Below are 71,184 nucleotides of genomic sequence, written 5' to 3'. Positions count from 1 at the left end.
ACCGAGTCAAGACCGAGTAAAAATGCAGTCGAGTCCGAGACGAGACCGAGACCATCACAATGTGGTCTTAAGACCGGTCTCGAGACCAAGACCGATCTCGAGTACTACAACACTATTGAATACAGAGGGTCATACTTTAATTTTCAATTTGAAAAGCTCATAAACAACCTGTCCTTGATGTGTGCATCCATTATTTACTTATTTTGAAGGACTTTCCTGGCTCGTTCATCCATCACTGTTTGAGCCTTGGAGAACAATATTTACCCACCATCAGCGGAGCCAATTCACCATAATCCAGCTGCGTTTAGGTCTTTGTCAGTCAGCGCGTCTGTCAACAAGGGTTGGGGTCAAAACACTTTCAATTCACTCATTTCAGTGCAAACTATTGTGGCAAAATATTTCTGTTTATCCTCTTCCTGAATTGACTGAACTGAGGGTGAATGTACTCCGACCTTGCTGTTAACAGAGGGGAGAGAGGAAACATTGTTAACATACTGCATAAGTGTTCACCATGACAAGTCACTCAGTAAAAAAAAATAAATTCTTCAAAACATGAAAAAACCTGCAATTTTGTGCACAAAGGCAATTCAAAGTGCTTTACACAATGTATAGGCCTACAAGACATTAGATAAGAAATACAGAATAAGATAAGTAAAAATAAAAAAACAAATATCAAAAATTCAAGAATCTTCTTAAACTGTGTAACAGTATTTTGTAAATAAGCCACATCTCTACTAGAATCAAGATAATTTCACTTCATTTAGCAAAACTCTTGACACAAGTGCATGATTTGCATTGCAAACAAATGAAATGATCTCACCCCATGGGCAGATTTCACTTATTTGACAAAAAATACGATTTTACGACTCAATGCTAGATGAAAGGGCTTTGCGATTGTAAGCGATAGTCACCTGATGAATCCCGCACAATCGCACAAGTTGGCACGGCCCTCCGACGTAATTGAGAGGATAGAGAAGGCTATGCTCTACCAGTAGGGAACATATTGTTGTTTTGGTGGGAGCGATCTCTGACAGGCACAAATAGTTGGTGCTCTGCCAAAGCAGCTCTTGGCATTGGCAGCACTGTCATTTGCATTTAAGGATGCTTCTGCAGAGATGAGCTCATTAGCGGTGCTTCGCAGAGCACCCGCGAATAACTTTGTGCCATCCATTGCACGCTGTATGACGGCTTCAGGTATAGTATACGTGAGAACCAAAGCAATAGATAGGGAGGAGAGAGAGGAGGACTGCTTTGGTGATATATTAAGGGGGGAGAGATTGCTTTGGCCCTAAGGTAACAACAAGGAGTCATAAATCGCAGGTGTCCAGGGCAGAGTCGGTTTTAAAGGGAGCCCCACCTGTTACAAGCCTTAAGTTATTGGGTATCGACTTTACATGCCCCCTTGTAGGCATGCACGCCTGCATTCAGCTGGTATAAGTATGGTGATAACTAGTGATATAAGATCAAAAACAGCCGATATACCGTTCAAGCACGGGCAAGTAGAACTGTACCAAGAATCCAGAGAAATATCACAACATAATCTGTTTCTTTTATGAAAGAGAAGTTTGTTTTTCCAGTTAGTCCACGGTTCCTCTGGAGGTGCCGACGCGTGCGCAAGCTGCCAGACGAGCAAGGATGTGCCGCTACTCGCCTGAAAAGTAGTCCCTGCGTTGTAAATGTCGCTGGCATTGCCTCTGAGAACGCAGCTTAATATTCAGCCACATGCTCAGATGACAACCTGATTTGTCTAAGCTCTCACTAATGTTAGCATCATAATCACACTTCTCATTAGTAGTTATCAGATTAAAAAGGGGCAAGGAAGGAATGCAATATGAAAAATCTTCTGCCAAAATGAGATATTTACTTTTTAAAAATAGTGACACCGGCTTTTACAAAATGACTGATAAGACAAAATGAAGAGAAATGTGGTACTTTGTAAAGTTCTTTGAGTAGATCCTTTCCAGTTTAGAGAAAGTGAATGTTGAACTACTACTTTTTTTTTCCTCCCAAAAATGCTTTAAAATAATAACTCTTCATTTACTGTCCTGTGTTGTATCCTCCCAGGAACCCAACATCCAAAAAGTATGCGCTACAAGTTCAACTTCATTGCAGACGTGGTGGATAAGATTGCTCCAGCAGTGGTGCATCTAGAACTTTTCCAAAGGTAAAATACACCTCAGCAAAGAGCATCATAAACATCCCTATTGGCATAAACGAAACAAAAATTGGACCGTTGAGAATTCAGCACCTATGATACAGCATTATCCCTTTTCCCTTCTTTTCTCTCGCCAGGCTGCCGTTTTCCAACCAGGAGGTCCCCGTGTCGAGCGGTTCGGGGTTCATCGTGTCGGAGGACGGCTGGATCGTCACCAACGCGCACGTGCTCGCCAACAAGCAGCGGATCAAAGTGGAGCTGAAGAGCGGCGTGCAGTACGACGCCGCGGTCAAGGACGTGGACCAGAAGACGGACATCGCACTCATCAAAATTGAGTCAGAAGTGAGTGCTCGCCGGAAAGAGGCGACTCCATTTTCACTCCGCTCCCCGAGGTCCTTGGACTAAAATTCCGTCTTGTGTTTTACCCGGGCCTGGCAGCTTGTCATCAGTGGCTAACATCAAAGCCACCACACAGGGTATTAATCCTGCACAGAAAGTGGGGCAGATATTCCAGGGAGGAAGTCATCAAGGGGCCTTTGTCCACCAAAATTAGACTCCGCTCCTTAACATGGTCAATTTGTCGTCTGATTTCCCCCAGGGGGTATTTGGTCATGTCATGTAAATTCAAAGCTTCGGTGCTATTTTTTTTTGTATTTGCAAGTGTTGCTTTGAATAAAACATTTGTCACTGTTTAGACATGCTCTTACTCAACCAGCTGCTTTGTATGGCAGTAAGGCTTCCACCCCCAACCGCTTCTCTGAAACTCCACTCGGCATGGACAAGATGATTATGATTTTCATAACTGATCGGAATACAGGATTTCCTCACAAATCAAGAGGAGATAACAAGGAATTACTTTGAAAGGGACAATAAATGTGAAGGAATTTGCCTTAAAATAATGTGGGAGTGGTGACAGGTATACTATGATATATTTTTCTGTAGAAGCGGACCTATAGGTTGCCCAAAAGGCAAATTTGTCATGGCACAAGGCTCCGTGCCCCAGGAGATGTGACTATAAACTCGGCCGAGCATCATATTCCACCCCAGAGATAAAAGAGCTTCAGCTCGGGGTAAGAGAAGGCAGGCAGAGACAAGCTAAGGCTGAGTTTAGTTTGGTTTACTGAACAATTTTCAGATGCATTGGAAAATAATCAAGGATAACACAAAAACAAATACTCATTTCCAACGTGGTCCTTGGTCTTAGAAACGTAGACAGAGATTCATAGACAACACTCATTACCATGGGTGTAAATTGGGTATGGCAAGGTGTAGCACTTGTCATGCCTGAGTGAGTACAAACTTGATCTTGTAGTTTTTATTTATCATAATGAAGAGCAAAGGTCAAGCAAAAATCAGCAGAAATTTATTTGGAAGCTACATAAACTCACATAAGTATTCAGGACTTCCCTCTAACCTGATAGTTTGGGGACCTATGCCTAATAATTTATCACACTGATCAAATAATAATGTCTTGTCCATCATCACAAATTGCTCCATCTGACCCCAGATATAAGCAGGTTTTCACGGCAAATGATATTGGATACAGGGATTTTGCCATAGTTTAGGATTTAGTGAATGAACACACTTGGTCCATTGTGTGGTTACACCTGCCTAAAATATACACAAATTATGAAATGACATGGTCATGAAGGCTTGGTTGGTTCACAGTTGACCAGTTTTCTGGCTACAAGTAACTTAAGCCTAGTGAAAAAAGCAAGGGGTAAGGGAGTAGGTAGCTAATATTTGGAAGCCTAGCGCTCTTTCTATACTAACTGAGAGAATGCAATCTAGCCATAGCCATAAAGTTATCTAGGTTAGCTAGTTAGCCTACCTGTCCTTCCAAGTTCAAACTAGCCATACTAGCCTACAGCTATCTAGGTAAGCTAGTTAGCTAACCTCTGACCTTACAAATTCAAACTAGCCATATAAGCCCATAGCTGTAGATAAGTCACTGCCATTTATATTTTTATGTATATTCAAGTTCCTTCTTTGCCATTCAAGTTTGCTAGTTAGCTAATTTGCGGTTATTTGGCTCATTGAAGTTTAACTCAACCAATAAGATTATTTCTGCCAAAGTAACTCGGCCTCTGAGAAATGTTTGTAGAACTAAAAGTCCAAACTTGTGAAATGTTCACTTGTAAAATGAAATGTTTTCGTTTTGCCATTCTTGTCCTTCTTTGTTGAACACAAGATTCTGTCTCCTTGCTGATCTCCCTTGCTCCAGAGTCCCCTGCCAGTGCTGCAGCTGGGCCAGTCGTCTGACCTGCGCCCCGGGGAGTTCGTGGTGGCGGTGGGAAGCCCGTTCTCCCTGCAGAACACCGTCACCACCGGCATCATCAGCACCGCGCAGCGCAACGGCCTGGAGCTGGGCCTCAAGGACTCCGACATGGAGTACATCCAAACCGACGCCATCATCAATGTGAGCGAGTCCACAAAAAGCATTTATTAAAAAAACATTCATTTCCTCTCTTGGCCCTGCGTTGCGTTTTATCTCCCTTGTCACTTTTTGTTTTAAATGAATCACTTGTTGCTCTGTTGATTCACAGTACGGCAACTCCGGGGGACCGCTTGTTAACTTGGTAAGAGGATTTCTGGTGCTACATTGTATGTAAAAGGATAATACCGTGTCATTTGCATATCTGTTACGCTTATTGCTATGCAGGCGATCTTTCTTGTTTTATTTATGACAGTGAAGAGCAAGGTCACGATTCTGTTTTATTTAATACCCAAAGTCTCCACGCTGCATTGCTCATTTTAATCCTGCATCTGGAAAGATTTTCGAGTGCATTATCTAAATATTCTTATGGGGTGTCTTATGTGTACTTATTGATTAAAAAAAACAAGTAAAGGACAACATAATATAGCTACTCCCTCGGGTGCCCCTGTGAAGTTTAAGGCTAAGCCTCCCTCAGTATTTTAGGACTAGGGCTTATATTATTATGGAGGCCTTTTGCATTGGTACTGTGTATTCAAATCATACAGATGGTACATTCATTTATCAAGCCTCCAGCTTTGTTTTCTAAAAATACAGTTCTTTGTAAAGGGGAACAGTCGCCATACCGCTGGCACATTTTATTACTCGTCCTTCACTGTGAACACGTAGATAAGTTACTACAATAACCAAGACTGATGCATTTTTATTGTAGCTCTGATGGGGGGGAAAAGAACACTTAGGCCTAATAGACGATGAGTTATGTTTTGTGCATTGGAAGAAAAAGAGGTAAATTACTCTCACTGCCATTGCTTCTTTCCATAGCTGCGACAAAAATGTAATAAACAGTGAAACTCTTAGGACCACAATCTTCACTTACGGTTGTCCTTCCACTCTCTTTGTTTAACAGGACGGGGATGTGATAGGCATAAATACTCTGAAAGTGACTGCAGGAATCTCCTTTGCCATTCCCGCGGACAGAATACGCCAGTTCCTCGCTGAATCCCATGACAGGCAAATCAACGGTTAGCAGGATGGCATGTTTCATCCGTGTTGCTGATTTGGCTCTAGGCATGATTTTGATGATCTATGATTTGACTTTATCGCCTTTAGGAAAGACTGTGCCAAAAAAGAAGTACATAGGCATCCGGATGCTGCAGCTCTCACCATCGTGAGTAAACATCTGAACAGTTCCAAAAATAACCATAAACACCTCTAACGTTGTTGCATATTGTGTTTATTATATTGTGTTCTGATAATAATGGTTACCACGCATTCACAATGTGCTTATGATGCATGTCTAATAATGCCTTATGAGCACCTCAAGTAAAGTGTTACCAATATTTCTTAAATATAGAGGAGCCCGGCTGTAAAAGCGCAATCATTTTGTTAATTTTGGACTTCAGTTACCTACTATCCTTAAAAAAAATCACTTTAATTTGATATAGATAGATATCTCATTTAAAAACAAAATCTTCAGGTTACATAGGATGGGTGCAAATTTAATTAGACAGTCTATAATTTGTCTTCTTTGGGAAAGACTGTTTCTAAGTTCCTCTAATCTATGTTCCTCTCTGTATGTCCAGTTTGATCCGAGATCTCAAGGATCGAGAGAGTGATTTTCCAGATGTGAGCTCAGGGGTTTATATTTATGAGGTGTTACCTGGAACCGCTGCATTCAGGTAAGAGTCAAGCCAAAGCCTCTCCTGTTCATTGGTGTAGTACACCTATAAGTATTCTGTTTGCATGTACAGGAATGGGACAAAATACAGTAGGGTTCGACAGATATATCTGGTCAACATTTGCCTGATCAGTCAGTGTCGTCAATCTGATGGATATGATGCAGTTTGATTACATATTCATTGTATAATTGATCAGTTCTGCATTGGTTGTCCATGGGAAGCCCTTTACCAGAATCTTTTCTAATGAGGCATTTTGATTGGATTCAACACAGTATGCATGAATATGTTTTATTATAATTATTATCCTGGGTTTCAGTGTTCAAAATACTGCTACAGAGGCTTTTCCACCCTCATAAGAATAAAATTCAGGGGAAAACACTGCATACTGAATTTATTTTGTGTAAAAATGGTATTGCCCTTCAAACCCATATCAGTCTAACCCTAATTGATAGATGGCAACATTATTCATTAATGTCAACAAGATATTGACCCAAATCTCAGAGATGGTGCATAAAACATGTTTTCAGATTGTGAAAATATTAAACACATCCTGTTTTCCTCTTGGCCTGAGATTCAAAGTAAGATACTACACTGGTGAGTAGGCTTTTTATTAGAAGGCATTACCTGGAGCTAATCAGTATGATGCAGAGCACGGTGTTGTTTAGCCACTAGGTCCTGCAAAATGCAACAGCAGCGCTGTGAACTGGTGTTTGGGGGCCTCTGGATATTTTCAAAGGCGTGGAATAAGAGCATCCCTGCGGTTCTCAAGGCTGCAGATTGAACTGTGGTCCAGTTGCTCATTATACTTGTATATATACGTGCTTCCCACAGGCAAAGCTCTGACATCTTCCTCTTCATGTAGACAGGATCTCTCTCTGACTCTTAAGACTCACTATATTCCTAAAAGCCCCCCATTGCAGCCTGAAGCCTTGAGCGGCATACAGCAGCAGTCTCACATACCACCGGATGCATGACAGAGGAGGTCAATTTACCATGACAATACTGAATTGTCCGGATTTCTCGGCCTTTTTCCGGCTGCACTCCCCCTTGCACTCGTCACCGTGGGTCGGTGAAATCGGAATTTAATGTTATTCTAGTCTCGCGTGCATTGTCAGTCACTCTGTATAAGATCATCAGCTACAGTAAATGCCTCAAATATAAATGTCAATGCAGTGCGGCACATTATAATGTCACGACCCCGCCGTTTCTTTTGTTTACCTTCGCTCTTGAGGGGAAGGGAACCTGGAACAGGAAAAGACTGGTCTAAAGGTCAATGATGTTTTTCCTTAGGGTGTGAAACCCGCCCGCCTGTGTTGGGTCTGTGTTGGCAAGGCTTTATGTGTGTGTGATGTATGGTGTTGTTTGCTCCGCAGCGCTGGCATGATCAATCACGACGTGATCATCGGCATCAACGGCCGGCCGGTCGACACTACGCAGGACGTGAGTGAAGCCGTCCAGACCGGCGCTGCTTTTTCTGTGGTGGTGCGACGGAACGATACGGATGTTACACTAACCATCACTCCTGATGAGATTGACTGATAGACTGGCTGTTTTTAGTAAATGGCAGGCATTAAAGGAAAAGTCCACCCTAAATTCTATCACTTAAAAACCGTTATTGGCGATGTACCTTGCATTTCTAAGCTCATTTTGTTGTTTGGCGATGTATTTTTTTTTTAGATATTTCCTAGATATCTAGATATTTCCAGCGCAGCTACAACGGAGTTTGATGGCAAAAAAATGTTTCAGCTATCTAAAACATCCAGTTTTGGCGTCAGTCCCTCAGAATCAAAGAGCGAGGGCTTCTTTCTAGAGCCGCCATTTTGCACCGAGAGACGTTCGACAATCACACAGGGCGAAATCCATCGTAGAAGAGAGAGAGAGACCAATTACTCCAGACAGAAGCCTCAATAGACCAGTATGCACTGCAGTTACAAGATTCACGAACTAGTTGGCTAGCTAGCTATATTTATATGCCCATACACCAGTGTTTCCCAGTTAAGAGCATAATGTTGATTGGTTGAGCAGTAGAGACAGCTCTACCTGAACAGGACTAGCATGAAAGGGTGTAGCCCTAACAAGTCTTTTAAGTTGTGATTATCTTTGGAGAGGTAAAGCACACTTAATCGTATACTGGTTGACAGTGTCACCAATGTGAGCGTGACTACTCAATACCAAGAAGTAACGCCGCTTGATTCTGTTCTTTCGGTTTCCTTTAAGGGGGTAAAAATATCTTTCTATTTTACTTGATTTGATTATTTTAATGCAATGCATTTTGCTTGTTCTTATATGAATTTTATCTTTTTATCTGCCTTAAAAACTTACTTGATTTGATTCTTTTAATGCAATGCATTTTCTCATTTTCTGTCTTCATCACAAAGTAACTCCTGGAATGCATTAAACATCACAGATCGATGATATCTAACAGTGGAACAGCATCCAAGGGGGGATTTTCCTTTAAACTGAAGCAAACAAGTTCTGTCGCTCTTGTCTATTGTTATTCATTCAAATGGTAGAATATGTAATATTTTGAGTACCAAATACTTTCCTTAGTGCCAGTGTACACAAGACAATCCTCAATGTATAGAGGTGATATAGTTAACCTAACAGCTGTATGTCCCAAGAATTGTACTTGATTGTGTATTTACCTCTGTTATTGGTGAAATATATGTACATAAATGTAATAAAATGTATTTCTTGAGATATACATACATTTTCCCACTCCTGTTCAAATTGTTGGGCATATACTGGCACATTGCAGGAACTGAAGCAACTGAGTGCGCTCAATCAATTCGATCTTGTAGTTCAGGTCAATATCTTGAAGTACTGAGTAGAGACAACAAGCTCTTCCATTGACGTTCTACTTCTCTGCACAAACCAGAGCCCATTAAATCAAATCAGAGAATTAAGAGAAGGCACTTTACCGCTTTACCAAACACTTTTTTTTTATTGAACCATATTACTGTGTGGAGTGATAAAAGCAAAGTGAGACAGTCTGCATTCCTTCGCAATAGGGGAAAATATGTCGTCCCAGCGCTCTACAGTGGCATTTCTTTCCGAGAGGCACATGTGCTGCTTAATTAAAAAGACAAGACATTTAGGAGCACAATCTGTGCAAAATAATTGAGTACGCCCATCCCTAATTTCAATCTCAAGTCGCATATGTATTCCTTTTTTTTTAATTTCAGTAGCAGTTTAGTTTCAGGAGCAACATGCCATTAGAGATCATCTGAAAAGGATACGTTGTCAAATCAAAGAGAGACGCGCGGAGGTGTATTCCCCTAATGTTCGTAGGAACATGTTTTAGACAACATAAATAGATAAGGCAAATAAATAAATAGCTCATTGGATTAAAATTAAAGAATATAAAACAATATCCAAGTCACGTTGGCGGCCAGATCAATATTATATACAGTATTTTACAAGGGCAAGGGCCTCATGGACGTCAAAATCTTCAAAACAGAGACATCAATACAGTATGTTACAGTACATTTGGGACAATTCTGGATTCTGGATCAACTGGATTTGGACTTGTGAGGATGAAGCAATCAGCATCTGAGAAACGTGCTCAGGTTAAAAAACAAACAAAAGAAAAATCCTGTACACGAAAGTCACTATGTACACAGTTTTTACAGATGTGTAAGAAAGCATATCTCGAGTGGAAAACTGTACTATGCAAAGCAGGATTTTAATACCAGCTGAAAATATATTGCTTCCTAAAAGCATGAGGAAAATGGTCGACACATTGACGATCATGTCTTTTTGGAAGTTTTTATGATGGCTTCTGAATGGGCTTTATGGACCCTAGGGACATGAAACTCGCTCTACCTATAAAAAGGGCCGCATAAACCTTCGGTTCAAGTAAAAACACGAAATTCAACAAAATGAGTTGGAAGATTTGAAGATTTCATGTCATTTCCCAGACCTGAGCCTAGAAACTAAGTACATCGTCAATGAAGACCTTCAATATAAAGTCATTCATTTTAGTTTTAGACTAAGCAGGGTTAGACTCTACACCGAGACGCAAAGTAGAGAAATACTCCCGCAGCTTCGACTTGAGGAATTTACTGCTTGCCCTGCCTCAAAACTTTCCTGAAGCCAATAACTCAAAACACTAAATCAACAATCACGCCATAAACACGACTTATGTAATCACTATCCATCTTGGGCGCTGTGTTCATACTTGCTTGACTGGCTGTAATGTGTAATCAATCCTTGTTTCATTTGCTATTCATTTTGTTTTCATTTCACTGCGGGAGTACATTCGAGGAACTGAGAAAAATACAATATTCTGATGTACGCTCCAGTGGGAGCGTACAGTAAGAGGGTCAGGGAGAGGTTTTTAGTAATGCGGTGCAGGGTAGTAGTGATTAAAGCTCAGCGTAGCATAGAAAAAGGCAAAATAGTTACAAGATCGCTGATCATTAGTGCCTTATTTCCTGCAAACCAGCGGTGATCAAATGTTTCCGTGTCACAGACCCCGGGGGTTCCTGCACATTCTCCGTTACAGAGTTCCTGGACTTGAATTTCTTCTGTTTCTGTTCTGCCGTGGAAATGAATTTCCTGAGATAAATGAGAATAAAGCTCTAGCTGATCTAATTTCTTGGCTGGATTGGGAGAGTTTGGTCAGGGCTCGATATGATGTTATGTCGATAGTGGCTGGGCAATGTGAGTGTGACAACAAGGTCGTATCACTCCACAGCTGGGGAATATTCTTCACAACAAAAATGACAATATGTGAAAGGAATAGTGGGTCGATAACTAGAAAAATGTGTACTTTCCAAACCTGCTTAGGAACCCTGGGACCCCAAAATAGACCCACATTAAGGCCATGGAACCTCATTTGGTAAGGTTTTGTCCCAAGGAGATACTGAAGATTTTTGTTGTTGTTGATTTAGTACTGAATTGTAGAACTGTCTACACTGTATGCGGGGTGATAAAAGTGGTGACAATGAAACCTAGGAATAGAACTGTCCTTGTTATACATTCTCAATCTGGGGATAATTTCAAGTGAATTCAATTATAGTAAAATTAAACTATTCTTAATTTTGCTGGGGATCCCCTGGAGCCCCCTCAAGGACTGTCGGGAGGTCCCTGGACTGCTGTAAACCCCCATACGCAAGCATCAACACAGCATTCGTAACCAAGGCAAGCTACGGCCAAACCCTTGGGTTTCCCAATATGTAACCGATAACTGAAAAAGGAATAGTTGAGAAGCAGAGTCCTCGGTCGGCGTTTGCCTTTTCGGCCTCAGTAGTACGTGCACCAGTTGCTGTAATCGCTGGGCATCAGCCCGCCGGTGATGAGCAGGATCAAGTCAACAAACCACCAGATTCCCAGGCCGCCCAGGGTGAGCAGCTTGCCCACGGCGGTGCCGGTGTGGCCCAGGCAGAAGCGGTCCACGCCGAAACAACCCAGGAAGAAGGAGTACAGCAGCGTGGTGATGAAGTAGTGTCCGGTGTATCTGTGCAAAAACCAAAAGTAAACAATTCCGCAGATGAGTTCGATTCTTCACTCTGTATCAAGGTGTCTACCAGTTTAATTTAAGACTTTTTAAGACCTTTTTCATGCCAGTTGGAATGAAATAGGAGACCAATCTTGCCTGGGCTGATTTCACAATGCAAAAACCAAGAAATCGTAACAATTTTAAGACGTCTAACACTGAATGGAAGACTTAATGTTATATTTAACTGTATTCTACACCTTTTAATGCCTTGAGTTTAGATCTACAGACGCCCTGTGTATTGATTTTCTGCCATATCTGTTACAAACTGAATATTAGATATTTGGGGTGGAAAAAGGAAATATCAAAATAAGAGCTCAAACAAACCAAAAGATTTATGAGAGAGGCTAGTAGAGAAAACCTGCAGCTCAGCTCTATGTGTCTGATCTCTATGCGGTTACTAGAGAGATTGAGGTTATGTGCTGAATGCAGAGAGATGCTGGGTGAACATGGTGTGCTGTGGAAAACATGGCAGAAAAAAAAAAAGTCAAGCGGTGATTTCTATGCATTTGTAAACAGTGCTCTCTAGTGGTGAAGTCCTTTAGGCCACAGAGTTTAATCTAGATCAGTGATTCTCAACTTTTTTCATATCAAGGACCCCTAATGGAGGACACATTAAAGCCACAGACCCCCAGTTGATGAGATATTGTCTCTTGAACCCAAATCTGAGAATATTTTTATTGTTAGATATGATTTTGTCCAGAATTCCTGGACTATCTGTATTGTAGGTAGAGATAACACTGAAACTATAATAAAAAAGAATAAGTTCATTCTCTAATTGTGTTAACTTCTTGTAAATGAAATAATAGTGAGGTTTAACACTTCATCAATTTGCTGGGGACCACCTGGAACCCCCTCAAGGACCCCTGGTGGTCCCCGGACCCCACGTTGAGAACCACTGGTCTAGATCAACTAAACCCTTTAATAGCTAGGTGAAAATTAATTGTAAAAAAAAAAAAAAGGTAAATCTTATTGAATTGGCACAAAAATGCATATATACATTAGATAAAAGTCAACAATGCACATTTGCATGTTTGGACTAATTTCTGCAGCATGTTAAGTCTATCTGTAAATTTTACCAGATGATAGCTAACAATGCACATCTTCATGTTCTGCCTATATTTCTGTACATGTTGACTCCATCTGTAAATCTGTTAATATGAGAATAGCTACAATGCATATTTGCACGCCTGGACACATCTCAGTATATTTGTTCCCCCATAATGTGAATAGCTATCAATACACATTGCACATCGGCTTCAACCAGTACATCTGTCAAAAAAAGATGCTATATCTTTATTTAGCTGCTGTATTATTTCCAGTATATTTGGTTGGTGTGAATACTTGTATTATCCTCCATACTCTTGTCTCATTCTTATCTATATCCAGTATTCTCTGCTGCTGTGATGACCCAATTTCCCCACAGCAATCATTAATGTTTCAACTAATCTAATCCAATTAGGATTTTTTTTCATCATTAAGACAGTCCCCAAGCATGGTTGTACTACTGCCTGCGTGTAAAGCATGCCAAAAGACACTAGGCAGACTGAAGATGTTAAACCAGGCACCAAGACTCAGTCTGAGTCTGAGAGTTTTTGGTATTGTTTTGGTACCAGGTGCACAAATATATATTCTGAACTATTTACGATTGTATATTTCCCAAATAAGTAGTAAACCGAGATGAACAGTCATCATGCATCACGCACCTCAGAGTAACACATACATACATCCACTTCATCGCATCATCATACAGTTTGGACCCGATGCATGCCGTCCTCTCTTGTCAGATAGAATATTACACCAAACTCCATAGAAGTCACTGCTAATTTAATGTGGTTTTTCTTATCTTCAAACTCTACAAAACTCATAGAACATCACTCAAGACCTTTTCCAAATTGTTAGGATTTACTGGTAAATTCTGCATACAAATGATCCACCAAGCAGCTTGCAGTTCAATTAAATCTCAACTTTTGCAATTGTTTTTCTTGTTAAGGGAAAATGTGCTCACTACTCCCCCACACAGTCACTAATAAACTCCTTGTTAAACTCGGTAATGAACTCCATATTAAGGCCGGCTAGAAGCTCTGAAGCCTCAGTGAGTAAAGAAGAACCACAAGTGCTGCATTTGACAGGCAACGATCTGTGTATTTATGCCTTTCATACAGGGAGACACTTTCACCTGATAAGCTTGTGGGGCAGCATTTCCTTTGGTGCGGAAATTGGAAGACAAGGAGTAACAACAGTAGAGAATTTATTGAAATATGAGCTGCTTGACGGACAGTGTTGAGGGTAACGCGTAATCAGATAACTTTTTTGTGGTAACGACTAACTTAACAAGTTATTGTTAACTGTAAGTTTAGCTTTCACTATCATACCTAAGATTTGAATTGAAAGCGCTTGTGAGACCAGACAGGATCAGTTAACGCTTCTGTGATCTGAGTATTTAATGTGGAACCAGGTAAATGAAAGCTACCTTGATGTTTTCTTTAGACAACAGTAGTTTGTTACTTAAGGCTGTGTCCCAAACATGATGATTAGTGATGATTTCTGTACAATAAGAGTGATGACATCAGCAGAAGATGTATTTTAAAGGCATGTTTTTAAGTGGGTAATGTGAAAGTACTCTAACGAGTTACTTTTAATAAAGACTAACTTAGTAAAGTAACTAGTTACTATTAGGGCAAGTAACAAAGTAAAGTAACTAGTTAGTTTCAAAAGTAACTTTCCCCAAAACTGTGGATCATTTGCATGCCGACCTTCTACCCTTTCTACCCATTCCTAAAAGGTCTGGAGTGATGTTCTATGAGGTGTGACATCATGTTTGCTGATAATAAAAAAAAAGGCCACATTAAAGCTGCTGTAAGTAAGTTTGGGACAAAAAAGATCAAATCTCCAGAAATTCATACCGACACAAGCAATGACACACCTCCTATTGAGTGACAGGAGGAGTGATTGACAGGACGGAGTCCCGCCTTCTACCTCAGACTTCTCCTCATTGGTGAGATGGGTTGCCACACATTTCACTTTGAAATGGGAATAGCAAAGGAATGGGGCTACCACTGTTCGTATCCGGCTTGTCTTTGGCCACCCAATGTGGCAATTTATTTTTATTACTTCTAAATAAATGTTAATCCATAAAAGTTACTTACTACAGCTTTAAATTAACAGCATTTTGCATGGAGTTTGGTGTGACATTCTCTCCCTACAAGACAGAATGGCACATATCAGGACTATACAGTTGTGTGTCAAGCGTGGCATCACTTACTTGATGCAGGGTACATCCCCTCTGAGGAACTCTCTGGGTCCAGCACACTCTATATCATCTAGTGCGGTGCAGATAACTTGCGTGTGGTTCACTTCTTTTTGAGTCTGGCCTCCCCACTAAAGAGAAAAGCAGTGATATGTTCAATTGAATGTATGAGCACGCCACATAGTAGGATCTGCTTATCATGAAGTTCAAGGCGGTTGTATTGACACTTACCCCCAAACAGCCGTGGCCCAGCTCCTGTAAAGCACTGTTGTTGCCTGCATGATCTACAGGGTCTTGACAGTGGATGAACTCCTCCGGCCTACATGCCACAGCAGGGATGTGTCAAGTTAGACAGGAGAATGGAAGTGTGAGACTGATTTGGATAACAGGCTAACTAGGCTGTCGTGAGTTAAGGTAAACCTTAGCTAGTAAATATGTTCCATTTTTTTCTTGGGGATGAGAGAGCCGGATGCGAAACCTCATTCAAAAGAATCTGGCAGTTTAATGTTGCCTTACTTATCAAGCACATACCTAGTAGACCATGAACTAAGACGTGTAATAAATCATTAGGGTCCTCTGGTAAATTCGGCATTCACGTGATCCACCAAGCAGCACCTTATTTGAATAAAATCTCAACTTTAATATCGGCACATGATGCTCGCCACTGACCATTTTGGTGGAAGATTGGGTTAATAACAGGCCAGCCAATTTTGAAAGTTGAAATTTTATTGATGGAAGTGCTGCTTTGAGTATTGAATATATACCGAATTGAAGAGTGGGTTCTAAAGATTCACAAACGGTCTTAACTCATGTTGTATCTGGTACGTAACTTTGCCGAGGAGTACGTGAGCGTTAATTTGCTAGATTTCGGAAAGGACTCTGGTGTGACGTTCTCTATACAAGAGCTAGCTACCATCAGTTATGTGTAGGTTAGCATTAGCACGCCAAAATGCCACTCACGCTAGCGAGGCCATACTTACAGATAGCTGCAGAGGACGACCGGAGACGGTGGTCTGTACTCATAGTGCTCGGTGTAATTCACTCTTTCGACTGGTATTACATGATATGTCTCGTTTTCCTGCGGCTGTTCGCTAAACGGGACTGTCGTCGCTCCCTGGCCGGGAGGAGCAGCGGGTGTCTCCGATGTCGACGAGTTTTGGGAGTGAATTCCTTCCAAACATTGTAAAAGTATCACTGTCAGCAGCAACAGGACCTGTCCGCACAGCAGAATATAGTTTACAGAAATCCTTGCCATCCTCAAAATGCTACATAGATACTAAAAAATCCGCGTCTGACAGCTACATTTACGATACGAGTTTTTACATTGGATTTCTTATTTTGATGCTTTGTCCCATGGCTATGACGTCGTCAGTATGCGCCTACGTCCCTCGCGTCATCTCGCCATCTAGTGGGCAGGGTTGCCAGGTCAGGCAAATTTTTTTAGCCCAAGAGACTGAAAATCCTCCCACAAAGCTCCCAAATCAGCCCAAAATACACCTGCCAGCATTTTTTTTTTATTATTATTATTTATAGATTGAATGCCATTGCAAAATTAGTTTGTGTTTTGTAAATGATATTTATTAGCCTACTTAGAATTGTATTTATATTAAGATTATTGAGTCATAAAAGAGAGAGGAGAGATAAATCAGCATTTCTCTTTCAAAAGATTATGTATTTGTGATGCTAAGTAAGACTAGGGAAGTGAAATGATTATCGGGAGCAGCCAAAATCTGCAGAAAACGTTAAATATTGGCGTGTTGACGGCTTTAAGTGGGTTTGAAGGTATGAACACTTCCAAATCGTTGCTTTTAACCGTCAAATAATTTCGTCGGTTATTCCCATAGGACCTGAACGCAGCATAACATTGTGGAGCAGAAACATATTTTATTTCAATTTTTCAAAATAGAGGGATACTAGCCTATACAAAATGACAGCAAAAACTACAACTCCCTGTAGGAACATTGTGGTAGGCCTGCTATAGGAGATAAGAACACTAAACATCACTAGGCCTACTGAATATCACAGACACACTATAGGCTATAACTTCAGCCCCTATAGGAATATTATAGGAATATTAGTCATACCACAGTGATTTTATAAGTGACATTATAGTGCAATATTAGGGATACCATAGTTATTAAGATATAGGAATACCACAGGAGATAAAAAAAAAAGAAATGCCACAAATTAAGATAAGATTCGTGAGTTTTAATTCCTACATTTCTTAAATTGTTTCGGGACCCAGAATAACTATAACTTTATTTAATATTATTGTGTTAAAGTTTAAGCAGGCCTCCCCCCCATAATGTGCTGGTCGGCATTGAGCATCCTGTCTCGGTCCGTAGTCTGCATTGGATTTTTATTGAATTAGGCCTATAACACATAAGATAAAGTAGCCACGTCAGCTATAATTACATAGCGTTGCCGTAGGGTGAAAACCTCATAACTCCAATTTTGGTGATTTCATTTGAAGGATCACATGCTGCTCTAATTGAACCACACTTGGGCTGATTAAAACCGTTCAAACCCCCCATTGGATAAACTCCACAATGCATGGCTGTCAGGCTGAAAACAAGCTGCTCTTCTTAGTTTCTTAACAGTCGACATTTTGGACATAGGCTATGAGGTTTTCACCCCATAACAGGGATATGGCTATTTGTTAATGTTAAAGCCTTTCTAACGAATGATGAACCATATTAATCTTATATTAATCCCATTACGCACGTCAATTTACTCTTATTCTTACTCTTATCTTAATACATTTCAGAATAAAAACTATACAAATAATACAGCAAAACTGCATATATAAGGGTAATGATACCATATAGGAGATGACACATGGATGACTCGATATTGAGTAGCACAGACACACTATACGTTCCTAAAGGAAGAGGCCTATTATAGAAATATGACAGTGGCTTTTCGTTAGGGGAGCAACAAAAATCATTGCAGCGGTCAAAATATCAAAGAAATACCCGAATATGCCTAAAATAAACCATAGGTCTATCACGTGCATTGCTTGAAATGAAATGTCATATAAACCACAAAAGACCAAAGATTTAAAGACAAATAATTAAAAAGGCAAACACAGAATATTCCAAAAACAATGTTTTAATAATGCCAACAATTATTGCCCGACCTACATAGGCCTACATTTACTTTCATGTGTTTTTTTTTTTAATAATAATAATGCGAGTTACTTAAGAGCATTTATTATAGACATTAGCTGGCACTTTTAAAGAAACAGTGTTGATTAAATTTGCCAGCATTTCTTCAGGTTTCAATCTTCAAATCGGGTATTTAGGCTAGGCTATTAGGTTTTAAGAAAAAAAAAAAATGCTTGTCTGATTGTGGTGCCAAATTGTGTGACGTAGTTAAATGAAAACTACTGACTAGGTTAAATCTTTCAGTGAAAAGATACGCTTTCCATAAAATGTTTAATAAAATGTTAGATATTACAATAATCAAAGAAGAAATAGAAAAAAACAAAAACAATTATGGATTCCTTGAAACTACTAGCAAATAATTAGAGCAGAAACAACAGGCCTACGTGATTTTAGGCTAATGTAGACCTAAACTGTGTGTGTGTGTGTGTGTGTGTGTGTGTGTGTGTGTGTGTGTGTGTGTGAGTGAAAGTAATAGACCTATTTGAAGGAGATCAAAATAAGTTACCTTGGAATACAACGTCAGCGCAGTGCCATTAAACAAAACAGCCTGTAATCAAGTGCATTTTTCACGAATATACAGATAATAGCTTGTGTTCTCTTGTATGAAGAGACCCTCACGCCAAAGCCAATTCACAAATCTGGTATAGTTTAATGTTTCTTTACTTATCGGCAAAACACAAGACTTTAAGACCTTTTCTGAATCGTTAAGAGCCACTCTTCAATTCGGCATACATAGAATTTACCAGCCACCACTTAACTGCAATACAATTTCAACTTTTCTAACGGATCCACTTGTTATTCCCACGAGCTTCTTCCACCAAAAGAGACAGCGGAGGGCGGTAGCTAGCAGTGTGAGCAGCCTATAAAAGTTGAATATTTATGGGAATAAAGTGCTGCTTGGTCTGTAAAATGTATGCCGAATTTACTAGCACACCCTAACGATTGCTACAACGTCTTAAGTCATGCTCTATCAAGTTATTTACGTTTCCCGATAAGCAAGATAAACGTAAACGGTCGGATTTTTAGATGAGTTTTGGCGTGGCCCTCTCTCCACCTAAGAGAGAACGGTATCGGCTAAGGTGGAAAGTGGATAGACTACATGCATGGATATTTTAAAGCAGTAGTAGCCTAACCTATCTCTGCTATCATTATTTTCAATTATATTTTTGTGTATATTTCAGGACGATTCCTCTTCATTGGACTCTGTGACCTGTTGCGTTGTCCCGGGTTCATCCGCTGAGTCCGTGCGGCCTGTTTTAGTCGGCACCAGCAAATCTGGGGCAAGAGCGTGATATTTCAAGCCGTTGGCACCGTCACCCACAAGCGGAACAGATGAAGATATCATCGGGGAGGCGAGGCGGTAGTCCTGGGTGTGGACGCCTGGATAGGCTCTGAAATCCAGCCTGGCTCGTGGAAGGTACTGGGCTGAGACTGGCGCTGCAGAGAAACTGGAGTAGGGGTAAAAGAAAAACCCTCCAAAGTGAGAAAGGCCCACCAGGTCCTGTTGATCCAAAACAGAAGATAAAACAGATTATAAACTGTTTTTAACGGGTAAAAGTCACAGCTCCAGTCCTCAGTTTCGATTGATATTGATATGATATAGCCTAATATTTTAATATCTAAGAATATTAATGCAGTAACCCACGTTGCTATTGTATTGTTCAAGAACTATTTTGCTTGGCGGAAGAATAATTATTCGAATAATGATGTTTTTTTTTAATGATTCTTGAACTAGCTAAAACCGCTCTAAAACCAGTCAGTCACAGTGTTGGTTAGAGTTGTTGCTTTTATAAAACAGCGGTAAAACAACATACTAATAAAAAAAAAAGGAATGCAAATGTTCAAGTTTTTTTTATGTTTTAATCAAAGTAATAACTAAATGTTATTCATCCGCCAATTAAAATAGTTCTAAAACAGCAGTTGCTAAGCTAGGCTACACTTTGGTATGAGTGTTTATATATCATAATATTATATTATTACATTTTAAATTAACTTTTATGCGCCAATGTGTGTGTTTACTGGGTATTTTACAACCGCTTCCAAAATGACACAGCAAAGCAGAGTTCATGACTGGAACTATCCGACTTGTTTATTACTAATATCTGCCATAGGCTACTAATGTATTCCAATAAGTCAAACACCGGGTTGTTTCTCCACTGTTTACCTGTACCAGCGCGTGCTGTTGAAGGTTCATGGGAAACCCCGGAGTCCTGACAGGTGACGCGATGCTCACTCCACACGGCAATGCGCTGTCTAACGCCGCATAACCGTATAAAGTCCCTCCTATGTTGACCTGGGCGGGGTGGAAAAGATTGTTGGCGATACTCAGATCATGCAGGTGTCTGGTTAAATCCGGTGGATGGAAATAGCTGTGCGCAAAACCGCTGCGTAATTTGCGTAATTGTTCCCTATCCACAAAGTGTCTGGTCGGCTCCGGGTCTTCTGGTGCACAGCAGCCCGCTGCATCGGTTATGACATCGATGAGATGGTTTTGTCTGGGATCACTTTCTCTCTGTGTCCCGTGCGGGGTGTTTACTGTCCTCTCTGCGTCGTGCGTAATGGCAACGTTTGGCTCAGTTTTGGTTTCCTTTGGAGTTTTACGCACGTCGTGTCCAGGATTGTCCTCACCATTGCAGTCTTGATCACTGTCACTTTCGTGGGCGTCTTGCGTAAAAAAGATACATGTGAATGTTTAGGTTTATGTTCATGTTTGTACACTAGCAAAAATGTTGCAATAATAACCCCAATATAGGCCTAAATAAAAAATTAGGCTAGTATTAGGTCAAATCAATATGAAAAAGCCTGGCTGGACCATCTTTGGACCAAATGAATAAATAAATAAACTTTTTGTACCTGAAGACTTGGAGTTCTCTGAATATTCTGAATCCTTCACAGGATCAACTGTCATTTCATTCATCCGCATCTCTTTTGACTTTTGTGATGCGTGTTGTAGTTTCCTAATATCACAAAAGAAGGAAAAATGATTTTAAGTGACATTGGTTGATTGTCTGATAAAGCATAATAGTGAACATGATCAGATATGGGTCAACCCAGAGGATAGCAGATGAAAGCATTATACACCACACTATAGTCCTAGATGACAGGTGTTTGTTCAATCACAGAGCTGATATGGCTCTGGGGCAGCTGTTCAATATCTAAAGTGTTAAATGAACTCTTATGGATGTGGGCTGATAGAAACACTAGCACAGTTTGGTTACACTCTAAACTGAACACTGAAGGTTTTGCTGTCCAGAAAAGTTGACATAGCCTCTGTCAAAGCCTCACTTTTTATTGCATGCTTGCTGAACCAATGCTGCGCTTTTGCTCTGTTGTGTTCCGAATTACATTTTCAGGATGTATAATTGAAAAAAAAAAATGTAAATAAATAAATCAAATCACATCAAATCTCTTGCACAAAGGATGTGACAGGTATTTAGAGTTCTATATATGAGTGTCATGTCATCTGGAAGACACTTATGAAGACACTGTGATTAAAACACAAAAATGTGCAGGGCCTGTCTTAGGGATATCGTAAATTTGAGATAGTGAAAAGGCCTTTTTAGGAATTCAAATAAAAAAAGTAGCATTGCAATGAAATATCCAATAAAGTAAAATGGCAAAAAGCTTTCTTGGAGGGTCAATTATAGAGGCCAAGGGACAAAGCAGAGTTCAGATGCATTAAGGTGAAATAGCCCTTTAATTGGTTTGGCGTCCCATCAGTTAACTCACCTCTTTTCTCTCCTCCCATTGCCTGTGTCTCGGAATCCCTTCGCGAAAGGATTGTTGTCTATTTTCAGCTGTGTGATCTGAAAATGAATATAAAAACAAGAACATAATGCAATGCAAAAAAGCTGCTCAGAACTGTAGACTTCCCCTTCAAAGTTGATAGAAAAACTGTAACATTTATATTATACTTGTATAAAGCCCAAGTAAAAATCACTATGCCATCCTCTCTGGCCTCCTTCAAAGTTATAGGTCAGTGTGTTACATAATACACCATAATGCATGTGATTATGTTAAGTCTTTTGGGAGTGTAGGTGTAATGAATGAAGAAGCAAACCTCCCACCTTATCATTCTGGTAAGCTGTTACCGCAATGAACTCTGTCTCAGAGAACACATAGGTCCTAAAGGTGCTGTAAGGCAGTTTCAGGATGTCGTTTGCCTTTACTACATGAAACCTCGGTTGGTATTTGTGCATCGAGTTGAGAATTGTCTGCAAATAAGAAGAAGTACATGAAAATGAATAAGGCAGTGAAGAGATTGGAGAGATTGGAGAGATTGGATATGGAGAGATTTGGGGAAATAGGCTACAATGTGGAAAAACTCATTTTTTAAAGCACTGTATTTTGTCCTGTTTTATGTTTACAAATAGAGCAGAAACTCAGAAGAGCCAAATAGCCTTTAGACCCAATATTTTATATAGGACTTTATAGCCTAAAATTCAGGTGTTATATGTGAAAACTTAAAAAAAAAAAAAAAAAGAATAAAACAGAAAATAAAAAAAATAAAAAGGACATGGCTTACGAAAAAGAACTATAACAATCAATACATTTAAAAACAGATTAACTCTAGCATTTTATAAAACAACTATAGCAGGTATACATTTTAGAATACAGATATCACATACAAACTATAAAGTATGTATACTATTCTATACGAATATTATAGGAATATTATAGTGAAACTATAGGAGACAAAAAAAGAAAATACCACAAAGTCCCATAAGATCAATATATATATTCATTATAGGAATATTATAGTGGTACTATGGATGGAAAAAAAACATACAGAACAATAAGGCACAGAAACACTATAGGAACATTATAGGGGATATTCTAGTGAATTTTCGTTAGAATGTGTAAATAAAATGAAAGCTGAAGCTTACAAATCCGTGCTTGTCAGATATGTTGTTGGTCAGTTTGAGTTTGTGGAAGTTGACCACTTTGGACATCCACTGCTCGCCGGTGGCCGGGCTGTCCGGGTGGATGTACATGCGCTTGGGCATCTCGGGGTCCGCCTTCCCCGCCACCATCCAGCGGGAGTTATGAAACTTATATCTGCAGTCGTCCGCCGCCACGATATCCATCAGCAGAATATATTTGGCTTTCGGGTCCAGCCCGGTACACCTTGCTTTGAACGGCGGAAACATGCGCCTGCGAGGAGGAGAGAAAATAGAACCAAGAGAGTGAAATCTTTCTCGGGGGCATGCACGCATTAAAAAAACAGAGATTGCGTCACCTTTTCGATATTTACCTCCCGGATTTTGTAATGACCATTTCGGTGCCGCATTTGTGGAACTGTCTCCAAAGCTCCCTGGCTTCCAGGTGAACTTTAGGGTCATCTTCTGCCATGTCCCCCCTCCCCAGTACGCCCGGAGGCCCGCGGAGGGTCGCGGACGGCTCCGGCGGCGATGTGTGGATCACGGGCTCGGCACCGGGATCCAAACTGGGATTTGATCCGCGGGACGTCAGCGCGATGGCGGGGAACAGCGAGGGTCCGGCCAGGATGGTGCCGTGAAGGGCCACATCCCCGAGCCTGCTCGCCGGGAAAGTGTGCGGCACCTCGCCGGGGACGCACGGCTCCGAGAAACTGCGCATCGTCTCCAAATACAGAGGAACTTTTTTTTTTTTTTTTTTACGCACGACTATATTCGGGTTACAATCTTGTCGGCGTGCCACATTGAAACATGCGAGGCGAATGTTTCTGCATCTTCATTTTAAGAGGCAGTAAACTGCATTGAAGGGTGCAGCCTCACTTCTAAGTCCAACATTATCCTCGTTTCTGGATGTTTTGTCTTAGGAAAAACACGAGTCCATGCAGTGCGTCCAGCTGCTTCCCAGCCTGTGTGTCCGAGGTGATTTGCTCCTTGACACGTTTGGACTCCGTATATGACACCCAGCAGTGGGTGGGGTTTCCCTGGTATTGCATTGTATGTGAAGGGGAGGCAGCAGGACTATCCTGCTTCAAGTTGCTCCACTTGCTGATGGAGCTGTCCTTAAGAATTTGGGGTTGAAATCCTACATTTTTATGAATGAAAACAGAACCAAATACATAGTAGGCCATAATGCACCAACCAGAAAGTAGCTTTTATCATTATTTGGGACTATAGTAGTGGACTCACTGGGCCTTCTTCCTCCTCAGTGTGTTTCAGGCTCATGCTGTTATGTGTCTTACCCCATCTGAGATGTTCATCAGCCCTCTATAAACACTGTAATGAACACCATAACTGCACCATCCATGAAATATGAGTGACAAACCCTAAATTCTGGCACGCACATTCCCTCCGTGCGATTCAGCCTTCCCACATCATTCCAGCGCCCTGCGGTTTTTGACGAGGCTCCGGGGCCCGGCGCGGCCCTCCCGCCGCACGGGGACGGGTCCGCGGGGGTTTCGGCTCTGTGCAGACGAGAGCTCTGCCAGCGATTGTCCAGGCCGGATTAGGCCCTGGGTTCGGTTACAGGCTTTTTATTGCTCAATGGCCCATGACAGGCCAGGAACGTCCCAGTGAAAACTCTCAGTGAGTGAGGGCGGCAGGTTCAGGATACATGGCTGCCACCCTTGATGTCCAGCGTGTGGGACGGCACAGTGTGTCAGCATGGGGAGCTGGAATCATATAAATTCCTGTGAGTAAATGTCTGTCATGCTGCTCTCTATCACCAGTTGATATAGTGCAATAGTGATTCAACCTGTAGTTATCCTTTACATTTGCTGTTCTAAACACCCGGTGTCTGGTAGGTCTTTCCTCTGGCGCAGAGGAAGTGATGCGTTTTTACGTTTCTGGTTTGTTTTGAATAAACAGAAGAAGAACTGGGTAGTTGGCATGAGCAGCGATAGCCACCATGTGCAACTCAAACTGCATCAACAGAAAATTCAAGGAGAAAGACGTCACAGTACTGGACACACTGTTTGATTGACAGGTGATCTCTGGGAAGAGCAGTGCAGCAACACCACAGCAATGAGCGCTGAGCAACAAAGATGAAGACAAAGAAAAAAAAAAGGATCTCAAGGATAAGTAAATTATGACTTGATATTTTGGAAAATTCCTAGCAACTCTTCGGTTGAAATAAAGCAGACTTGACTTATTATATATTATCATATTAAGGCCCATTTCAATATATAAAATAAGAACTATTTTCCTCCTATTGGATGACTGCTGATTCAACTCCCCTCTGTTATCCCCAATGGGAAACAGCCACATTACAAACAACGCCAAAAGTCCACAGCATACATAAACTCAATGGTGATAGCAGCAAGAATTAAAACAATGAAGGCAATAGTCGATCAAATAGTTACATAACAATAATAAGGTAATCAGTGAAAAAACAATAATCAACAGTCAATCAGTTATAGGCTTTGTAGCACCATTTATCAGTTTTATTGCACCTGGAACGAAGGAGTTTTCACTGTATTTGACTTGGCCTTTGGGAGTCTGCATCTGCTGCCAAGGAGCGCAAACTTACTGTACAGAGGTGAGTAGGACAAGCTGGGGTTTTTTTTGCAGATCTTTTCTGACAGATTTGCTTCAGTAGGGGCAATTTCACTGCAGTGATTTTACTGTCCAGCTTTTCCGTTGCTCACAATGTACTTACACAGAATAAATATACAGCTAAAAACAAGGACAACACAATGGACAGAGGTAAACCTAAACATCTAACTACTATGTACAATATGCATATATATATATTTAAAAAAAAAAAGTATAATATAGTAGTAGTAGTAGCAGCAGTAGCAGTAGCAGTAGTAGTAGCAGTAGTAGTAGTAGTAGTAGCAGTAGTAGTAGTAGTAGTAGCAGTAGCAGTAGTAGTAGTAGGCTAGTAGTAGTAGTAGTACTAGTTGTTGCAGTAATATTTGCAGTAGTATAGTTACTATCTGAAGTAGTTCCAGTAGTTGAAATAGTACATGTATTAGTATTATAAAACAGGCCCATCAGTGATCTGCACACATGAAATGAATTTAGCTTCCCCAGAAAAAACAACTGTTGCTGTCCCTGTTTCACACACTGCCTCTGTGTTCTGGTTGGTTGAGGTTCAGTTTGTTGTCAATAACTGTGCCCAGGTATTTATAGCTCGTTACAAATCCTACGCCGTGGCCTTTGATGACACAATGGCAAGGGGTCACAGCAGTTTTTCTAAAAGCAACACACTGCGACTTGTATTTCATCAAGGCCTTCGCTGTGAAATCAGGAAATACCTCACTGTGGACCCTTTGTTACGGCTCCCCGACGGGTCTCTGATCAAATCCCTAAGTAAGCACGCTTCTTATTCGGGGGTCATTCAAGATATGCGGCGGGTGGCGGAGCTGTGGATGACCCAATCTTTTTCTGGCGGAGGAGCAGGGGAAAACCCTGCCTGTCCGTCCGCCAGCTTCAAAGACCCAGTGAGTAATCTGAAACAGGCCGGAGAATGACGGCAAACAAAACGCCTGGCTGTTATTTGTGGGTTTGGCCCACAAGCTGCGTGTGAAACCTGTCACTGAGGATAAAGCCGCAGATCTCCACTGGGTCACTGCCCAGTAACACGCTCTCCCCAGTAAAACCTTCCACATAGCTGGATGTCCCGCTTTGGGCATGGGGATAAGGGCCGTAAGGTCTGAGCTGTGGGACACTTCAGAGAGGAACGCTTGATAAGAAGGGGACAAGATTCTCATTCACATTTTCATATAAATAAATGTCAGTGCATTTGCTGTTCTAAACAGCCAGTGTCTGGTAGATTTTTCCTGGGAAAAATCCTCTGCTGCACAGGAAGTGATGCGTTTTACATTTCTGGTTTGTTTGGAATCAGTAGAAGAAGAACTGGGTAGTTAGCATGAGCAGCGATAGCCACCATGGCTGAACAGACAAAGGAAAGAGAAACTCAGACTGCATCGACAGAAAATCCAAGGAGAAAGACGCCACAGTCCCGCCCACACCGTTTGATTGACAGGTGATCTGTGGCGCAGAAACACCCCAGCAACGGCCAGACGTAACTATATCATCAAATCGGGCTGATCAGGCTGCAGAGAGGCCAAGACGAGGAGTGCGGAGAGTGGAAAAGCGGCACGGCCAAAGAAAAAATCAAACGTGTCAGGCAGTAACACAATCCACTGACACCACAGGAGGAGCGTCGCATATGAAAACATCTGCCAAAACAGCAATTAATCTCCATTTGAAGAGCGTCACCGCCATGTGAAAAGCACCTGCTCTCCCAAAAGGGTCGAGAGGCAAAATGAAAACAAATTCTGTTGCTTTTGTAAAGGATAGGCGAGGCTGTAGTGGAGGGTGACCCAACCTAAACTCAGTTTACCCATTTTATTTGTTAGGCCCACACAAATCTTTATGATGTAAATTCATAGTGTACATCAGTTATTCTCAACCTTTTTCATATCAAGGACCCAGATTGAGTCCACATTACAGCCACAGTAGGACCCCCATTTGATGAGATTTTGTCTCCCAAATCTGAGAATATTTTTATTGTTAGATACGATTTTGTCCAGAATTCCATGACTGTCTGTATTGTAGGTAGAGAGATAACAGAGAAACTATGATCAAAACAGTCATTCTTCTACATTCTATAATTGTGTTAACTTCTTGTAAATGAAATAATGGTGAAGTTTCAGAATTCATCAATTTGCTGGGGACCCACCTGGAACCCCCTCAAGGACCCCTGGTGGTCCCCGGACCCCACGCTGAGGAAGTAGAATCAAACTAATGTAAGTTATAGGAGAAGAGGTGCTTTAAAGGAAAAACTAAACTAAACTAAACCAAACAAGAACGCTTATTTGAAAATGTAATTGTTTTTTTGCTTCTATTGGTGGCTGTTTGCCTTATGATGATCACCAACTGCAGCTCATAGTTCACCCCCCCCCCCTTTGTATCTACCACTGCATCACTGATGATGGTCGGTAACTGGAGTCCCTTGGTTGAGAAAAAGATGACACTTTTATTGACCGACTAACTTCAGATCATGTTATTTTTTTTATGGATCATATAGTATTTTGGGACAATACTCCTCACTTCCAGCTTCAGAGTCCATTGCCTTTGAGAAGAATTCAAAACACTGAAGCACTGAGGCTTGAGAAGGGACATTAAGAAGCTGAGATAGAAGGAAAAAAACACTTTATTTTAATTTGACATGGTACAAAAAAATGACATTTCAGCCCCCATCTCCTCTTTTGATGGTGTTTTTTTTTAACCAACTAACCTAAAACGCTAACCTCAAAGACTTTATTCACAATGTCTTTGAGAAGAAAGCCAATCGGCAATCATAAACAACTCCGATCGAGTCTCCCCCCCCCGCCCCCCCCTCCCTCCACCGGCTCTTTCCGGCAAACTTAACCGTCCTCTATAGCTGGAATCCCTCTCTCCGCGCAGCCGGGGTCACTGGAAAGCCTCCAAACCCACTCTGGCCGCGCCGTCTCCCTAACACCTCTGATGTTTGGACAGTCCAGCGTTTGACGAATGGCCTAACGGTAACGGGTTGGTGCGACGGAACATATTTGGGCCTTCGGAGGTGGGAGGAATGTAGTTTAACGGCGGAGCGGAGGTGCTAAAAGAGACGGCGCTGGAGTTGATATCAAACACACACACACACACACACAGCGGCCGCATGTCTGGAGGCGGAGCCGGCCGGGGGGGGGGGAGCGGGGGGGGGGGGGGAGAGGAGCCATGAGAAAGTGGAGCGCAGTGCCGTTTCATCATCACTCCTTTCATGTCAGCGGTGGGGATTTTTCACAGAGCGTAAGCGTGGAATATGAAGGTTCCGTTTGAGTCATTTGGAGGTACTGCAAAGGTTTTCATATGAGCTGTCTGTTGTACCCACTTTAACTTTTTCACATCTCAAACTTCTGCCGTGAATAGAACGATAATGCATAACTGGTAACACTTTACAATAAGGGTCACTGAGTTAAGGGTTAGTTAATGCTTAATAAGGGTTAATTAATGCTTAATAAGAATTAGTTAATGCTAAATAAGCATTGAGCATAATAAGCAGCAACAGTTAACTAATGTGTAATTTACTAATGGTGTTCATGTTAACTAACGTATTAATTTATACATTATTTAATAGTTTATAAAGATGACTATTGAGTAGTGTAGAAATTAATACCTTAGTTAACATGAACATCATTAGTAAATGATTACCAGACACATTAGTTAACTGTTAATTAAGGGTTAGTTCATGCTTATTAAGCATTAACTAACCCTTAACTTAGTGACCCTTATTGTAAAGTGTTACCGAATAACTTTAGAGCTTTAGAATCCCAAGATCACAAGAGGGGAACATGCAATTTTGACAGGAATACACCCTAATAAAGTATGTTAAAGCATTTTTTTTCATCACCCTCTGTTAATGCAACATCAATGTCTGCATAATTAACTAAATAAAATAAATGTAGTATGATGTCACATTTCCATTCGCAACTCACTAAACTCTAAAGGGTTTTTTCCATTTTAGATCTCTATCATTCATGGAATATGCATCCATGTAGGCCACTGCTGCTTCCCCCAATTTTCAACAATAATTTCATTTTGCCAGTGTATTCCTTTTTAAATATGCATTCAGCTGATGCTTTTCAAGAGCAAATTACAATGATTCCAATAGTAGAATGCGCTACATTCATAGCTTGCCAACATTACAAGCAGCCAGTAGTAAGGAATGCGAGAGCCGGAGCCACAGCGGCCCCCGATACGTATTCATTCACAGTTCAGATTTGCCCGCGAGACACGATTCACACCGAGACGGCTCGGTCCAAAACACGCTTCAGGACGAAACTGTGTGCGTGCAGAGACGAGGGCCGGCAGAAGATAACCTCGGGGGCCGCGGGGATGAGTGGGGGGGGTCTGAGGCGCAGGATTCACAAGGTGGTGCTAAGCATTCCTAGCATTTCCCAAGCTCCTCAGATCCTCTCCGGGAGGTGGGAGGGTGAAGTCAGACACAGTTAAGACACGTGTTCGGTAGGGTCTGAGTATGGAAAAACAATACCCATTAGCACCGCACACATTTTTGGTGTCGTTTTTTGAGGTATCAAAAGGTTTCAAGGTGTCCAAATATTCAAATCTTTAAATAAGAATTTTCTTCTTGTTTATGGGAGTCTGTACAGAGGAATTCAATGTAGCAGGTGTGTAACTCTGGGGAAATTGTCTGGTTGCATGCCAAGGACATATTAAGTGGAAATGTATGAATAAAAAAGTATGAGCATTATGAGGGTGTGCAAAATAGCAGCAGTAGAGCATACTGAGAGAAAATGAAAATATCTATGATCTGAAAATACCATATGATTGTGATATTTTTGTACGACATGAAATATATACAAATGAGAAACAATATGGGCATAGGAAGGAAATAAATATGTGAAACAAATTAGGAGAGGAAATAAAGGTGCTTTCATTCAGCAAACTAAAGTATTAGGAACAAAAGTATTGTAATGGAACCGATACTGAAAATCCACAGATACCCAGCATTAAAGTCCAGTTTCATATTTGTCTTAATAAATGTCAGCTATGCCCCTTTGAACCCTGCAGATAAAGCCTGCTGAGGCTAAAGGTTACTCCTCACAGGCCAATGCAAGAACCTAAACTAGCTTGCAATCAGATATGTTCTCTATTATGTATTTTAGACTAGTTTACAGTCTATTTTAAATCTCTTAAAGTCATTTTCCATGTTTCTGTGGGTGGTAAGTACATTTACTCAAGTACTTAAGTCAATTTTGAGGTACATGCACTTTACTTGAGTATTTTGTGAAACTTTATACTTTTCCTCCACTGCATTTATCTGCTGGCTGGAGTTACTTTGCAGAATAAGGTTTTAATGCTTCAATAATTTAACCCTCTGAAACAATGAGTACTTTTACTTTTGATACTTCAGTACATTTTACTGCTAATACTGCTATACTTTTACTTAAGTACAATTTTGAGTGCAGGACTTTTACTTTTAATGAAGTATTTTTCCATTATGGTATTGCTACTTTTCCACCACCAGCCTCCAGTTAGAAAGCCTACATTCCTGCCAGCATCCCATAACAGCAGCCATGACACACTCCAACTCTGGACTGCTGCATGTTCCTCACAGCATTATCTTTGGAAGGGCCTCGGGTCTCAAAGGTGCTGCTCTACCCACTGACCTTTAGCAACAAATCTAGATGTTTGCTCTGTTGTTTGTCTCATCAACAAACGGGCCGGTGCACTGGACTATAGGAAAACAAGGGTCTGGAGGTGAGAGGGAGTCTCATTTATGTCCCTATCTCCATTTTTTTCCACCATTAACAAGCATTGAGGAATTTCAGATTATATTTTGGTTAGAAGCTAGATGAATATTGAAAGGTATTTGTTGTTTTTTTTGCCTCAAATAGTAAATAAACAGCTGAGATTTAGATAAATTCTCCTATAGATGTTGGCTGGAGCCTGTCAAGTTCCATTTTGCATGCATTTATGTTTTTTCTCCTATCTTCATGTACCTTTCATCAGTTTCATATTACTTACTATTATGTGTAATATGAAATGACTGCATGTCATAAAGATTTATATGAAGCTTAGCTGTGTTCACCCTCCTCTATCCCGGACTGTAATGCAATGAGAATAAAGGTGAAACCACACAGATGTCAAAGAACACTAATGGCATTTAATTCACTTCATATTTCATATTACATATTTCCTTTTTCCAAATTACAGCATAAGCTCTCCAATGGATTCTCTGAAGCTTTCGACTGAGGTTTAATATTCAGCAAAGTTCACTTTCCTCGGATTGCAAACTTTACACAAAACAAAGGTTTATGTAGAGAAAAAAAAAAAGAAATCAATATGTTTTTTTTTTCAATAGCAACAAGGCTATAAATCACTTGCGTGGCAGGGTGAGTGAAGAAAGGGAATGAGAAAGAGCTGTGGAGGGAGGAGGCAGAAGGCTCCTAGAAATCAATTTTCACACATTAGAACTATTAGCTTATTGAGAGGTGAAAGACAGATTGACGGCTCGCCGTTAAAGGGAGCTGTAACTGTAAAAGAGCTTCTGCATTGATGAGCTTTCTCTAAAGTGAGGAGCCACAGCCAAATATCTCTTGCTCATTATTTTCCTTCACTCCTTTATGTCCATAGATATAATGCAGTGAAGGACAATAATGAGTTTAAAAAGTTTAAAATATCCACTCTTACATAATAATTTATAGCACAAAATTCAAACAATTACTTTATTATTAATTATTCTGCTTTTTAAAGGATTTTAGGTGACTTATGTTGTTGGTTGAAAAAAATGATAACGCTTTAGATAGACTGGATCCATAATATTTTACAAATATAGAGTGCTAAACTTCAGACTTCAAGGAAAAAACAACAACTTCAAGTTGTTTTTTCCAATATCTAGTTGGAACAGAATAGAAATACAATATTACATGCAGAGTTATTTATATTTCAACCATGCCGTTCTTTTCTGCCGATTCTTGAGCTCTCCCTGTCATCACTATTTTTAATTTAATGTCTCATTCCATCAATAACCCATTTATCCTGAGAGGTGTGAATAGCTTGATTCACAACTCTATAGTTCAGAGGATTTATCAGTCTGGATCGATGATGAATGTCACTACACAACACTCAGTATTGGACAGTTTACCAGTTAAGTGATGAGAACATAGACACCAAAAGACACCATGTATCCCTGGTAGATCATTGACCTCGGTGTTCCATGCTAACACTTTAGCATACACTATGTTGAGTGATAGCAGGCTCCATGCTAACACTTTAGCATACACTATGTTGAGTGATAGCAGGCTCCATGCTAACACTTTAGCATACACTATGTTGAGTGATAGCAGGCTCCATGCTAACACTTTAGCATACACTATGTTGAGTGATAGCAGGCTTCATGCTAACTCTTTAGCATACACTATGTTGAGTGATAGCAGGCTCCATGCTAACACTTTAGCATACACTGTGTTGAATGATAGCAGGCTTCATGCTAACTCTTTAGCATACACTGTGTTGAGTGATACTGAGTGAGAGTAGGCACCATACCACCACCCTAGGTGAAGGTGGTGGGCAATGGGAGACTGTGTACAGCTAAAAATCACTACACAGTGGAGGAATACGTGGTTGCTTGCCTGAAACAGTTCCAAAAATAAACCTGGCTAGATCTGCTACATTGAGTTAAAGACATTTCATTTTAAAATGTATTAATTAATAACTTTTTATTACTAAAAGGTCAGCTTTCTTACTTTGGATAATGCTGGTGGCTTTCTATCACTCAGCATAGTGTATGCTAAAGTGTTAGCATGAAACACCGCAGCCAATACTGGGAACACTTGATTTTTTTGTCAATGTTCTCATCACTTAATGGGTAAGTTGATCAATGGGCCAATCTCCCAAAAACTTGGTGTATTCCTAGACTAAGACTATTTGTTATTAGAAATAGGATGTTTCTCCAATAATCAGTGTTTACAAAAAAAAAAGCATCTCATAATGAACAACAATCTTGACAATTAATTAATAATTTCGCATTTTTCATTTCTTGCCATTTTCTAATTTCCTATGACTGAGATAATAATAACACAAACATTTAAAAGAAGCTCTGACGGATAATTAATTAATAGCCCCTCATCTCTCATGCCTATTCATTTCCCTGTCTTTCCCTCCACCGTGCATTCAAGTTTGATGCTCTGAACTGAACACCGCTGCACTTTTCAGCACAATTTACCGACGCTGGCAGACAGTGGCTAATTTTCCGGAGTAGCTTTTGACTGCGTGAGGGAGTCAATATTTTTAAGCAGAAGTGCGCCACACAGTTACAAATTCGTTCAAGGCCCAGACAACTTCCTGCACTCCATCTCTAGCTGGCCAGTGGGGTCAAAATTTGGATAACTCGCGAAAAATGAATTCTCAACTTTCTCTTGACTGATTTTCTGAACGGAGAAATACTGAACAGAGCTTGTCAAGTAGAGCCTCATGGCACTATATGTTAATTTTGATTAAACAGAAGAACTACTACATTTACAGAGCATGTTTGTAATATCAATTTTCCTCCCTTCGATAAGTAACCTCAGACAAATTATGACATTATAATCAATTTGGTGTTTATGAGATCACCGCGGCTGTGAGATATTGACACCGAAAGTGCCTGGACAAACACGCCCAGAAGAGAAAATAGTTAGGAAATGAGCGCTTCAATTAAGAAGATGTGTTTTTCCTTTTTGTCAGCACAAACAGGGGAGGGAGGGGAAGGCCCATTAAAGCGGATCTGACATGAGGGAGCGGCCATATTTTACCCTGACGATATTCTCTCAGGGCCGTTGATTTTGAATAGTGTGAATATTTATGTCCAGAGGTGTTTCGCCCGTTCTTAATGTCCGCCGTCTTTAAGTAGATAAAGAGGGCAGTTATTGTCTCCCATAAGTGGCCATAGATTAGAGGAGGCTTGTCCTGCCAGAGGAAGCATTAAGGCCTCTTCATTATTTAATCATTCCCCCGCTACACACTGTGGGGGTTGTGTTCGCCGCATATGTGCAAGGGAAAGCCAAGCCACACTGTGTCTGATTAGCAAAGATAATGTACTTTAATAGATTATTCCGTATAGTTCCTATAGAGATATGGTGGTAAATCTACTTCCAGTTGGTGATCATCATAAGGCAAACAACCCTCAGTATAAAGAGAAATCAATTCTATACTTTAAGACAAGCATTATTGTTTTTGTTTTTTTTGCTTTTTTCCCCCTTAAATCAGTGGTTCTCAACGTGGGGTCCGGGGACCGCCAGGGGTCCTCGAGGGGAGTTCCAGGGGGTCCCCAGCAAATTGATGACTCAAAACTAAACTTAAGCATTATTTCATTTACTAGAAGTTAACACAATTAGAGAATGCAGAAGAATGACTGTTTTGATCATAGTTTCTCTGTTATCTCTCTACCTACAATACAGACAGTCATGGAATTCTGGATCAAAATCATATCTAACAATAAAAATATTCATCGCTCAAAAAATGGGGGTCCGTGGCTCTAATGTGGACTAAATTAGGGGTCCTTGATATGAAAACGGTTGAGAATCACCACCTTAAAGGACCCTACTCTTGTACAACTTCAAGTTCAACTTAGTAAAATATATGCTAATTTAGGTCATGAACATTTAATGTCATCCCGAAAAGGTGGTGAAACTCTTATTCCCGCAAATGAAAAAGTGTGCAAACTGAGTTGAGGTTGGGTTTACCCTCCGCTATATCCCTGGCCCCTATCGCAAAACTACAGTATGTAATCAGCAAACAACAGGACGGACGGAAGACTGTCTTACCTTCAGTACATTTCAGGCATTTCGTCTGCGGAATACAAGAGAAAGTGTGAAAGATGCACAAATATCAGAGCATGAGGCGCTGATGGTGTACCATACGTGGCCTTGGACTTCCACTGTCACTAGTGAAATTTGAGTATGCCACGGAGCTGATATCACTGCAGATGGAAAAACAAATGAGCAAATGGCGTCAATAGTTGTCAATGCCCATGTTGTGTCTCTGAAGTACTGTATATTATATATGCAGCTATGTATATTATTTCTTCATTTCGAAACGTGTATAGCATGTAAAAGCTACAATGTATAGAGTATAAAAGTGATGCCTTCCACTCCCATGGGCGGCGTTCAACCCCCGATTGTTTAGACGCCAACAGGTGTGGCCCGCTTTCAATAAAGATGTGCATCGAGCGAGAGGATATTCTAATATCTCTCGACCTCGCAAACACGGATTACGGTGCGGAGTCTGGCTCAGCGGGGGCCCGACGCGCCCGGCGACCCTCTACGCTCAATAAGCCGAGGCACGATTTACGGCGAGGCCCCTATGCGCTCTGTATGTGTGTGTGTGTGTGTGTGTGTGTGTGTGTGTGTGTGTCGGTCTCAGAGGCGGATTATGGGATACGCCGATGGGTGATGTGTGGGTGTCGGGGAGACGGCGGCGATGTTTCGAGTTTCAAGGTTCAGCTAGGAATTCTGCGGGGGCCTTTTTTCCAGTGGAAGTGAACCGCTATCTTTCCCCCAGGGGGACGTTTGGAGGAAATACTGCGGGCCCCAGAGTCACTGCAGGATCATAAACATATGATCTACGGCGGTCTTAACACCTTCCTGTTTGCTCTCTTATTTCCGCCCTTATCTCTTTGTCCGCCGAGAGGCCCGTCGTCTCCGAGGAGCAATAGCGTCCCCCGCGAGTCGGCCGCATTAGTGTGATTCCTCCCAGGATGTTGACACAAGCCCGGCAATTAGATGTCAATACTTGGCCGCGGCCGCCGATCGAAGCGGCCGCCGTTGTTTTTACGAGGCCGGGTGAGCGAGCACGGGGAGAGAGAGAGAGCAAAAGAGCTGAGTCAGATGGATTTCGCCGTTGCCATCGAGGTCTTCGTTAAATCTGCCTTGTGAAGAAGCAAAATAATGGGAAAATGCAGGGTTTCAAAGTGTATTCCATCACAGATTACCGATTACCTGCTTGAAATCAGTGCCATAATCCGCTGGAATATTCATAATCAGCAGTGGTGGAAAGTAGGGCTGGGCGATAATTCAATATTATCATTTATCGTCTTTCAGTGGAATCATATCGTGATGATATGAAGATATTTTGATATCGTGACACATATTTCTGCTGTCTGAATTGATGATGACAAGCAAATTTTACTTAAAAACTCTCATAAAATGAGGTATGGTAGGAATATTATTTGAATATTTCTGTTTTGTTTGACATCACACCTAACATCACCATTCGGTTCAATGAGATGAACATTAATTTGATTATTTAACGTGATTTTGCATACATGAACCATATCGTGATATATATTGATATCGAGAAAAATCCTTATGATTATCATGATATTGATTTCAACCATATCGCCCAGCCCTAGTGGAAAGTACATTTACTCAAGTACTGTACTTAAGTACAATTTTGAGGTACTTGTACTTTACTTGAGTATTACCATTTTATGCTACTTTGTACGTACTTACTCCACTACATTTTAGAGGGAAATATTGTACTTTTTACTCCATTACATTTATTTCACAGCTATAGTTACTCGTTACTTTTCAGATCAATATTTTATATTTAAAACATTTGATCATCTTTATAAAATAACTATAAAATAGCATTGTTATAGATTAGACTACCCAAAAGTATAGCTAAATTGTTAAGATTAGCTTCACGTTGACAACTTTAAAATGCTGCTTACATGTACGTCAATAAATCAGTATTAATATTCCAATCATTTATGAAAAATATAACTCTCTAAATGGGGACAGTTTGCATAATGAGTACGTTTACTTTGATACTCTAAGTACATTTTGCTGCCAATACTTATGTACTTTTACTTAAGTAAGATTTTGAATGCAGGACTTTTACTTGTAATAGAGTATCTTTACATTGTTGTATTGCTACTTTTACTTAAGTGAAAGATCTCAGTACTTCTTCCACTACTGATAATCAGTAACATCATCTGATTACTTGCAATTACATTTGGATTTCCCCCCCCAGCCCCATAGAATATGCATTTAAAAGAAATGTTTTATTCCACTTTACAGACTGTAATTTGATGTTACCATCTGCAACCGGTGTTAGTACAACCAAAAGTTAGTTCAACATATCAATGAGCAATCCAACAAATCTATTTTTAAATTATTTATTATTTTATCTGATTACTGTGTGTTGATGGGTTTTAGTCATTTGAATACTGCAGCCCCATCACATGTAATCCATTACTCTCCAACCCTGCAAATAGTGGCAAACTTGCAAATATGAAGGCGAATGTGAAAGCAAAATCATCCATCCATTTTAGTCACTCTGACATAATCCAATTTGACCAAAATAATGCCATCTCACTTTTTTTTTTCCTTTTTTCCCCCCTTTTTTTTAATCCATACAAATACGAAATCAACAAGAATTTTATGAATAATATCAAAATGTGGTAATCTCCTCCTGGAATTGGACTATTTGCTCATTACTTCAGATTGTGTTTCCATATCAGTTAGATTTGTTTGAACAGGCAGACAGCCAGAAGCCTCGAAGGCTACATTTCCATTATTCATGATCAGAAACCTGCATGATCACTCAATCCACATTGAGTGATCAACTTTTTTTTTATTTCTTTTTTTTTTTTTATAAAATCATGCTATTCAGAGAAACACACAGAAAACACAACACCTACATTTATCTGAATCATAGGGTTCCACGATTTAATAGTTAGACTGAAGCACTCTTTTATACACCAGTCAATCCTAAAATTAAATATGGAGCTTAATCCCAGATCAAATGTACGTTGAAGGGCCTTGAATATTGACTTCTGTGATTGTTAATATGTTGAATGTATGTATTTTTGTGTCCTGTCTTAATTTTTGTCTTTTCTGTGATGTTGCAAATGGAGCTGCTGTGATGCAAGAAAAATTTCAGACTGGATCTGACAATAAAGTATTATCATCATCATCATCATCATTTTGGAAAATAAAATGATCAAAGCTGTTATTTATGTATCTTTTGCTATCCATCAGCCTGGTTGTAAATTATGACTTTGTGAGTTTTTTGGTATTATTAGGCTACGTTTTGACTTCACCATTTTGTTTTGCACTACCGATGCCTTAAATTGGTCCGGTTCTGTTCAACCCACTCATGATGGTGACCGTATGGGACACTGGACTACTGCACCACTGGGCACTAGGGCTGGGCGATATGGTTGAAATCAATATCACGATAATCATAAGGATATTGATATACATCATGATATGGCTCACGTATGCAAAATCACATGTTAAATTATCAAATGAATCTTCATCAAATGAAACTGACATTTTCAAATAGTATTCCTATCATGAAGGCTCAGGTCATTCAGAAGCAGTTCTGATGAAGCATAACCAAGCCTTTAGCCCTTATTGTGTTTGCCTGGTCCCAATCATCATGATCTGGAATAGCCATGCCTTGCCTTACATCATCACACTGATCTCCAAAGCAAGCCATTCATAACAGTTGTATATCTCTAGGTCTTGGGTTGTAACAGTGACACACTGTGGTTAGCTGGCTCATAAAACCTTTCATCTGCCATTCAAATTGGTTAACCATTGCACATAATTCTGAAGGAGTCCATGGTCGATAAACCTGTACACAATCATTTTGTCCAGGTCCTGCAGGCATAATACGCATTGGCATTTGTGTTAATTTTGCTCTGGTCCTAGCCACTAATGGGGGTTAAGTCTTGTGCATCGCCATAGTATACATAAATAATATACATTGCGGTATTAAGAAAGATGCTGCCGATGTGTATACAGATGAACATTACGTTAGAGTGAAGAAAATAAATAAAAAAGGAAGGAATAAGAAAAATACATAAAACATTGTAAAACATTAAATTGTAATTGATTTTCTAATTGTACTGATTCATCCCAGAGCAACGTCTAAGCATCAGCCAATAGGAAAAGGACTAGAAGCTGACCCGTCCAATAGCAGTTATGGGCGGTGAGATTATTGTGGCTGCATCAAGGTAGGCAGAGTTAGCAGGAATACTACCGGAAGAAGGCGATTTTCCTTCAAAATAAAACGGTTTATGGTTGCTGATTTATTTGCAGAGGTGGAAAGAATAGACGTAGCCTACTACTACTAGGCCTACTTAAAATTTTAAGGATTCTCATTCAAAATGTACTCAGAGTAAATGCCACTGAGTTAACAATACTTTACAAAATAGACAGTATAAAGACGTTTGACCAGTTTCTGATGTGATGGTTACGGAGAGCCTACAAAATCTCAGTTCCATAATGGATGTAATTTAATTTTTTTTATTTATGTTGAAAAGTGTAAATGTTCAGTCATAGCACATTTAAATAAAAGAAAAGATACTGACTTCAAACAATATTTTAAAAAGTAAAAAAACAAACAATAAAAAAACGACTCAAATAGGCTACAGTAGTAATTTATTTTGTCTATCTTTACTCGTACTGTGAGAGAACAGGCCACAAAAGCAGCAAATGTACTCTGATTTCCTTGAGTAAATTCATTTTCACTTCTGTTCTTTACTTTGCATAAACCAAAAAACACCTTTAATAACGGTCGTCAGTGAGGTTTGCATTTTGACAGTTGTGGCCGGAAGTTACGATTTTTTTTCTAGCTAACTTGACAGTAACTGATTAGTTTGAAGTGGGAGGGGAAAAATGGCTGCCGCCGTAACCAAGTCTAATCTGTGTCGACTGAGAAGTTTCTTTATTTCACGTTCAATGTTTCGTTTTAAAAACATCCGTGAATTAACATGTTTGTTTGTTGTGTTTTGTACTTTGATAAGCCAGTCGTTGGCAGATGACGAATACGAGATGGACGACTTTTTGAAGCGGGAGTATTCGCTGACAAAGCCATACCGAGGTAACGTTAACTGTAAACTACGTTAACTAGCCAAGTAACGGCGTTTCAACCAGTTAGTTAAACTCAACCAGGTTAAGTCAACCAACCACTGAAACTGCTTTTATCATTAAGGTGTAGCAAATTCATACCGTCTAGCCCCATTCTAAGGTATATTCGTGAAATAATTAGTGTTAACCAACAAGAACTTGGTTTGTCCGCCTCGGGCACTTGTGATTGCACAACTAAACAAATCTTACAGCACGGGAGGTGACAGTGATATTGTCATTATACTGCTAGATACATGATGAATAATAATGTAAAGAAGTTGAACTTACTCCACTAGTAGCCAGTTATTTCTGCCTTTTAGTGGCAAGCCCCGATACGCGCAGTTCTCTGGTATGGAGAGAACGTCACGCAAAACTCCATTCAAAAGTCTGGCAATTTTAATGTCGCCTTCCCTACCGGCAAATGCACATACCTGGTAGAGCATGAATCAAGACCGTTTACGAATCGGTAGAGTAAACTCTTAAATTCGGCGTACATTAGATATACCGAGCAGCACTTCTTTCAATACAGTTTCAACTCTTAAAACCACTTTGCCTGTTATTACAATTGTCCTCTTCGACCAAAATGTGTGAGCATGTGAGCCAATTCAATATTTTTTTAAGATTGTATTGTAATAAAGTGCTGCTTGGCGGGTCACTTGTATGCCGAATTTACCAGAAGAACCTAATGATTCAGCCAAGGTCTCAACTAATGTTTTGCGAGGTGTTATTTGCCAATAATCAACGAAACATAAATGCCCAGATTTGTGAATGGAGTTTGTTGTGTCGGTCTGTCCATAATTAATCAGCGGCAAACCAGCCTGTTTCATTGTGATCTAATGACAGAGGAACGCTGGATTAATCCCTAAAATGTACCCCATACAGTGATTACTCTAATAGGTCTACTTTATTGTTGTGTAGGGTTGGGTTTCTCTAGCTCTTCCCAGTGGGACCTGATGGGAAGTGCCATGGTCACCCCTGAGCATGTGAGGCTGACCCCAGACCTGCAGAGCAGACAGGGAGCGGTGTGGAGTCGAATCGTAAGTCCACTACAACAAACTGCAAAACCTGCACAAACCCCGACCGCTGTTGACAGTCTGAAGGGCCACAATAGACCTTCAGTTTGCATTGTACATCATCACCAACCATCCCACACCTTACCTCACTCTCACCCAGGTTCACAATGCATGTTTTTACACGAGATAAAGCGGGCCGACCGGTATGAGAAGAGATGAAGACATTCTTGTAACAGCTTTTGTGTGCACTCCCCAGCCTGGCTGTTTACATTTCAAGGTTGTGGGATGACATTTGAAAGAAGTCCAGTGGGAAAAAAAATCATTCTATCTCTCAATAGTTCTTATTCTGTTGTATTTCCTTGCACTCACTCCTACATGATTGTTCTATGGTCACAGAGTTATCATAAGGGCACTAAGGCACTGATATAGGAATTGAAGCTTATTCTACTGTTGCAGTCATTCTAAGTTGCTTTGGATAAGAGTGTTGGTTAAGTGCCTAAAATGTAAATGTAATGTAAATGAGTGCCACGGGACAAGAAAGCCTCTCTTTGGTAAAAGTTTGTGAGCGAGAAAAAACATCTATAGAAGCTCACTTGTTGAAGACTTTCGTTTGAAAATTAGATATTAGATGGCCGTTTGAAAAAAGTGACACCTGCTCTTTACTGATACTACAAAATGAAGACAAATTATGCCACTTCTAAAATGATAGTAGGTTACTTAAGCCCTTTGTTGACAAAGGGTTGTCACCTTTACACACTACTTTTACAGATTGTTTATATTTTAGAGTTATTGAGTTATAGAGTTATACTATGCATAGCAGAACCCCTACATCATAAAGAATAACCTGCTTGTCTTCATTCTTTGTGTGTTTCTAGCCTTGCTACTTGCGGGACTGGGAGCTTCAGGTGCACTTTAAAATCCACGGCCAGGCCAAGAAGAATCTGAACGGAGACGGAATGGCCATCTGGTTAACCAAAGAGCGCATGCAGGGCGGTAGGTAGAGATTGAATCCCTCCCCGGGTGGCAAGCCTCATACAGTGGAAAGGAAACTAGATGCTGCTAATCTTGTGTAATTGCGTAAGTCGTGGTAGTCCCAGTTATCCCGAAGTGCTTCGCTGCTTCTTTGCAGGTCCCGCGTTTGGCAACCTGAACCAGTTTACTGGACTTGGCATCTTTGTGGATACTTACCCCAACGAAGACAAGAACCATGAGGTGATCCCCCATGCCCCAATCTCATATTTAAAAACGCATAAACACTTACGCTCATGATCTTTAAAGGTGTTGCGCTTAGCATTTTGAAATATCAGTATATCATCGACAAGTAAATTGCGATACCGTAGTTTAATTACCATGAACAAATGAGACCACGGCCTAGTGTTTCTGAAAGTTTTTGCTCCAGCTCGACTCTTGCAGCCCTGATCCAATTAAGGTGTTGTGAAAATGTGTAGCCCTTAATTGGATCAGGTGTGTAAGAACAGGACTGGAGCAAAACCATGCAGTACACTTGGGCTTTGAAGACTGGGCTGAGAAACACCGGCCTAGATGATTGGTGTCATGCTAGTGGTATTGTTACTGCTAGTGTTTCTCAAAATTATGACCACATTTCCCATAAACCCAGCTGCTTCTTGCCCTCCATCTCCCTCCTTGGCGTCTTTGGCTTTTACTGAAGAGGGTAAACATGCTGATTCCTCCTCCTTCCACCATCTGCCATTGCCAGAAACTCTTAAAGGCTTAGCTCTGTTTGCGCCCTCTTCTTCTTTTGTGCTGTAAAGCAATCCATCAAATTTCCGACCAAACCTGACCTAGTGGCACACAGTGTAAAATGCAGTGTAGAGGCCGATAAAGGCTGCCAATCTTCTTGGAAGTGGTCTTGCTTGGTAACAGTGATTATGCTAAAATCTCAAAATGAATGTGGTCATGATATATTGATGTTAACATGCTGCATGTAGCGCCTTTAATCGACTGACAACAGTTAGGACCTCCAATCCCAAACAATCCTATACTTATATGTATGTGATCACACTTTGTCATATTTCTTTTCCTTCAACCCTCTTGGATATGCAGAAGAGGCAAACTGGAACTCAGGTAGCTTCAGTAACATCCCAGCTAGTCAGTCCATGAGTTGTTTATCCTTTACCTGAACCAGTGCACCGTCCCACCATGCAAGTTATCTCATTTGATTTAGAATTTAGAAATTGTTTTGATTCATTAGTGCCATATGATGTCCCTTAAAGCTGAGTCTGATGGGGTGTTTTTGTGTTTCAGTGGCATCTATGGTGTGTATGTGTTGTGTGTTCGATTCTAGTCATAACCTCCCCCTGTCTGTCTCGCAGAGGGCTTTCCCATACATATCGGTGATGTTGGGGAACGGGTCTCTGATATATGACCACGATCGTGACGGACGACCCACCGAGCTCGGCGGGTGCACAGCTCTGGTGCGCAACACAGTCCACAACTCCTTCGTCCTCATCAGATACTCCAGAAACAGGCTGACGGTAAGAGACACTCCAGGTTCGACTGATAGAGGTTTTTGGAGGCCAATACGCCATACATTATTAGGCTGAAGCTGCAGATAGTTCATATTTTGTGCCAGTATTCAATATCTTTAATTTTGACAACATTCATGCCAAAAAATCTTCAGTTATTCCCCCAGAATTTTATTCTTGTCAGGGTGAAGAAGCCTCTGAAACAGCATTTAGACCATGGGACACTAAAACTCTCCATTGAAACCCAGGATAATATTAATTATAAACATATGCATGCATACTTTTGTGTAATCCAACCAAAATGTTCCAAAAGAATCAGTTTAGGTGTTTGGATTCCCATAGCGAACCAGTGTAATATTGATCAATTCTACCATAAATATGTAATGTAACAAAACTGCATCTTATGGGAGGTGGACGACCCTGACTGGCTGATATCTGATTTTTATAGACCAGTATCTCTAACCCTAGTTCTAATGTTTACATATGTACAGAAATAAAACACACACAGATTTGGATCAAATAGTGACTGTAGATAACTCCTAGTGTTTGTTTTAACCTTACTGCATCAGGACAATTCAGATAGCGTTGGGTTACGTTGTCACCTACCCATCCTTCACCGGTGGTTCATGCTGACCCTTCCTCTGCCCTCCAGATAATGGTGGACGTAGATGGCAAGCGGGAATGGAAAGACTGCGCTGACATCACAGGCCTGCGGCTACCCCTGGGCTACTTCTTTGGTGCCTCCTCTGCCACCGGAGACCTGTCGGGTATAAAAACCTCAACAATCTATCATCTGAAGGATGGATGACCACTGTGATCCTCTCTTCGCATTAGATTAAATGAAATGAAACTGAAATGGGGTATTAACTGTCGGGTTATGTGTTTGCTCTAGATAACCATGACCTCATCTCTATGAAGCTGTACCAGCTGACAGTGGAGAGGACTTTAGAAGAGGAGCAAGAGGAGGAGGTCTCCATCCCCAGTGTGGACAACATGGCACAGTTCAAAGGTATAAACAGCACGGTCCTTAACAACTCATCAAGCCTTTGCCAGAATATTTGAAAATGCAAAATCTGTTCACCACCAACGTCTCAGCACAAATCTTTTTTTTTTCCCAGCATGTTCACAGCCTTTGTTTTATAGCTTTGTGCTGAAAGGTTGGTGCTCAATAAATTTGGAGAGACAGACTGGAGAGAAGAATGTGCAACTATCAGCTATATTATAACTATTAGCTTAACTGTTTTTTCAGCATGGTGTCAACAACACCATGATAAGAGGGTTATAGGGTTCAGTGTTACCAGGCAAGCCAAAGTTGTGGTGCCTGCAGTTCAGGATGAAGCCCCAGCTGATGTGGCTTTTGAAGGTGTATAAGGTACCCATAATGACAGTAGAGAAGTCTGAGAAAGCTCTTCCTATGTTTAGGAAGCATTAAGTTTCGCCCAAGCAGTTCCTCGAGCTAAGCAGGGACAAGGATGAACTGGGAAACTGTAGAGAGGAAGAAGCTTAGTTGGAAAGATCTTTGGAACATGGAGGCGTCTTACAATTAGATTTAGTGGTGGAGCAACCTATGATGTACTACTGCCGAGCCAAAACCTCAAACCCCATGACCAACTGAAGACCTCACATCTGCTCTGTGTTCAGAAACAGCAACTTTCAGACATTTCCTATCAAGATGCAAAGTTAGTCTTGCCTGAGGACGATGCACTTGAGCATAACCAAATGTTAGTCTCCGGCAGAGGCAATTGAGAGCAAATTAATTGAAATGTATTATTCAATTTTCTCTTTGGAGGGTTATCAGGAACAAGTTAGGGAAGCTAGGACTTGGGAACTTTGAGCAGACATAGGGCATCAACCTAAAGTTCTGCCAAGAGATAGTCAGCACCAGCCTAAACCCTGACCTAGTGCCGTGGTTGCACCACAGCAGTTTCAGTGTTTACTTTGTAGAGATAACCGTGTAATAGGAAGACAACCTCTTGATCCGTCTCCCAACCGTTTGCCTTGCAGTGGAGGTTCAGGAGGAAGGCATGAGCGGAGTCCAGTTCTTCTTCACCCTCCTCTTCTCCGTCATTGGCCTGGGTGTCCTGGGAGTTGTGGGCTTGATCCTGTACGGCCGGTGGAAGGAGAACAGCCGCAAGCGCTTCTACTGATATCCAGCGATCCACACAGATTTTCACAAATGTATGTTTCTTAATCGACATGCAACGCAACAATGGTAAGACCGCCGTAGCTTTACTCAACCAGACAATTGAATGAACGAAATGAACAAACTCGTGCGTCTCAAGCCAGGAGAACATGAACAGGCGAAGCCATCTGTGAAATTTGCTGGAGTAAGTTGTCTCGTTAGTTTTGACTTTTTTCAGCGTTACGGAAGATAGAAAAGTTAAAGCTGCACTAGGTAAGATTTTATGTAAAAGAAAATACAGCCATGTCATCAGCCTAAAATCACAAAGGGGGCTATAACTGAGAAGAGCGCCCCATCCCCTCTTAATTGAGATCCTGTAGATTCGCCGTATTTACCCAAATGAAATTCTGCTGTCTGGTATGGTCAATCAAAACTTGAGAGAGAAATCCAAGCTAAGCCAACATTAGATCTTTTCCTCTCTCATCTCTTTGGTATCTTTGGTATAAAGCATCACAGAGCGGCCGGATTGGTAAACATGAGCGAGCTGTGTGCAGTTTACTGATGTCACTGCACAGGATTTCTGGGTATTCAAATTTTTCAAAATGTTACCTCTCACTGCCACTCGGGGCTGTCAGAGTAGCCTAGTGCAGCTTTAATCTGAATGCTAGCTACTGTGAAGACCGACAGTAACCTGTGGATCTCAAAACCTCTCATTGCACTGATTTGAAATGTCCATGCGAGAACATTTTATTGAACTCCCATGGATTTCAGAGAGAAAAACCAGGCAAAGCACTTATGTCAGCAGCAAGTTGATTCCATGTTTGCTGTTGTAGATGCCGCAACAATATTCATGGATACATCATGTTCTGTATTGTACTTTAAAGGAGCGAGCAAGGTAGCGGATACTGTCTGAAGTGCCTAGCTAGGACCAATTAAGACCACGTCTTACTTTACATGTCATGCCCTAGTCTTGTGGTTTGAGCTTCACCTGTATTTTGTGTTTGACATCGCACGACTTCACTCAATTTTTGAAGTTACTGTTAGTTCTCAGTTAGGATTTGATTATTTTCCTAGATCTATTTTTAACTGCTGGCAACCAAATATTGTCCTTGGCACCAGCTTTCATGTTTAGCGCACACAAAACTCAAATTCAAACTAAATCATCAGACCTGTGATAAAAGAAACATTGATTCAAACTAATCATGTCATCAACTAATTCATTTGTAATCAGTTTTCTCGTTGATTTATTTTATTTTGAATTTTTTTTGTTATATGGGGAAAATGCACTGGGTATTTAAATGTCCATCCACCATATCATGAGTCAAATGTGAATTTGAGTAAATTGAAGAGTATGTATGAATGCTGTTTCGCGTTCAGCTGTTCAACCTGTGATATATACTGCTGGGCTTTTGTTGCCACTTACATGCTGGTGCCTTACTCACGTTTCTCTGAGATCAGGGCCTGTTTTCATTAAAGGGGAAGTCCACGGAAATCACTAGGGTTTCACTCTGCAGAAGTAACACTTTTTTTTCAGTTTTATGAGTGTTACACAATGAGTTTTTAAGATCAAGGAAAATAAATCTGTGAGAAATGAAATTGCTTTGCTGGAGGTGGTTGAAAGAAAAAAGAGTACATATATGTTTGTTTGTTTGTTCTAGGAATTCCCCTTTACACCTGTAAAGAGTAGCGTTCTACCAGTTGAGTCATATGACCATACGAACTTTACCTAAAGGTATACTGAGTCAGCTTTCAGGGATTTTTCTAAAGCTGAAAGTGTAGGTGACACTTTATTTGAATAGTCCAATGTTGATACTCAACTTCCTATCAAGTGACTATGATGTGTCACTGAAGAGTCTACTGAGGTTCAATTGAAAACTAGTCTATAGATATTCAGTGTCTGGGCTAGAGTTAATGTTAGGGTTGGGTTAAGGTTAGGGTTAGATAGTGGAGATGCACCATAGGTAAGTGACATCTACTTTTTGTCACCTGATAGTTGAGTATTAACATTGGACTATCCAAATAAAGTGCTACCAAAGTGTATTTCTCACATATTCATCTCATCTCAGCACTTCTGTTCCAGTGTGTATTTATCTTGAGAGCTGGGTATTCATCTGTACAGACCTCCTACTAAGACCAGGGGGACATTTCATGGCCTGGTTCCAGTTGTTTTACCTGTGACTTTACCTATGGAAATAACACTCTATGAGTACTTCATGATATTCTCCCAAATACATTATGTACTTACGAGGATGTAACAACACAGTTAAAGTACAAAGTGCACAAACATAATGTACTTAAATAAGCATGCATAAAAAAGAGCTCCAGCACCGTTAAATAGTCAATTATTTTTCTTATTTTCTACAGGCAAATAATATAACACCACCTTATATATTAAAACCTGTCAGTTTATCACTCAGTGAAACACAAGTAACGGAAACAGCAGTGGTACATCACTGGGAAACCCTTTTTCTAAGTACTTATTTCTACACTTTACCTATATTGTGCTTTAAATTGTTGTAAAAGCAAGCAAGAGATGGAGATTTCCATTTAGTGTTACTGTGTACCTACAATACTTTCCCATTTGAAAATACACTATTGTAAAGTTACCAAAAGTATTTTCTGCAATTCCTGAAAGTTTGAATAACTTCAAAATATTTTGTGTTTTGGTTCTTATGGCTGTTGCATAGCCATATCAACCCATAAGCGCCTATTATGAAAACCACTTGTTATTTTCTGGTCATGTTTAGAGTTATTCAGTTTACTGACAAGTCCCACTTCTTGAAATTTGCCCTGGCGAGGATGGACACCCATATTGTTGTCTTTCTAATAAGTTTATTTGGGTATATCTAATCTAATAGTGTACTTAGGTGTTTTTTTTATATAGTTCTTTAGTTTACTGTATACCAAGACTAGTGAAAATAATTTATTGCACCATGAGCCATCATGGGGGGAAAATAGCCCTACAGTTGATTATTTAGATGATCATGTTTAGGCAATGAAAGTGTGAATGCTCTTAGCTTTAATCAGACTTGTGAAATCTTCTACTTTAAATCTGCCAATCTAAGCTCTTCTCTGAACATTGTAAGTGAAGAGCATGTACACTTTTCGTGCTCCTGTGTCCGATTTTTTTTCCAATAAAAGTTTCTATGGTGATCTTGTTCATTTGATGATATGTCTATTGTTGTCGGTACTACTAATAGTTGAATCGATACAGTAGCTGTATACAATACATGAGGGTCTATCAGCAGAACTGCTTGGCCCATAATTATCGCTGACATATCTTTGAACCCATGAGTCTCTAATCCACACAGCACAATGCCTGAGTAGACATAAGTATGTTCATTCTGCTTCACCCGGGACTCGAACTCACAACCTTCGCCACCAATGGCAAGTCGCGATCAAGTTAAGCTACCTGAGAAGTGGGAAAATTAGAGGAGGCTTCACACTATGCCTTAGCCAACCACCAGGGTGCCCAGTAACAGCTGTCCATGCATTTACAGGCAGATTTCAAACTAGTGTAAAAAATTCAACACTCAAGACAAAATTATAAGAATTTGCGTACTTCATGTAGACAACATAGAGATGTCTGTAATTTCTTTTTACAAAGATTGATTGCTCCATAAGTGAAAAACTGATGTTTAAAGATGCTCTATTTCCATTGACTGCAATAGTTTACATGAGGGCAGAATTCAGACTGCTGTCAAAAATTCAGTTTTTGAGGTACAATTATGAAATTTTACACACTTCATCTACCTTGACTGGAAAATTTTGTCTCTAATTTTCATGAACGTTAGAGATTTATTTAGCGAGAATTTGCAGTAGATGTTTACAGTACTGTTTACAGTAAAACATTTTGATGTACTGTGAGCTCAACGTTTGATAATTCAAAAATCTGGCTGGATCGTTTGTGGAGGACAGTCTGAAGATGCAGTGTAGCAAGTTTGGTGTCAGTTGAACAAAAAATGTTTTTGAGAAAAACAGTGATGGACTTCATAATTCCTGGCAGCTCGAAGCATCTGAACATTTCTGCTCACTTGGGCCTACATTTTGTTGAAAGTTGCAAAGCCGTAGCACGTACGACTGATTTGTTATGAATTTTCAAAGTTTTAAAATTTAGACGGTTGCTGTAGCGCCACCATCAGGTCTATTGACCCCCAAAACCAGTTGAGTAAATTTGACATGGGACCGGACCTATGTGCAAAGTTTCGTTTATTTTCATGCATGGGAAGGCAGATTTCCTCGGAGGAAGAAGAAGAAGAAGAAATTGGGAAAAACAATAGAGTCCCTAACAATGATGAAGAAAACTATTTGAATTTACAGTGTTTTTTTTACATCCGTACTTAAAGAAAGCCTCTATGCCTGCAAACATGGATTGTGAAAAATGATCTCATCAAATTAAAAAAAATATCCAAATTTATACTAGACACCAACATTGTTACAGTAGAACAGAACATCTCCAAATGTTTGGTTATTTCTTAAATATCGGATATCGTCATGTCATCCACCTCTGATATGATGGATGTTCCTCCCTGACCACAGCCACAGAAAAAAGTCTGTACAACTGAAATTTTGATTTCTTCGCACATTTTTCAATGATGTTTTTTGGAAATGAATTATTGATCCAAAGGCACTAATGTGTCCCAGAGTTTCCTCTAACATGGAATAGGTGTGGTGGGTCTCCTGCCTTTAAAGAGCTGCTAACACTAAAAGAACTTCATTAGTCTGGGTTTCAGTGGAGAGTTTTAGTGTCCCATGATGGACTAAATGCTGTTTCAGAGGCTTTTCCACCCTGACAGGAATAACATTCTTGGGGAAACATTGTACTTTGATATTGAATATTGTCACAAAATACCAGCAGCTTCAATACATCAGTAAATATCGCTATCAGCCTTCAAAAAACCATATTAGCTGAACCCTAGTCATTTCACACCATGGTGTTTAGCAGCTCCTCTTTTTGTGATTCTTAGGTGAAGTGTGAACGCCCCTCCTTCTCCACACTGTTAGTTGTGTAAATACATGAATAGACATTTCTTCACTGACTATTTTGAGACAGAGGCCTTTGTTGGCTGTCCTCCTCCCTCTTTATTTCTCTTCCTCGTACCTGTCTGTCATTAGTTAACACTGGGAATGTTTGGGAGCAACACCAGAGAACTGGTTACTGCATCTGTCGTAGCAACTAGTGGGAATACTGCTGGGCATAGCCTAGATAAGGTAAGTCTTGAGATATTTAATGAGTTAGAATTATTAGTTAAAATGTGTTTAAAGAGATATTAGGAAAAATGTGAGTTGGAGCATTTTGAGGGTGTGTAAAATAACAGCATACCGAGAAAATGAAATGTATGTGGTAGGAAATCATCGAAAATTGTAAAAAATATAGATAAATGTGATAGAACGGGTGTTTCAAGAGTAGGTATGCATTTTTTTTTTAATAACGAAAAACAAAGCTGTAGAATTTTAGTAAATTTCCTCAATTGTCAGATTTCCAGCCATGACCTGAAAGAGAAAGTGTACCCAGAAACTGTAAAAAGAGAAGAGTAGAGTAAGTATTACTACTTTTATAGAAAAATGTATACCTACTTTTTGAAACAGGCTGTGTATAAGTAACAAGAATATGGAAATTAGAATAAAAAATCATGAATTCTGTGTTTTTAGTAGGAGGAAATCTACTGTACTTTGCTGTAAGCTGCTTTGAGGAAACGACTGTCTAGATATTTAAGAGTAGAAACGCAACAATGAGGTTTAATCCTCAATGATTAACCTGAGATGTGACTTGGGCCTGAATAGGTCAAGGGCCTCCATTGTGTCCTGATGCCTGTGTTGTCACACCAAACACTGCTGTCCTGTCAACACTCTCTGCCTCCAGGAGCATCGCCCGCTTCACTTGTTTTCCTCCACAGCTTTTTACAGTTTATCTATCAGATCGCCACCTGATCTAACGTCTGTAACACTTAACTTCTCTTATTCAGTCTTACAGGTCCAGAGGAAGACCATCAGGAAGGGAGGATGAATCGCTCCTGTGTGAACTGCTTGAAGACCATGATGATATTGCTCAACTTCCTTTGCTGGGTAGGTTACAGAGCCATACGCATTTCAGCTTTCATACACTAAAAAAAAAAATGGAATTTGTTAATACGTAATGCCTAACGCAGCCAGTAGATGGGATAAAAACATAGATCATGGTCATTGGTATGTTGCATCTTGGAATGAAACCCTAAATAATCATTTTGGACTTTGCGGGTCATCTTTTTCTTCTGTAGAGTCAGGTCTACTTCAATGAGGGTTAGACGGATATATGGGGCCGATATTAGCCTTTTATTAAAAATCTGATCTGGTCCAGTCAGTGTCATCCACCTCTGATATGATGTTTGATTGATTACATATTTGTTGTAGAATTGATCAACACGACACTGGTGGTCTACCCTTGGTTCCATTGGAGAGTTCTAGTGTCCCATGATGGTCTAAATGCTGTTTCCGAGGCTTTTTCCACCCTGACGAGAATAACATTCTGGGGGGAAAACAGTGAATACTTCCACTATCGGCCATCAGATATCTCTTCCCCATATCTCTTGTCCCTGCTGTGTGTTGCAGCTGTGCGGTGCGTTCGTGGTGGCGTTCGGAGAGTTCCAGATGATGCACTCCAGGTACGCCTCCCTCGTCACCTCCTTCTGGCCCATCTACCCCGCCAACACCCTGGTGGTCACCGGCACTATAGTGACCTGCGTCTGTTACCTGGGAGTGTTGGGAGGCCTGAGGGAGAACCGCTGCATGCTCATCACTGTGAGTCTGTCACATACACACACACACACGCTTTATGGGACAGCTGTAGTCAATGACATGATATTAAATTCAGTGTAATTTTCTGACATTGTAAGGAAAGTTTATCTATACTTCTAATGGGTTTTCTAATGTGCAGTTCATATTAAGTGTTACCAAGGTTTGAAATATATTTCCTTTGTATAGATGGATGGGGTTTGCCATACAATGATGGGAAAGTATTTGAAAGTCAATTTAGAATATGTTTCTGTGATTGTCTATCTTAGCACTATCTTAACTGTCTTAAACCCCACCCATCTGGTCCACCATACAGATTAAAACAAAGAATCATTTGACCCAAATCTGCTCTATACTTCTTAATACTACATACTCTAATTGCAAGCAAACGCAGAACCTATAAACTCATTCTTGTTTGAAAACTGATTGTATGATTTGCAATGATTGCAGTTTTTCATCCTGCTCTTCATTCTGATGTTGGTGGAACTGGCCATGGCCTGCGTGTTCCTGGTCTACAGTAGAGAGGTACACACATTTATGTCTTAAAGTATAGTTGAATATAGATATATATATAAAATTCATACAAAAGTATAATTGTATGTCTTAAAGGTCCAATCTGCAATTAAAGTGGTTCATTCCAAAGCGCTACATATCCATTTGGGGGGAAAACAATTACCTGATGTTACCTGATGGACTTTCAAAAATACTGGTTATATCATCTAAAATATTACTTTTTTTGTAAGCAAAGGTCTTATGTTACCAATAATTTCACTAATAAGCCCTACAATAAGTTTTACATTAATGCCAGCAATCAGTTTTTTTTTTTTGTGGATTTTCATTTTGGGGTGAATCCCTTGTCGAGACACTGTCAGCTCACAAATGGCTTTGTTTACATTGTGATTTATTGGATTTAAGACATGTATGACCAGAACTTTTGAAAGAAAGACCAGCAAGGGACAGTTCAACAAGAGTCTTCTATGCAATTTGAGGCTGTAATGACTAATTTCTATGTGTGATGCTTTGTGCATGATGCCGTAAAATCGGACCTGTCTTTTGAGTTATGATGGGTGAAGACAATTTTGAAAAGTTTGTTTTCAATCTCCAAATCAAAACTCTTCCAGAATATTATATGAATTTGCACTGATGATTGACCTCGTCTCTTGTGCAGATTGCCACATTTGTCGAGAAAGACCTGATGCGGAGCCTGGAAACCTACAAGGAATCCAGTCCAGATGGGAACCAGACCATTAGGGATGACTTTGACGCTGTCCAGTACCTGGTAACTGTTCCACTAGACTGCTCCATCCATTTGTTCTCTTCATATTCCCATATTCTGTTTCATTTATACATTCATTCATCTTGATGATATCATATTTTTTCACTTATTCATTATATTTACATTTTTTTAGTTGTCTTAATATGTTCTACCGCTATTATTTTACACACCCTAATGATGCTGTAAATCATATTTTTTCATACATACATTTTATTTACGTTCTTCTTTATATTCTTATTCACAATCATTCTTATTTGCCCTTTATTTCCTTTCATGTTTATTCCCATTTTTATTCTTATATCATTCACAATCCTGTTCTGCAATCCTGCATTCATATTCACAATCTTATGCCTCTTCTTAGAATAATGCGTCACATCGATACAGTTTAACACATTCACACCAGAGGGAGCAGCCCAGTTCAACCACAGTCTCCTCCAGTCTCAGTTTCAAATAAACCACATGGTCTCGTTTTGCAGTTCAGGTGCTGCGGAGTCCACAGTGAGGCCGACTGGGAGGGGAACGTTCCCATCTCCTGCTGCGCTGAAGACCCCTGTAACAGCGTCCCGCACACCAACTGGCGGGAGGTGGGTCATATTGTCACCATCTAAACCGGGGGGGGTCCTCAAACACATCTCCACATAGACACACATTTGATCCCATTTGATCAGACTAACCTCCAGTTAGTAGTTGCACATAATCCTTTGTCATTTTAGAAGTTTTGAGTGAGGAACATCCAGGAACATTTTCATTCCTTTTTTCCCTGAGTGGATTTTTTTTGGGTGTGGAATGAAACGCTCCAGCTGTTGAATGAACAGAAGCGATATGAACTCTTTCTTGTCTTTCAGGGATGTCATGTGAAACTGGGGAACTGGTTTGCCAGAAACTTCCTCAGCACTGGCGCAGGCGTCGTTTCCCTGTTTATCATACAGGTACGTTCAACTGTTTGGCCCAATCCCAATGCCCAGAGTCCTGAGCCCTCACAGACTTAACTGAAGTCATGAGGGCTCGAAATGGTACAGGAGGAACGGGACGGCACTTTGTGGCATCACGTGTTGCCTTGACGACGTCAGACGTTACTATCTCCCGTCAAGTAATCAATTTGTAGTTTACCCTTTGTTTGCGCTTTTGTCTAAACAGCATTATTTTTTTTTTTTAACAATATGTTTATTGAAATTTCACAATTGAAAACATAGACAACACATCACGTACATCCTCACTCATACACGCGTCAAAAATAAATAAAAAACAAATAAATCGTGAAATATATATATAATACATATAATAGTAATAATATGAATCATAACAATAACAGAGAAAGAAAGAAAGAAATATTAAGAAATATAAAAAAAAAGAAAAAAAAAAAAGAAGACAGTCTTCTGTCACACTTTTCCTTTTCCCTCCCTCATTCAGGCCATATTTGCATTTTTTTTAAAAAGTCCATAATTGGATTCCAAATATTAGCGAAGTCCTTTTGTTTCCCTCTAGCAATGTATGTCAGTCTCTCCAATCCAAGACAGCTTGACAATTCTTTCATCCACATTTTTAGTGATGGAGGGTCTACATTCCTCCAGTATAATGCGATCACTCTCCTTGCTTGAAGAAGTCCAAAGTCTAATAGTTTTGTCTGCTAAACAGCATTATTAAGCTAAAATGAAAAAAATGTTGATGAATAATTTTAAATAGGCCTAGGTATATGGTTTGCAACATTGCAAAGTTTACACTGTGCTAATGGTTGTAGAAAATACTCTTCATTCTACTAGAGGTTAACCTGCACAACATCATTACAATATGTAAAAAGATAACAAAAAGAAACAGTAGGAGGCATGTTGAAAGCAAACAGTACTTTTAATAAAGCTTAATGAGCACAAATAAGCACATAAGAAAGGCTATATTACATGCTGCTTATATTAGCAGCATCTAACATCCTTCTTAAACGTTTAGGAAAACATTCTTTTTTCTCAAATGAGCTGTTTATTCTGTTTTAATGATGCAATGTTTTCTCTTTTAACTGTATCTTGCATGTAGTTTCACCCTTTCATTCCTGTTTCTCTCTAAGTTCTTGTTAATTTTTTTTTGTGGTTATTTTTCCTTAATTATGTTTCTTTTTTTCTCTTTTGTATCGGGTGTATTGGCTGATATTTTCCACATACGCGAATAGTAACGTCACAAGCGCTATGAACTGTGGGTAATTCCCTCAAGCAAAGTCGACAGAAATGCGGACTTGCTGAAAGTCTGCATAAAGGGCTCATAAAGTCCGCCAGTGAGCCCTCGCGCACTTAACCGATTTCACAGTGGGACGTCCTGAACCCTCGCGGACTTGTCGGGAACGCGCGTGAAAGTCCGTGAGTCTGTGAGTGTGGACATTGGTATTCACTAAATATCGCGATATTCGATATTATTGAATATCAGCCCAAGCCTCCTGCAAAGCCTCTATAACAGTTGTCCCGGTTACTTCTGTCTTACTATAGTTTCTTTACTCAGTTGGAATCTTAAGGACTGCGCATTTTCTTTATCAATTTGCATAGTTGGCTATTCTGTTCTGTTCTGTTCTGTTCTGTTCTATTCTGTCTTTGCGTGTAAAAAGTTGTTTGATATTAGTTTTACATTTAATATTTCTTTGGCTTTGTTTGCAGTTCATGTGTATGTGTTTCACCGTCCCCCTGTTCTGCCACTTCAGGCGACGTGGACTGGGTTACAAGTGAAAAACCCCCAGTGGCATCGGCAGTGGATGCTTTCACCACAGCGACTTTCCCATGTGTCAAAAGGTTATCTTCTACACTTTCCCTTTACTACCATGTATAGAATTTCTGTAGAGACCCTTTATGATTTTAGTAGCCATGAATCCCCTAGTTCAGTAAAAGGTAAAATGACCTTTAAGTGCAATAACTTGCCCAGTCTTTTCTTTAAGGGTTTATGTGTCTCTTGAAGTGTTGGGGATGAATTCTGGACCATTATTTTGCATCTTTAATCACAATAGGCCTAATTTATCAATATTTCTGTATAAAAGGTTGAAAGTCAATAAAATACTGTGCCATGATTTCCTTTATACATACAATATGTATGCCAACTGTTTGCAAAGACTCATAAGTGGAAATGACCAATTTTTTTTGTGCATTTTTTTGCATTTTATTGTCTTTGATATATGGCACAATCCTGTGTAACTTCAGTGTTTGTACTCTATGCTACTTCTCAGCCTCAGGAAGTATGTATGAAGAATGCACTTAGTGACTGAATGTTGCGTGATATGTATAGTCTACTATCTATTGTTGGTCCAGCAGTGTCTCTTTCTACTGTGTGTGTTGTACTACTATGTTAGTTGTCAGTATGTCTCTGCACCAAAGCCACAAAATCCTATATATAGGTTATGCTTAGATTCTCATCAGAGTTGTTTCAGTTCAGCAGTTGATATCAACTGGCTTTGAATAGAGGAGTTTGCTCTATGGGACTCCCAAAAGGGTGTGGCACACATTTACATCTGAATATTGTGTGAAGTCCCTGAGCAAGCAAAGGAGCCCTGCACTACCACCCTGTTTCTGACATACTTGATAATGGTAATAAACAAACAATAGTTTGTTATTTCTTCATTAAACTCAATAGGAAGCTTTACCTTGGAGAGATGTTACTTTTGTGTGGCGTAATGTAAAGTGGAGGAGTATGTAAAAGTAAATGTAAAAGTGAACAACATATTCAGCTGAATGCGATCGCAACTATTTACTAAAATATTGAATATTTTGTTTAATCTTAAGTATTGAAAGAGTTGTAATTCTTGTTTGACACCACATTCTGCATCCAAGTTTGATTATCCAACTTTTGATTCAAAATGAGAGAAAACAACAGAGAACCAACTGTAGTAGCAGTTCCTCATATTTCAAAATGGTTTTCTCTGAAATGTAGACAGTTACCCTTCATATCATAAAGAATGTACTTTCATTCTGTTTATTTTGAACCATAAAACCACTGCGATCAGCTACAGCTGCCGGTCAGTCTTCTGTTCTAATGTTGCTTGACCTATCGGCTGCCTTTGACACGGTTAACCACCAAATCCTCCTCTCCACACTCTGAGCTTGGCCTCAGGATCTGCCCTCCGCTGGTTTGAGTCCGACCTCTCAGGGAGATCCTTTAGAGTGTCTTGGAGATTGGAAGTGTCTAAATCCCACTGCTTGTCCACAGGGGTACCTCAAGGGTCAGTGCTTGGACCCCTTCTCTTTTCAATATACACCACCTCACTTGGTGCAGTCATCCGCTCACATGGCTTCTCATACATATGCTGACGACACCCAGCTCTTCCTCTTCGTCAGACGACCCCACGGTCTCGGCGCGGATATCGGCATGCCTCGCCGATATCTCGGCTTGGATGAAGGAACGCCACCTTCAGCTTAACCTGTCAAAGACTGAGCTCCTTGTCATCCCAGCCAGTCCCTCTGTACAACAACAGATCAGTATCCAGCTCGAATCAACTCAGCTCATTCTCGCAAAGTCTGCCAGAAACTTGGGTGTCATGATTGATGACCAACTAACCTTTAAGGAGCATGTGGCTTCTGTTGCTCGGTCATGTCGATTTGCCCTGTACAACATCAGGAAGATCAGACCCTACCTGTCTGAGCATGCGGCACAACTCCTGGTACAGGCACTTATAATAGCACGCCTTGACTACTGGCAGGGCTTCTGGCATGTACGCTCAAACCTCTGCAGATGATCCAGAACCGGCCCAAAAGAGCAGATGTCACTCCGCTGTTCATCTCCCTCCACTGGCTCCCAGTCGCTGCCCGCATCAAGTTCAAGTCCTGGATGCTCGCCTACAAAGCGGCAGCCAAAACCACAACAAGGCCCTAAGTCTCTAGCCAGACTCTTCTCTTCTGTGGTTCCTCAGTGGTGGAACGAGTTACCAAACTCCATTCGAGTCCCTCTCGATCTTTAAGAAAAGGCTAAAGACCCAGCTCTTTAGTGAACACCTTCTCACCTGATGGACTTTGTAATTGCTAAAAAAAAAAATCTTTATCTGCCTCTATGCACCTCTGTCGGGTCGGACTAGAACTTAACTTTATGGCACTTACTCTCGATCCTTGCTTGGTGTTGTATTAAAATCTCATGTGTAATAAAGGTGTTGACTGTTGAGGACTCTTTTGGTGTTTCAGTGGTTGGGCTCATTCTCTATTGTAAGAGTTCACATCGGGGCTAAATATAAAAGCAATGCGTCAGACATGCATCGTGGTCTTTTTTTTTTTTTTTTTTTTTTTACAGTGCTATTTATGTTTGTCCCCTAGTGCACTTTCTCAGTCATAGATTTTCCATGTTGTGTTGAGAAAAAAAAAAAGGAAGTGAGAAAGGGTGCTGAAGCCCCAGGCGATTTATACTCAGCAGCAGTATGAGAAGGGGAAGTGAGGGCAACAGCAGAGTTCACCGAGAGACGCGTTAACCTGTCTCGATCTTTTAAAAAAACAGAGGCAAACCCGACAATCCACCCGACCAGGTAAGCCCTAAACTTTTATACCAATATCTAACCTGTGACTACACTGTATACGATCTTTAAACTGTTATAGTGTTAAAGTTATCATGTTTCGCTGATGTTTCCTGACTGACGTGACGGACAATTGTTGATGTTACGTCTCCGGAGTGTGTCTGTACTTCTGTAGGTTCTGTATGTCTGTAGGTTTTTATTGACAAGGCAGTAAAACTGGTTCTAAACAAGAAAAGAAAATGTCCTTGATAAAAGCATTGGAAAAGAGGAACTTCAGTGAAATTATTGAAAAATCTTATTATGGCAGCTATAGCTTTAGGAGTGTGTAACACTTGAAAATCGACCAAGAACAATATTATAAATAATTAATAATAAGAATAATTATTCTCAGGCCCTAATAATTACTTGGAAATCAGTACTTTCATTCTTAACCATTAGTTCTTATAGAGCAACAATTTGATTTATTGACACTATGAATGGCTCAAACATATTTGGGTGATAACAGTCAAATGTGTTGGGGAAGACCTCTACCCAAAAAAAGGTCCCTTTTACATTTTGGGGAACTTTTCGAACTTGTGGTATTTCCAAAATATACCTACAGTTGTGGTTTCCCCTTGAAGTGTTGCGCAACATCAAAACTCGAAAAAATTCATTCGACCTTGTCATAATTTACATTAGTCGCATTACGCTTCAAATCTCGTTGAAATGCAGTTTCGGGCAAAGGAAACACAGGAAGTGAGACGCATCAGGATCACTTCCTCGTAGTGTGACTATGACACTTTGACAGCCTTAAGATGGAGGCACGCACACACACACACACACACACACACGCAACAAACAAAACCGTAAATAGGGGGGAAGTACAGATGTGATTCAGACACTCTGCCTTGGACATTTTCTGGTACCTTGGTCCTTATTGGACGATAACGTGCTAACGTGTTTTTGTCATTTTGATTCTGCAGGTCTGACAAGAGGTTTTCAACAATGGCTCAAGGTTGCCTCAAGTGTCTGAAGTACACCATGTGTGTTGTCAACTTCCTATGTTTTGTACGTATGCCTCAAGTATCACAGCATCACATTCAGTTTACCACTTACCACGTATTATTATTCTTCTCCCCTCCCTCACTAAGTGTTATGGAGGAGCCTTTGAGTAAGGCACTGAATTATCTAGAAGTTGATTAAATGGAGGGCTTGGAGCCAAAGGGGCGTAAGTGCGTTATAGTAGATTTTACAGGAGAGCCAAAACAAATTTTGATCAAACTTGGATCAGCTGCCACATACTAAACACAATATTTTAACTTTTAACTTTTTGTGTTATCAGATTGAGCATTACTATAAAAACAATACTGCTACGGTTTGAGTTGAATTATATTTGTTAACTTTTTTAAAAATGGCAAAAGAGTGAAATACGCCTTTTTGGCACAAACATTGTCCCAATACAGCCATGCAGAATATGGGCGTATGTAAGTAAACAATTGTAAAACACATTCATTTTAATACAAATCTAGCAATTACACTTCAGTCAACACTGAAATATAAAACAAGATTAGAATGAATATCTTTATCATGAAGTAATGCTCAGCAACTTTCACCAAGGCCTTTAAAATCGTAGGCTACATGGAACATATCAGATTGATTGATACATTTTTTCTGTTAAAAACTTTTAATAAACCTCTATAGACATAAGAAACTACTTTTGATTCTAAACTACTACTTTTTTTTCTTTTGCTAGTATAATACATTTTTGTATGTGTCCCAGGACACATCACTTATTGATGTGTCCTGGGACACATTCAAAGACCTGTAAAACTCCTCATAACACTGAGGGAGAACTTCAGCTACCAGCAGTCTTACTATCAGAACTCATCTTGACCAGTTCACACTCCTAATATTATAAAATAACATTTTGAATCTATAGGCCTAAGTATTTCATGGTAATATTAACATATTTACATTAATCTAATATTGACCTAGAATATTAATTGGGATATGAATAGGATACTAAAAATGATGTGATCATGCTGCCATGCTAGCATTACTTATGTCAGCATGCATTTTGAGCTGACCTAAGTGCTGTTAGAATCCTCTACCCACAATGCTTGTTCAGTGTCAAAAGTGGGGTTTTGCTTGGGCAGTAAACAAAACCCTACTTTTACTGTTACGGCTTTCAGTTTTTGTTTAATTAAAACTTGTGGGTCATGATTTCAGTTGTGTCCTTTTGGCACTGAAAAGATCTCACTGAGACCTTTCAACTGATATATAAAACTCATATTCGCCCAAAATCTCAAAATCTTTGGCTCCAAGCCCTCGAAATGTTTTTTGTGGTGATGTAGTTGGTATAGGGACGGGACGATATACAGTATATGACGCGGGGCAGAAAAATCAATCGCGATATTACATGTCATTCTGCTGTCGTAACCACAAATGAGACGCTTGACCATCACGATTTCACGAGCTCTCCATCCAAATTATGTTATTTGTAATGCCACAGTCATACTTTGAACTTTTATTTATGACATGGTATCGTGGTTGTATTGAATCGTGAACCCCGTATCGCGAATCCCGTATCGTCCCATCCCTAATAACCGTGTCACTGTGTTCCGTTAACTTGATGACGTGGCACACTGTATCTCACATCAGATATGCGGCACGGCGGTGCTGGGCTTCGGGATCTACATGCTGAACTTCAGGATGGACTCCCTCATGCCCAGCCTGGCCCAGTTCAACATGTCCAGCGCGCTGCTGATCAGCGGCATCATCATCACCTGCGTCTCCTTCCTGGGCTTCCTGGGGGCGCTGAAGGAGAACCGCTGCCTCCTCCTGACGGTACGTGGCCCATAGCTCCCCCCCCCCCCCGCCCCAAGCTGGTCCCACAGTGCAGAATGTATTGGATCATCTAGCTTCTGACCCTAAAGGCCACAGGATACCCTAAACATACTTGGCAGGCCTCAGGAGTGAAAATAAGGAGAACAGAAGTGGGAAGTCTGGGGTTTTCTCTCACCCAGTAAATTTTAACATGCAGAGATTATTTCCTGCATTCTGGTGACTTTCCCATGTATAAAAGTATAGTACAAAAAAAAAAAAACTGCATCTCCATCTTTTAATTTAGTTATATTATTTGAAAAATATGAATCAATTCATAAAATAACATATTTAATATTGGGTCCAAGCGTCCCTGAACTAATGCAATACAGACTACATTTTTGGTGGAATGTGTTTTGTTGATCATTCAGTAACAGCAGTGATAGCATAGGGCCTAGACTTTTTGTGTTACTATTTATAACAAATATAGCGAATGAGCAGATTTTGAAATTTAATATGGGAGAAAATTGAGAGATACGCAAAGCGATGATACACACATTTGTATGCGGCAACATGTTGGCCTGTTTCCAAAATGGCCCATTTTAAGTATATTCACATACTATGTTTGAAAGAAAATCAGCTTTTTGGAAATTTCAAAATGCATATCAGGGATGTAGTGGAGGCTAAACCCACCTTTTTATTTGTGGAATGAAGTTTGCAACCCTTTTCAGGCTGACATAACTCTTCATAATGTGAATTCGTAGTACTTCATCATGGTAAATAGTTTCAAATCTGATGCAAAATATATGAGGATAAGGTCTTTTAAGTCTTGCTTTTCTGAAAATGTTATTGATTTTTGTCCATCTTGGTGGTTGTTATTGGATATCAGAGTTTACCCACCTTGTTATTTTTCTTTATTACCAGTGCATCACTGCAAAATCCTGGACCTAAAAAATAAATCGGGCCTTTAAACATTACAACAAACTGCAGATTTGCATCAGCAGAAAACATTTGCTGTTGTTAATAACATAATTCAGAACACATGATTAGCGTGAAATTACTGGCTATTTGAAGACCTTTGAATTCATGATTCATTTCTGCAAAATAGATGTATGTCCTGCAAAATGGATATGCACCGTAGAATGAAACTCTCCACAGTGCGAGACTACAGTGGAATAAAGTGGGATCTCTGTTCACAGTTCTTCCTCCTGCTGTTCATTCTGATGCTGGTGGAGCTGACTGCAGCCTGCATCCTGCTGGTCAATGAGGACATGGTAGGCGTGTGTGTGTGTGTGTGTGTGTGTGTGTATGGTCCATCACTCAGGCCCTGAGTCTTCATTTGAAATTGTACAGAGTTGTAGAGTCATAATAGAATATTTTGTTGATGAAAGAGTGCTGCTGAATGTCCATTCCAGCCCAGCTGAAGATTTTATGCTGCGTTTAGTTCCTATGGAAAAGACAGTAAATACTAGCTTCCTACTAGAAAATACTGTTCACCTCAGCTTTCACATAGTAAATACAACTTGTGGAATGAAGTTTACAACCATTTTTAGGCTGACACATCTCTGACATCACCAACCGTAGTCAAGTGTAGGGAATGATTGATTCATTTCAAATATAACACATAAAATGTAAGTATTTTTTATCACAGAAGTCATTCTAAAATGCCTTGGCAGGACACCAACCGCTTTCTGGATTTGGTAATTTGTGATTCACATTGCAGTTTAGTTTCCTAGTAAACATGAAGTCAGATGTATCATCACTAAGTGCATGGGTGTTAAGTGTGAAACTGTGCAATGATGGGACAAGTTACTGATATCGTATTCTTATTGCTTAGATTGGTAAGTGGGTGGAAAAAGACCTTCTCAACGGCTTGAACAGAAATTCCACAGCCATCAGCAAGGACTGGGATCTGGTTCAGAACACGGTGAGTAAATCCCAGACATATTTTTGAACTCGCATAGTAACACAAATGCACACATGAAGGACAACAGAACCCCACATTCAGTGCAAAGTGACAGTTGCAAAACATATGGACAGTAGACTATAGTGAAATACTGACAGCTACTGATCTCAGTCTATTGAAATATGACAGTATATGTGTTTTTTCTGAATTGTATGTTGTAGTTGGATTGCTGTGGAATCCATAATTACACCGACTGGAAAAACGAAGTGCCTGATTCTTGCTGCGTGACAGATCCATGTGACCACCACAACCCCGAATACAAGAAAATGGTAGATATAAATAAACCTCTATTACTCGATTATCTGCTTGGAATAATAAGGTTTGTTTGAATAATCTGCATTCATATTTATTGATCCCCCATAGGGAAAAGGGAAAAGTTTTCACACTGAATAGAGCAAAACCTGTACGACCTTTAGAGTTTTTTTTCACCTATACAAAGAAATACTCAGCAACGCGTTCATATGAAATCTCATGGATGTTCTTCTTGTAAAGGGTTGTTTGGAGAAAGCGAAGGCCTGGTTCGAGGAGAACTTCCTAACCACTGGGATTTCTGTCATCGTCATCTGCATCATTGAGGTAAAGTTTCAAATTAGAAATGATACTGAGATATATCATGGTTGGTGCAAGATGTAACATCAGGTAACGAGTGGATGTGTAGCGTTTTGGAATTAAATTCTTCAATTTTTTTTTTTTTTTCTGTTCTTCGACAGGTCTTGGGAATGTGTTTCGCCATGACTCTCTTCTGCCACATCAGCCGATCTGGACTCGGCTACAAGTTATAGACCACATTCTCTCTTTCGACAACCCCCCCATTGCCTATACTTACTCTACTTATTATTATTGTACAGTTCTGTCCCTTAAATATCTCTCTTAATGCCGCGGCGAGATTGCGAGCGATTAAGCTATGTGAATGCTATTTCAGTCTCAGCTATTCGTAATGAAAGCACTTGTGGTCGCGTACCAACACTGCATTTCACTTTCTTTGTTCTTTGTTTCGAAGTCAACCTCTTTAGATGCGTTTATTTTTTAAAGTGATTGTACATTTTTGCCAAGGGAATGAAGCTTATGAAGTGAAAACTGTTTGTGTAGAATATTATATATCCTTAACATTCATCTATAAACTTTTCACTGACATCTTTTTGGAAATACATCAATAAAATATTCGAAAAAGTATGACAGCAGTGTGTACACCTGACTTGGTAAAGTGTAAGGAGTGGCACCAGATGATCAGCGTTTCCCGTCTGCAGCTCACTGATAGGTGTGGTGGAGCTGAGAATGTAACCACTTCCTCTTTGGGTGCTGCTGAACCATGAGTCGGTTCCACTAAGCTCATAGTTTGCTAGGTATGACTGTTAGTCTTGTGTCGAGAGCACCAACGCTTTCACAATTGTTTGACGTGCGTCGGAAGTGACGCCATTTTTGTCGTGGAAGCGCATTCTACGGAAACCCTCAGGACTCCTAAGAATCGAAGAAATTAGATTCCCAAAATTAGGACCCACTCGTGAAAGAGAACGTTCCCTCAGTCTGCTTTAAAATAGAAAAGAACTAATATAAAAAGGGGATAACATATCAAAAAAAAAACAGCAAAGAACACGGATGTTATTTCTTAAGTATTCCACAGTTTTATTTAAAGAATAAATCCTGCATCAATATTTTAAGACAAAAAAACTAAAAAAATACTAAGATTTCCTTTACATTTTAAAATATTTTTGTTCTTTTTGAAACCATCACACAAAAAATAGAAACAAGTACAATTTTTTGTAATTTAAAAAAAAAAAAAAAAAAAATGTAACTGTACACAGCAGAATATACCATTTATTGCAAACTGAACACCCCTGATACCTCAGAAACTATAAACACAATTATTGCAATTCACCTAGAGATATGCAAAAAAACAAAAAAAACAAAAAAAAAAGAACCCTACTCCGATAACAGCTCTCTCGTTCTGTTCTTCTCTGAAACAGACAGCTGTTGTGTTTTATTCTGGTTTCCCCCCCCCCCCCCCCCCCCCCCCTCTGCGATGCCCCTGCTAGTCTCCAGAGGCGGCACGGTTATCTTCTGTGTGTCGTTAGCAGTCCATTTCAGGTCCGTCTTTACGGGGATTTCCAGTAACTGTGGCACTTGTCCCCCCCCCCTCCCTCCCTCCTCCTCCAGACACCAGATGAAACATTGTCCTCTTTTGGGAGAAAGAGGTACTGCATTCAACTGAGCTGAAACGATCCCAATATCCTCTCTTTAACAGGGGAATCAAGTCTGGGAAAAAACCCTCAACTACAGGGAGATTCACAGGAAACCTAGTCCGGTATTACTGTCTGCAATAGACTTTCAGTAACTGCTGATCTGTTCACTGCTGATCTTTCAGTATGGGAATGACAAAAAAAAAAAACATGACGTTCTGTCCTTTGCTATTGCTGAACGTTTATAAAAAAAAAAAAGAAACACATTTGGAAAAGATATGTTTCTATGCGTCATTCAACAGCCTTCAGGCCATTCAAACACTCTTTCTAACACACTTCCAACTCATAGGACAGGCCCCCTTTCAAACACAAGTTACCTTCTTTTACTGTATTTTGAATTGTTCACCGTACAAATGCCACTGTAGTGAAACCCTATAAACTACGTTACCACATTGCTACCAAGTTTGATACCTACTTTGTGCCGAAGATGTATTTTAATTTTTTTTTTAAAGAAGCCATTCCAAATGCCCCATGCAAGAGACGGTATCAGAATAAAAAGTTCTTTTGGGAGGAGCAGACTGAGACAGTACCGTGCCTTAAAGAAGAACAACATTCTTGTAAGAGAGAGAGAGAGAGAGAGAGAGAGCGCCCAACCCATAACTTAAATGTTGCAAAAGAGTGATCTCTCTCAGTAAACATTTAATCCACCTAAAAAGATCCACGATCGCAGACGGAGAGCATCTGCGAAGACGTCAATAAATAAGAAGTGACAGAAGTGAAGTCTTTCATCCCCCCCTCCCCCCCCCCCCCCCCCCTCCCCGACCCTCGTCCACGTCCCACCGACCGTGATCCACCGACATTACTGGAATGAATAAAAACAATGAGGGTACCCAGCCCCTATATTCAAAACATTAAAACATCTAGGTTCAAGCGCCTGGATCCGCCGCTCAGGAAAGCCGTCAGTTGGTTCACTTTGTTCAGTAACCGCTGCCCCCGCCGTTCAGATCCGCGCCAGCTAAATCCTCCATCACGTCAAATACAGTATATAGAAAAGCACGCCCAGCTCACAGGACGTCAAACACATGACCTCAAACGCCACCCTCACAGTTGCCGTCGGTTCAATTACGCTTGAGCGCGACACTCAAAACCGCGTGACTCATTTGTACTGTAAAGCAGAGACTCGTTCCAACCAGGGAGCAGTGAACTTTGCGTTGATGGATTCCTCTCATTCCTGTTACAAGCAACACTAAGCACAAATTTTCACTGGGGGAGTGGGGATCCAACCTTCAAAAAGAATAGGCTATTTTTTTTAAACTTCCTACAATATTCATTTAAATTGTTACATTTATATCCAGAGTAAAGACCATTCTTGGCAGCCATTTTGAACACTTCAGGTGGATTCTCCACTGAAAAGGACACAGGTTCACATTTTAATATATTTGGCCCATTATCGCTCACTACCAGTCTAGCCTAGAGCTAGTAGCTTACTAACTAGTAAGCTAGCTAACTAAGCTCCCTGCTAAATTCAAGTAGTTGTTCCCGAGATTGCTAGCTAAATTGAGAACTGTTTGGTCTATCTGAACTCTTTGCTAACGTAGTAATGCTAGTTTTATATATTTATGGCAATCTTCTTGGTAGAGTTTCTCACCCCAAGAGTTCAAAATGGCTGCCGTGTGAATAAGGTCAATGGTGTGGCAAACTGAAACTCAAGAGAAGCTAATGTGACCATAAGGGCTTCGGTTCAAAACCTTGGAAGAGCCGGGACAATTTGGACTCAACAGCAATGTTTCCATCCAACTATTGAGCAAATTATAAAAGGTGCAGTAAGTACAATTTTCACTGTCCCATAGCACAAAATGACCAGACTATATCTGCGGGGGGTTGACAGGGTTCTTGATCAATACCAATGACTCAACCATTACTTCGGCAGCTGCTGAGATTTCTGGTTTTCAAAACTCACTTCTCTCTATTGAATCCATTTTATAGAAATTGGCCATTTCTAGGGAGGGAACGTTATATCGAAATTCAATATATTGCAATGCAAAAAGGTGACAATCCGTATCGTGGGGCAGAAAAATGAAATCACGATATTACCTACATTTTACTCTGCTTGTAGTAATCACAAATGAGACGGCTTGCACATCACAATTTCACAAACTCTCCGTCGAAATTATATTATTTACACTTTGTAATGACATCTTTAAATTGTTATTCTAGCAAGCCAATGCCATCGCTAGAAAGATTTGTGGCTCAGAAATAAACAGAATTCTGCAGTCAGACTTTGTCGTTGAACTTTTACATCGTATTGTGGTTGTATCGAATTGTGAACCCCATATGGCGTACTGAATCGTATCGTGAGATATCATCCCATCCCTAGCCATTTCCTTCATCTTTTCTTATTTGATACCTTACAACTCGCATACAACTACTTGGATGGAAACCCAGCTAATAACTACCTAGATGTGCTTATGCAAGGCATTTTAACCCCCAAACTGCTCCAGTGGAATTGCACAGTGGCCAACAGTACAAGAGCGTGGTTGTACTGGCTGGTTATCGGGTGCGAGTGTATTTACAGTATATAGCCATTACTCACCCTGAAAGCACTACCATAGCCCCGGGTGTTGGAAGTACTCTGTCAACTTGCCTGGTTAAGGAGGATTAATAAAAGGTATATTATAAAAAAAAAAAGAAAAACCCTACATAATTCAACAATTATGGCTTATATTTGTTTCTAACAAATCTGACGAGTTCAGCCATATCAATTTCTATAGAAATCATATCTGAGAACAAACCAGATGCCACGTGATAATAACTACTCTGAAGCTAAACCCATACCATCAACACTGATACTAAAAGGGTCAAAGCCAAAAAAACAAAAAACAAATGCAAGAAATACTTTCCACTTCGACACTGCCATGTTGCTTCATAGATCACAAAGAAACTGAGAGGAAAAGCAGCTCCAGGGAACGGTACGAGTAAAGGAGATGCCGACAAAGTCCCACCGCCATGCACAGTTCTGGTGGTTTCGCGCTGGTGTGCCGTGCTTCTGCGTGGGATTAGGCCTATAATCCCTGACGGGGCTTGACCAATTCTAAAAAAAAACGACGAATTGGGTTCCCTGCGATCTCTTAAATCCCATGATACATTTCTTTCTTGATGGGAGAAGTGTTTCCCAGAGGACAACACCCCCATCAACAAGGCACGGGCGGTCATCCAATGGTTTGAGGAGGATAGCGATGTTAGCCAAATGTTAAGGCCTTCCCAAAGTCAAGGTATGATCATAATTCACCCTTCAGCGACACTGGCCTCCAACTACAACCATGCCAGGAAAAGCCCTGCACACCATTACAGATCCACCATCATTACTTAGGAATGTCTTTATGCAGCTGTACCCTTTATTTTGACCGCATCCTGTAGTTACGTAAGGCAGCTTGTTTTAACCACTTTAGCCAAAAGCTAGTACATTGTCTGCCGTCAAAAATGAAAACACCCATTGGAAACTGCTCACTGCATCACGAAACAGTATACACCTGAGCACTGGACATTGCCTCGGGGGTCAAGAGAGCGATCCTGATCAGACAATGCAGATTGCATCGCTCCAGCTACTAAAATTATCTGGGGAAAAACATAAAACCTAAAGAGCTGAACAGAGGCCTTTGCCTCGCCAACAGTCTATTTACCATGTTGGTCAATAGACAACACAGCAGCTTCTGATATGCGTTAACACATAGGCCTAACCGTGCGTTCACACTGCGAGCAACACGATCAACAAGTCACCAGAAGTCTGTTCATTTCCACGGCTGAAATTTTCGCGGTCGTTGGTCGTCAACATTCACTAATTTTCGTTACCCGCATATTCCAATTCAGCATTCCAGCATACATTGCTTGAAGGCAGGGGAAACACCCTGGACAGATGGCCAGTCCATCACAGGGCTTATACAGGTAGACAGACACTCCCGCTACACATTCATAAATATAGGCAATTTAGAGTCTCCAATCCATCTGACTTGCAGGTTTTGGGACTGTGGGAGGAAACCCATGAGAAGTTGATTCCAGCCATTCAAAGCTTCCAAACTCTCTACAACTTTAACTTGTGAGACTACAGAAATAAACGTCTCAAAAACGATGCTTGGAGAACAGTTGCATCCATCAAGTTTTTCCTATTTATTTTTCATAAATGCTACCTAATTAGTGCTTGCTAGCAAGCTATGTCAAGACATCAAAACAATGTGACGCTCTGAAAGGCAATACCAAAGCAGCAAAAAATACATAATTTGCCTGTTCAAAACTTTGTAGCTGCAGACCGCTACATAGATGCGATCAGAGCCTGTCGCACCGTCCACAATCGGTCCGAACAGAGCGACCCATCAACCAAGATGCTCGCAGTGTGAATGCACCTTCAGCAGCTACAGTACTAGAGAAAAAGTGTATGTATGTATATGCATGTATGTATGAAATATGGGTGACCAGTGGCCGTTCCATGGCGCAATGTTAGAGACAAGCAGAATGTAAGCATTGAGAATATTCTTTTAAGACTAAAGGTTTTGTGGCCTTACAGACTACAAGAGAAGATTTAATAAAAGATGTTTGAAAATGGT

The 71,184-nt window shown here is 40.3% G+C and overlaps 5 protein-coding genes across 8 annotated transcripts in view; 4 read left to right on the top strand and 1 right to left on the bottom strand.

Moving 5' to 3' along the window:
* htra4 (HtrA serine peptidase 4) overlaps positions 1–8,923 on the top strand; it is a 13,559-nt gene extending 4,636 nt beyond the window's left edge. For 2 of the 3 annotated variants that reach the window (XM_071512643.1, XM_071512644.1), the window contains 8 exons: positions 2,065–2,164; positions 2,293–2,497; positions 4,380–4,574; positions 4,702–4,734; positions 5,497–5,611; positions 5,700–5,757; positions 6,173–6,268; positions 7,642–8,923. In XM_071512643.1, the coding sequence (XP_071368744.1) occupies positions 2,065–2,164; positions 2,293–2,497; positions 4,380–4,574; positions 4,702–4,734; positions 5,497–5,611; positions 5,700–5,757; positions 6,173–6,268; positions 7,642–7,807 (968 nt within the window). In that variant the 3' untranslated portion in view covers positions 7,808–8,923. Of the gene's footprint in view, positions 1–2,064; positions 2,165–2,292; positions 2,498–3,981; positions 3,989–4,379; positions 4,575–4,701; positions 4,735–5,496; positions 5,612–5,699; positions 5,758–6,172; positions 6,269–7,641 lie in introns of all 3 variants that reach the window. The other variant, XM_071512645.1, reaches the window with a different exon arrangement.
* Positions 8,924–9,194: 271 nt separating this feature from the next.
* Positions 9,195–16,359, bottom strand: tm2d2 (TM2 domain containing 2). Of its 2 annotated transcripts, XM_071512649.1 has the most exons (5): positions 16,121–16,359; positions 15,999–16,045; positions 15,250–15,337; positions 15,034–15,149; positions 9,195–11,729 (listed from the first exon to the last, which is right to left on the bottom strand). In XM_071512649.1, the coding sequence occupies exons 1-5, from the start codon at positions 16,271–16,273 to the stop codon at positions 11,516–11,518; spliced, it is 618 nt and encodes a 205-aa protein (XP_071368750.1). In that variant the 5' UTR covers positions 16,274–16,359; the 3' UTR covers positions 9,195–11,515. The 2 variants fall into 2 exon arrangements, with proteins under 2 accessions (XP_071368750.1, XP_071368749.1); XM_071512648.1 differs by having other exon boundaries at positions 15,999–16,359.
* A 23,925-nt stretch (positions 16,360–40,284) lies between these two features.
* On the top strand, positions 40,285–49,281 carry LOC139638499 (VIP36-like protein). The gene is made up of 8 exons (XM_071512646.1): positions 40,285–40,489; positions 41,434–41,552; positions 42,404–42,521; positions 42,658–42,740; positions 43,862–44,023; positions 44,667–44,781; positions 44,907–45,023; positions 46,019–49,281. Exons 1-8 carry the CDS (start codon positions 40,285–40,287, stop codon positions 46,159–46,161), a joined length of 1,062 nt encoding a protein of 353 aa, XP_071368747.1. The 3' UTR covers positions 46,162–49,281.
* A 1,939-nt stretch (positions 49,282–51,220) lies between these two features.
* LOC139638500 (leukocyte surface antigen CD53-like) lies at positions 51,221–59,296 on the top strand. The gene is made up of 8 exons (XM_071512647.1): positions 51,221–51,347; positions 52,103–52,202; positions 52,725–52,913; positions 53,358–53,432; positions 54,076–54,186; positions 54,660–54,767; positions 55,029–55,112; positions 56,817–59,296. The coding sequence occupies exons 2-8, from the start codon at positions 52,140–52,142 to the stop codon at positions 56,883–56,885; spliced, it is 699 nt and encodes a 232-aa protein (XP_071368748.1). The 5' UTR covers positions 51,221–51,347; positions 52,103–52,139; the 3' UTR covers positions 56,886–59,296.
* Positions 59,297–59,498: 202 nt separating this feature from the next.
* Positions 59,499–65,574, top strand: LOC139638502 (leukocyte surface antigen CD53-like). The gene is made up of 8 exons (XM_071512650.1): positions 59,499–59,653; positions 60,604–60,688; positions 62,282–62,467; positions 63,643–63,717; positions 64,281–64,370; positions 64,571–64,678; positions 64,902–64,985; positions 65,120–65,574. The coding sequence occupies exons 2-8, from the start codon at positions 60,626–60,628 to the stop codon at positions 65,189–65,191; spliced, it is 678 nt and encodes a 225-aa protein (XP_071368751.1). The 5' UTR covers positions 59,499–59,653; positions 60,604–60,625; the 3' UTR covers positions 65,192–65,574.
* The last annotated feature ends 5,610 nt before the right edge of the window (positions 65,575–71,184 follow it).

Source organism: Centroberyx affinis, unplaced genomic scaffold, assembly GCF_046629955.1.
Source record: "Centroberyx affinis isolate AG114_WGS23_722 - 3 ecotype Tasmania unplaced genomic scaffold, CSIRO-AGI_Caff_v1 ptg006411l_1, whole genome shotgun sequence".
Lineage (NCBI taxonomy): Eukaryota > Metazoa > Chordata > Actinopteri > Beryciformes > Berycidae > Centroberyx > Centroberyx affinis.
Note: the sequence above shows the minus strand (reverse complement) of the source record. Positions and strands in the feature narration are given on the sequence as shown.

Excerpts from the sequence above, each read along its gene's own strand:
- tm2d2 (XM_071512648.1), bottom strand. The coding sequence starts at position 16,273 with ATGGCAAGGATTTCTGTAAACTATATTCTGCTGTGCGGACAGGTCCTG. Across the intron at positions 15,150-15,249 it reads TGGGCCACGGCTGTTTGGGG|TGGGGAGGCCAGACTCAAAA; the intron begins GTAAGTGTCAAT and ends TTTTCTCTTTAG. Across the intron at positions 11,730-15,033 it reads GGGGATGTACCCTGCATCAA|ATACACCGGACACTACTTCA; the intron begins GTAAGTGATGCC and ends GTTTTTGCACAG.
- LOC139638500 (XM_071512647.1), top strand. The coding sequence starts at position 52,140 with ATGAATCGCTCCTGTGTGAACTGCTTGAAGACCATGATGATATTGCTC. Across the intron at positions 53,433-54,075 it reads TCCTGGTCTACAGTAGAGAG|ATTGCCACATTTGTCGAGAA; the intron begins GTACACACATTT and ends TCTCTTGTGCAG. Across the intron at positions 55,113-56,816 it reads TTTCCCTGTTTATCATACAG|TTCATGTGTATGTGTTTCAC; the intron begins GTACGTTCAACT and ends CTTTGTTTGCAG.
- LOC139638502 (XM_071512650.1), top strand. The coding sequence starts at position 60,626 with ATGGCTCAAGGTTGCCTCAAGTGTCTGAAGTACACCATGTGTGTTGTC. Across the intron at positions 60,689-62,281 it reads TTGTCAACTTCCTATGTTTT|ATATGCGGCACGGCGGTGCT; the intron begins GTACGTATGCCT and ends ATCTCACATCAG. Across the intron at positions 63,718-64,280 it reads TGCTGGTCAATGAGGACATG|ATTGGTAAGTGGGTGGAAAA; the intron begins GTAGGCGTGTGT and ends CTTATTGCTTAG.
- LOC139638499 (XM_071512646.1), top strand. The coding sequence starts at position 40,285 with ATGGCTGCCGCCGTAACCAAGTCTAATCTGTGTCGACTGAGAAGTTTC. Across the intron at positions 41,553-42,403 it reads GAGCGGTGTGGAGTCGAATC|CCTTGCTACTTGCGGGACTG; the intron begins GTAAGTCCACTA and ends GTGTGTTTCTAG. Across the intron at positions 44,024-44,666 it reads ACTCCAGAAACAGGCTGACG|ATAATGGTGGACGTAGATGG; the intron begins GTAAGAGACACT and ends TCTGCCCTCCAG.